This window comes from Enhydra lutris, unplaced genomic scaffold, assembly GCF_002288905.1.
Source record: "Enhydra lutris kenyoni isolate GAN:26980312 unplaced genomic scaffold, ASM228890v2 scaffoldscaffold1, whole genome shotgun sequence".
Taxonomy (NCBI): Eukaryota; Metazoa; Chordata; class Mammalia; order Carnivora; family Mustelidae; genus Enhydra; species Enhydra lutris.
The window spans coordinates 10,371,483-10,443,571 of record NW_019154085.1 but is presented as its reverse complement, the minus strand read 5'-3'; the positions used below and the strand labels follow the sequence as shown (position 1 = coordinate 10,443,571).

The window sequence follows — 72,089 nt, the reverse complement described above, 5'->3', positions numbered from 1 at the left end:
GGGTCTCCTACTTCTCCACCATCTTGCCCCTCCCTCAATACTGCATTTTTAATTGAGGTTGAATTCATACAAATCTTTATTGAGTATACTAATTTATACCCTAGGCATTCAATTTACCACCCAAGAAAGTATGACAAGAATAATGTCATAGTAAAGAGACTGTTATTTTTACGCTTAACTGTGAAGGGATGCTGCTTCTCCTTGTGTGTGTAGACTTATATCCTTAAAAAATAATCGTTGATGTCACTTAGAGTTGAAAATAAGTATTTTTTTAATCTGATCATGCTCTCATAATATAAATATACAATGTTCCAAATATCATTTAACCCCCTATAGCTCAGATGGTTTTATAAAATAAATCTTTGTGGATCTTAACTTTCAGATCTGCATAACTTATTTCTTCCCATTCTACTCCCTTCAATTCATTAGCAACACCCTACAGCGACCTTCATTGCAGGCTATAGAAAGAACATACAGTCTGCTCCCCTCCACAGTATTTCTCTTCTCTCTGGGGTACCAAGAGGTACCAGGGCTCTGTCTTAGCATCTGCCAGACTGTGATTTGCCTCCTTTCTCCAAACCAGATCTTTTGTATACATTTTTTTCTTCATTTCATCAAAGTGAAGCAAAAATTGCAAGTAATCATGAAAAAGATCAGTCAAAAGATTGCACTTTGCCTTTAATCCCTATAGGAACCAATGCCAAGTAATGTTGGTTTATTTTTTTAATGTGGTTATTAGAAAACTTGAAACTGCTGTGGCTGACATTGGTGGCTTGCATTATATATATCTGTTGGACAACACTGATAAACACTCACTCCTCCTGCCTCTGCCTGGCCTCTACAGATGGATTCTTTCAATGACACAGAGTCCTGAACTTTAGAACTTACGGATTCCTTTTGGGGAACATAAGGCAAAAGAACTGTCTACAACTTGTAGATGAACCTACATGAACACAAACCTTCCTGAGAGATGTTCCATGTGAGGAGATGGGAATTGTTCTCACCCTTTTTTATTACTTTTCATTGGAAAGAAACTATGGCCCCATTATGACATCCTTTCACTCAGTTACATCAGCTGGGACATAAAAGGGTGGGAGAGTCTTCTTTTTTTAGAAGCATAAAAAGCAAAAAAGCATGATCCCTAAAGAAAGAGGAAGGTTTAGGTAGGAAATATGCCAAAGTCACATGTGTTCCTCCTTGACACAGATCTAATCTGTAGCCAGAGAACCTGGCCAGAGAAGGACAGACCAGCTCCAAAGTCAGTCAATGGCATCCATTTCTGTTAGAAGTAAAAATGGTCCCATAGTGATACTAAAAACATAGGTCCCCACCAAACAGGATTTTTTAAAGCGTCTTCCATGAAAGACTCCTTGACTTCTCAGACCAAAGAGGCTAACACTATGTCATCTGTATGCTGCACTCTAAATATGTTGGTGAAGAGAACACAGTGCATCCTTTTTCAGAAGTTTCCAAAAATAGCTAATTATCAAGATTACTAGGGGAGCTTTTCAAAAACCACAAATCCCCTCAGTAAGGATCTCTGGGGGTGAATTAATATGAACCAATGGCCAGAGTCTGAATGGTACCCACCTTTCATTCTGGGCAAAGAGAATTCTTAAGAGAATAAAATGAAAGAGGCCAGCTTCTGTCCCCAGCTTCTTTGATAAGTTCTTTGTTTATATGCTGTGGAGGAAAAAAGGGTGGGATGAAACATTGTGCTAAGAACTAAAATTTGGACATATGTTAAGGCACATATACAACACAGAATGATTCATGGATTGTACTCAGCAAGCCTATAGTGTATAATATATCCAAACAGTATTAATTGCCAGATACACTGAGACATAAATTCCATGTGTTGTTCTCACAGTGTTTTAAAAACACACTAGTGCACATTATGAGTCTATCCTTAAAATCAGTGCCTGGGGATGTAATATCATGTCTGGGAGACATCAGCAGCTTACCAAACAAAGGGAAGAAAGCCGAAATATAAGGTAGGCTGAATATGTTATTTTTACGCATTAGCTGCCCTCTTCCCATTGTGAAGATGTTCCTCCCTGATCCATGTAATATGGAAGGAAATGTCAATTACAGGGCCTTTCCTTACAATTATCCACAAGAGTGAGCAAGTGACCCAAGCCTTGCCAACCCTCAGCTTCCAAACTGCGGTTGGTTCAAGATGCAGTCTCCAAGTCAAGTCAACTGTTGACTGTTTCTCTTCTCTTTGGTGCTGTAACCTGAGAAAACCTTGAAGCCTAGAGCTCTTCCACATCCTTTTACTCTTTCCTAGTTAAACACCAGCCATGGTTTGGTGTGATTGGCCTGAGCCCCAGCTCCAGAGATGGACCCAAAGGGTAATCTGGTAAGTGTAATCTGATCATCCTTGACACAGTGACTGGTCCTATCAGCAGGAATGTGCAGGACTTCTGTTTAACAGCTGAGGGCTCCTCTTGTCCTGGACAGTATGGGGGACCCATGCAATACCTGAAGCTGCCACCGTCATTTCATTACCTAAGAGAAATTAGCAAGAGAATGTAGTCAAGATGAAGGAGGACAGAGTCAAACAAAATAGAGACAGAGATAAATCCATGATAAAATCTCACTCAAGCCCTATCAACCTCCAGAATATAATACTTAGTTTTGTAAACCATGTAACCATGTAATTTTGTTATTTAAGTCAGGTTAATTATATTCTCTATTATTTGCAACTCAAAGGACTCAAAACTGGTAGAGTTTGGTATTAAGAATGGGATACCTAAAAAGAAGACTAAAAAGAAGAGGGCCAGCAGAGGGCAACGGGGAGCCCAGTGTTCCAGTATGGAGGTTGGCAATCCTCAACTGAAGGCAAAGTGACAACTGACTTTTATCGCCTTAATTGCACTGTGGTTTTCTTCACAGTAGAGAACCTTTCTCCCATAGCTATATCTCTATCAAAAGCAGAAAAATATAAGATAGCAGACAATACTGCTGGTTTTAAGAAAAAGGAGGGAGAGCTCTCTGGGCCTGCTATATTCATTTACATTATGGTCTGATCTCTATAGGTATTTGAATTTACATAGCCTGGAGTAGCTATACACCAGATGGCAAGTGGTGTGTGTGTGTGTGTGTGTGTGTGTGTGTGTGTGTAGGACAGTGGTCAAGAAGTGGCAGGGAATTGAACTACGTTATCCCTGAGGTCTTAGAATATAGCTTAAAAATACAGTATACATGATAGATCTCATTGATTTCCTTGGACAACATTTATTCCTTTTTTTTTTACATTTATTCCTTTTAGTTAATGAAAGCATGCATGAAATTAGAAGGATATTATGACCAAGAGAATATCATCATATCACAAAGTTTTGAAACTATTGTTGTTAATAATATTTAACTGTTTCAAATATTCTCATTCTTGAACTTATATGGGCTCTATCATAAAAGCTCATGCTATTCAGGATTCTAAATGTTTTTCTCTTATTACAATAATTCTGAGCATTACTGTGTCAAAGTCACCAAGAGCCATCGGGATTTTTATAAAAATGCTTTCAAATTCAACACCAAGGAAGAGTACTGCAAAACACCTAGTTTACATCTGTTACTATAGAGGTTTTGCAAGATGGGAGAAAGCAAAGCACAAGGAGATATAGAGATATTTGGTTTTGACATCATAAACTTGAGGAACAGAGTACTAGGAAAAAATAACTTAATTATATACCTGCCCCCCAAAAAATAATTTTTTAGTGATATAATCAAATCTAAAACAACACTCTAGAGGTAAAAAAAAAAATTAGGGTTCTGTGTTAGAGTTGTAGGACTCTACAACCTTGTGAGTCAAATTTTTAACAGACTGCATTTCCAATACTTCTACCTCCTGATTCAGGACCAGACTGAACCATTTTTTTTTTTTAAATGATCACAAATCAGGTGTTCACAAAAACATATCAGGCAAAACTCCATGTGATTTTATGTGAAAGATAGTGAAAGACAGAATTGATGGTAAATTGGTGCTTTCTCTTTGGTTGAGAAAAGTAAAGAATGGGTAACAGTGTGACCATAAAGAGGAGAGAGGGACCCTTCCAAGGCTGAGCACAGTTCCGTATGATGAGTGAGAGGTAAGAAGCACAGGGTCAAGGAGTGAGACTCCCTGGCCTGAATTCATCTCCACCACTTACTCCCTAGGAAACCCTGTACAAGTTATTTATCCTCACTCAGTATCCCTTTTTCCTATGTTGAATAGAGCTTCTTTCGCAGTGTCCCATAAAGTTGTGAAGATTACATGGGCTAATCAAGTTAGAACAGCATCTGGCACATAATAGTTCTCAATAAATATCACTATGTCCCTAACATCTAAATGTTGACATTTTTCAAGACACCTGGTAATATCAAGTTATATTATGGGTTTCCACACCTTGTTGTTTGTAGGGTACTTCTGATCACTTTCTTAGAATTAGTTAACTTCTCCTGCTGACCTGGATTTTTGTTAGAAGATATATAAAAGTGATTCCCTTAACTATTTCTCTGCACCATTTCTTAAATGTCAGTTTCTGGGAATGTCTGAACAATGCCTGAATTGTATAGTTCCATGTATTAAGTTAATTATTTTTGTTAAATGTCTTCATTATCAAACACTTAGAAGCATAAGACACATGCAGTGGCTGATGGCCACGTTGCCCTTTTGCTTTATAAAAAAAACTCTCCTCAAGATAGTAAAAGGAGATACTTCTTCAGGCCTAGGGATTTTCCTGTACAAACAGGATGTATGTCAAGGCTAAAAATTGGGTTACTGTGCAAATAGGGGAAAAGCAATGAACACATTACTTATAATCCTATTTTTAGTTCCACTGCCTTCCACACTGCTGCCAGAGTCATATCAGAAACACAGATGGATTTGTGTTATTCTACTGCTTAATAGTCTTCAAATGGCTCCTCACTTCCTAGAAAATGTCCAAATTCCTTAAAAGCCCAAGGCTTTAAACAATCTGGTCTTAATCTGCCCCTATAACCTCATCTTTACTCATTCCCTCCTCTACATCCATATTCTGACTTCTGAATACACCATGTACTTACTTGTTTCAATTCCCTTACTTACATGACTCCCAAAATTGCAATACCTTCCTTTTCTGGCATATCATCATCTGCCAAGCTAAACTGATATGCTATCTGTGTTCTGCTTCATGCTTATTTCATCTCTTGCTGACCCAGGAAGAATTAATCATTTCTCTCTCTGACTTTGTAGAGGACTCCTTTCAAGTACTATGCTGGGGAGACAATATGAGGTCAAAACAGACATCATTCCTGCCCCTCATGGAGCCTGAAGTCTCATGGCAAGTCAGGTTTTAATGATATCTCACAAATATAAGTTAAACTATGATAAGAGGAAATGGTGTTTTAAGATCATTTAGGCACTATTTTTTTTTTTCAAAAGACTTTCCTAAAAGATCTGAAGAATAGTGGTAAACTACATGAAGAAAGGCAGGAAGGGTAATAAAATCATATGCAAAGTCCCCATAGGCAGGAAAGATCATCAAAGTGCAAGAGCTAGAAGGCCAGGGCAGTGGGGATGGAAAGATCATTAAGAAGCCTACAGATGTGCGGTACCTCAGTGGGTTAAGCCTCTGCCTTCAGCTCAGGTCATGATCTCAGGGTGCTGGGATCAAGCCTTGCATCAGGTTCTCTGCTCAGTGGGGAGCCTGCTTCCTCCTCTCTCTCTGCCTGCCTCTCTGCCTACTTGTGATCTCTCTCTATCAAATAAAGAAATAAAATCTTGAAGAAGAAAAGATTAAAAAGAGGCCTACAGATGACTGACCCTGGAGAGTAACACAAGAGTTTTTCTTCTCAACCCTTTACATTCACCTATTCTAATTAATCCTCTTGTCTCTAGAGAAAGATAATATGAAATGCGAAGAAAACTCAATATAGAATTTCTCAGATTTTCAATATTCTATTACTGCTAATTCTTAATGAGAAGGTCAACCAATTACTGAAGACTTCTTACAACATTCACAAGTAAAATTTCTCTATTTGTGTGGTGCCTTTGTGGCTCAGTCAGTTAAGCATCTGACTCTTGATTTCGACTCAGGTCATGATCTCAGTGTCATGAGATTAAGCCCCATTGGGCTCCATGCTCAGCAGGAAGTCTGCTTAATGTTCTCTCTTTCCCTTGCCCTCTGCCCCTCCCCCCCTTTAAAATAAAGAATAAATAGATCTTTTTGGAAAAATGTTCTGGGGTGCCTGGGTGGCTCAGCTGTTAAACATCTGCCTTTGGCTCAGGTCATGATCCCAGGGTCCTAGGATTGAGTCCCGCATCAGGCTCCCTGCTCAGCAGGAAGCCTGCTTCTCCCTCTCCCACTCCTCCTGCTTGTGTTCCCTTTCTCGCTGTTTGCTGTGTCTCTCTGTCAAATAAATAAATAACATCTTTTAAAAAAATGTTCTTTGTTTTTTGTAGTCCTTTATATACTGCCTAACTGTTTATGAGTTACGAAATCTGTAAGGTCAGCATCCGGGGCTGCCATTGCTCAAAAAATAAAGTAACAGCTTTTTTCACTGGCAGGAGTAAATCAGCCCTTCTGCCAATATCCTCCACCAGTACACCCTGACATACATACCCTATATAACCTGTAGAAGACAAATAACCTAATTGATGAGAAAATTAATTGCCCCAAGTTTACTCCAGGTTATATTCCTCACAAGATTTCCAGTGTCATTGGTCATAGAAAATTGAGTATATCGCTCTAAAAGTAAATTATTTAAAAAATTCCTCAAGAGATTGATTTGCTAGAGACTTCTCACTGTAACAATAAGGGAGATGGCCAACTCTCAGGGTTCATTACAAAAACAAGAGTTTTTCTGGATCATGGATTTGAGGGTACTTTGTGACTATTTCTTTTAGGAAAGACATATCTGAATCCGATGTGCATTTAGAAAAAGCAACGATTTGGGGCATCTGGGTGGCTCAGTTGGTTGAGCAGCTGCCTTGGGCTCAGGTCATGATCTCAGAGTCCTGGGATTGAGTCCCACATGGGGCTCCCTGTTCAGCAGGAAGTCTACTTCTCTCTCTGCCCCTTGTCCAGATTGTGCTCTCTCTCTCTCTCAAATAAATAAATAAAATCTAAAAAAGAAAGGAAGAAAGAAAGAAGAAAAGAAAGAAAGAAAGAAAGGGCATGATTTGATATTTATTCCACTTACTCATGCAACAGATATTTAAGTATTTACCTTGGCTTTATCTCTATGACAACTGTAGTCAGAAATGCTATGTATTTATGATCTATGTATTTTATTTCCTTAACTCAGACAACTGAAGAATCATAGAAAATGAAAGTTATTTTCTATAAGATTTGCATATCTGTTTTACTACTTGATCTTCAAATGCACACATAGCAGATATGAATTTCCATTTTGTGATTGAGAACACTAGCATTCCATAATTAATTTTAGTGATGGTCTCAGAAATGATAGATGGATCAGCAGAAAGTGTGAAGATGAGTCCAGAACCAAAGCACTTCATCACTTTTGATAGAATCAGAACAAAACTTTCCATTCAATTTATGTGAGGTAAGTTACAGAGTAAAGCAAATATGTAACTGGTCCCTCTCAATTCTAAAATTAGGGTTTTTTGTGTTTTTACTTAATGCTTTTGTTGGAGCTTCTCTCTAACCATTCAGAACAAGAAGTTCCAAAGCTTAAATCTTTGGAGCAGGGGGAAGATGGAGTCATAGCAGATAGCACTGTGTTCAATATTTGCTGGTAACCCTTCTTATTACTATAAAGGAGACATCACCTATTTGCTCACAAGCAGACAGACTTCAACTAGACACACAAATGCATTGTTGCAGTGTCTCCTGCAAGTTCAACATTATATTCTTTCTGTTCTTTTTAAAGTGAACCTTGTAGGACAGTTGCCTGGATACCAAGACTCCAACTTGTACTGCAGTAGTTCATACTTCTGTCTCCATCTGTCGAGTATTTAAGTCTTTACAATATCAAACACTAAACCTAGAATTTACAATCGTAGGGAAACTAAATTCCCTCCAAAGAGAGGCAAGAGAGATAGTGGTTTCTTTTCTCCCCTCATTAAATCACAGTTTTGCAAATAGCTGTCTTTGTGATTTTGGACAACACAGATTCCTCAGTATTTTATTTTCAACCAAGGGTTACTCTGCTTCTTGTGTTTGTATATGTTTAGATTACCTTTTTGAAAATAGTGCATTTGCAACAAGATGACCTTTTAAAAACCAGATCCTCAAGAATTTTGAAATTCTTATGGGTAGAAGTTGTAAACAAACCAAAAACTGATGTTTAAAACCTGAAAAAATATTTTCTCTTACAAGATATAGTAATTAATTCTCTTTTGAGACTTGCTAATTTCTTTTTTCTTACAAATGAATTGCCACACTTAGCTGTACAAATAAAAGTCAAAAATTAATCAATTCTCTTTGGAGGGAGGACAAGTCTGAAGCCCCATAAACCCTTATGTTGGCATTACGAATGACCAACATGCTACCATAAGCTGGATGGTGTCTCTGCAGACATCATTGCTTTTTTGTTGGACAGCCAAAGGAGCTGAGAAAAAATGTTTTCCTTTGAAATTTAGTGTGCACTCTGCCTACAAATTGTTACTGGCTTATGTGAAGAAATGTATTCTTGTTTGAGCACAAACTCTTAGACAAGATGAGAAGCTGAAATCCAGAAAACTGGGAAGAGATTCTTCAAATCAAGTTGGAAAAAGGATTCAAAAGAAACTTGACAGAACCTAATGAGTTTCAAGCAGAAACAAGCTGTTAATGTTCTCCTCGTGCTATTTCATATGAGACAACCCAGACTTTGAGAGATACACCTATTTTGGACCATTATGCTCTGAGATGATTAATTTATTGAGGCCAGCATATGAAGCCACAACCACATCCTGCAAGTACAGTTGGGCATTTCCTTGAAGGTGGTGGATTTCCCATTGTCAATCACTTGAGAAAAGTAGCTCCAGGAATAGGAGACGAAAGTCTTGGACTTTGGTGAGGGCTAAAATTTCTTACCCATTCCTTGCCTCATGGCTATTTGTAATAAACCAACAAGTAAAAGACAAATTCCCTTGCTTTCCTGGTAATGAGGATCAAGCCATTACCAGCTACATGGAAACAGCCTGGTGAACAGCACTATTTATACTAGAACTAAGCATGTAAGTCCTGGTAAGATTTTCTGGTAGAAGAAGTCTGGATCTGTGGATTCTGAAAGTCAGCCCATCCGGTAGCATTTGTACATTTTTGTGTGTGTGCTAAACTTCCTTTGGAGTATATCCAAACATAGTAAAATCTAGTTAAAGGTTACTGTCTGATGGATGACCCCCAGAATGGTGCCATAAGAACATCCTAAAAATCTGCTCTTCTATAAACACAACAAGAACACTGGCAAAAATAATATATTAAAATCAAACTATTCAGAACTCTAGAAATTAACTAAAGACTTGCAACAATCAAAGGAGTTTTATTCAAAAAAATGGCTGAATCTCAGAATGAACTGTGAGTTTTGTGACATTTTAACTTGTTCTAATCCTGTCTGCCTCTCCCCAGCTCTATGATATCCTTGAAAAACAAGAGCCTAGGCTGTCGTTTGTTGGCATTTACAACAACTGTAAGACCAACAGCCAAGCAGCCACTGGAGGGAGAAGAATGTACTTGAAACTCCTTAACAGCCCCATCCCCAGAAAACTGTCATGATATGACTGGTCTGGAAGCTTACTGAAAAGCCTCATTCTCAAGGTTGGTATCGTTTGGCCTGTGAGAGCAGCTCTATCCCTGGAGTATTTGATGAAAGCAATCAGCAACAATTATATAACATTACAGTTCCTGAGGCAGCATTTCCAGTTGGGGATAACAAGAGGCTGACCACAAAACTTGAAAAGAAAAACTGGGAAATGAGATATCCACAGAGAGACTTGGAAAACTTCTGTATATTTCTGAGATCCTAGAAGGCCAGACCCACATTCAGGAGCTATATGCATGCCCAGGAAAGACTTGAGAAGACCCTAATCTTTCATATCTAACACATTTTGAGGCTATTCACAAGCAGGAAGTGAAGGTGAAGACAGAGTTGCAAACTGCCTACTGAAGTATTGAAGTTATGCCCAATGCATACAGAGAGTTCCTCAGCAGAGGCTGAGAGACCTTCTGATTCGAGGAACTTTAAGAAATCTCTGTCTGATCCTTAGCTCATCACGAAGAAAATCAACTAGAGACTCCAGTGGCTGCACATGACAAAGAATACAGACCTAAGAAAGTCACTAAACAAATAACAATAACAAAAGGAAAGGTCAATAATCTGATTTTTAGCATTACATCATATTAAGTGTCCCATTTTCAACAAAAAAATTATAAAATGGGCACACACACACACACACACTCTTCAGGAAATTATAGCCAACACACAGGGGGAAAAAATCAATGAAAACTATCCCTGTAAGACCCAGCCAAGGAACTTACTGGACAAACACTTTAATTTTGCTATTATAAATACTTTTTTAAAAACTAAAAGAAATCATGTCTGAAATACTGAAGGAAAGTATGAGAACAATATCTTACCAAATATTGAATAAGGAAAAAGAAAAAATCAAGTAAAAATTCTGGATTTGAAAAGTACAATAGCTAAGATGAAAAATTCCATATAGGGGCTCAACAGCACATTTGAAGTGACAAAACAAAGAATCAGAAAATTTTAAGACAGGATAAATAAGATTATTCTGCCTGATGAACAGAAAAGAAAAAGGATAAAGAAAGAGGAATAGATCTTCAGAGGTCTGGGGGATATTATCAAATGTATCAATGTATGCATAATGGGAGTCCCAGAAAGAGAAAAAGGAAAAAGAGGCAGAAAGAACACTTGGAGAAATAGTAGTCCAAAAATGTCCAAATTTGATGAAAACTGTCAATATGCACATCCAAGAATCTCAACAAACCTAAGTAGAATTAAATTCAAAGAGATCCTACCCTACGCACATTGTACTCAAAGTACCAAAAAGACAAAAAGAGAATCCTGAAAGCAGCAAGAGAAAAGTGATTCATTATATACAAGGATTCTCAACAAGATTAAGAGCTGACTTCTAATCAAAAACCATTGAGGACAGAAAAAAATGAGATGACATATTCAGAGTATTGAAAGAAAAAAGAACCTGTCCACCAAGAATTTGTACCTTCACAACTGGTCTTCAAAAATGGGGGTGCCTGAGTGGCTCAGTGGGTTAAGCCTCTGCCTTCAGCTCAGGTCATGAACTCAGGGTCCTGGGATCAAGTCCTGCATTGGGCTCTCTGCTCAGCAGGGAGCCTGCTTCCCCCTCTCTCTCTGCCTGCCTCTCTGCCTGCCTCTCTGCCTACTTGTGATCTCGCTCTCTCTGTCAAATAAATAAAAAAATAAAATCTTTAAAAAAAAATGGAGACATTTTAAGACACCCTCAGATAAACAAAAAATGAGAGAATAATTTCCAGTCAGCTCATGGCCACCAACAACCCATCTTACATTACTTATACATCATGGCCTAATGTTTATGTCCCCATCATTGCTCTTCTTATCTTATACTTGAAACACCTGTATCTGTCCTTTTATTCCAAACTAAAAATTGTGAGATAGCCCAATTACATCAATGGGAATTGATATATACTTGTTAAACTTTAATGTAACCAAGCATCAGACTTAAAAGTACACTTTCTCCTATTTTGATTTGAAATGTGGATGTAATTCTGCCTGAGTCTAGAAGTATGCCCATAACATAATTTATTCTTTCCCTAAATGTATTTATGTACCTAGCAAGTAAGAATCAAGAGAAGTGGGAAGGGGGACTAACTATAACCACTTTCTAAAATTCACAACAAATTTTGGTTAACTCCTAACAGTTGGTAGGCTAGTGCACTTCAAAAAAAATGTTCATTATTTGAGAACTCTGAGTACAGACTCTGCTTATCTTTAGCAAAGATGCTTTAAAAAAAAAAAATCAAGGACCATATTCTACCTGCCCATCTGTATATGCCCAGCCTCAGTCCCAGTGTCTTTGACAATTGTTTTCAGACCAAACTCATCTTCCACTCCTTGAACTCCATGCCAGAGAGTTCTTGGGATATGTCGTGATCTTTTTAACTCAGTGGCTCCATTGACATAGTCAGATTCCTCATCTTTAAAGACCAAAATATCTCCTCCTATATAAATTCTTTTCTGACATCCTGGGAAATTGGTCACTTCCTCCTCTGCAGGTCCACTTCTGCTTTTATTTTCTATGGCAATTTATTACATTATGCAATAATTATCTGCCCATATGAATGCTACCATTAGACTCTGATCTCCTCCAGAAATGGCACCTCTCATGGATCTCTGTGTCCCTGACCCTCAACACAGTAACCGGAAGGGACTCAGTGAGGGTTAGCTCCATGAATTATTTGAAATAGGTAACTAAATTTTACTAATGAATAATAAGTATAAAAGCCTGTAACAGAATAATTGTGGGTCCTTACCATAACAGTTTCTAACACCAGCTCCCTGCTAATAATGTACTCTATGATAATCCATCAATGTAAAAATCCTGTGTTCATTCATGACTACTATTCATAGAGAAGGGATGTGAGAAGTCAATGCTCATTTCTAGGGTACTTTACCCTTGTTTTACTTATTTGAACAAACATATGAAGCAGTACTCTTGAGAAAGAATTGATGCTAACCTCAACAACTTGATCATTCATGTAAATCTGTGCCTGATCAATTCCCTCACAAGTATTGCAAATAGGTCTAGGTATGTCTGACTCTGAGGATGAATGCAGGTCTCCCAGGGAATGTAGTACACATGCTCATGTAAATTTGAGCACCAGAATTAGCCATCTCATGATTCTAAACACATGTACCCTATTACATAGCACAACACTTGGCATATGGTAGATGATCGATGTGTGCTATGTCAATTAAACACAGTGGTCTTGATTTAAATAGTATAATTATCTCCTGTATCTTTCTCTACATTTTCCCCTTTTCTAACCCTAGTCAAAGGCAGGTTCTCTTTTTCAGCACATATTCTCAGCAAGGAACTAAATCCTTTTTCAGAATGATTTTCTATAGTTATTCCTCCTGAGATTAGTTCAGCTTCCATTGCCAGCATTTGATGTCTCAAATAGAAATCCTTTTAGTTTCCCATTTCAGAATATGCACTGAAATAGTAACGAGTTTAATCTGCTCACACAGAAATAGTATCTTCTCATTGGGCTCACGGCCATTGTGAGCTTTCTTAAATTCACTCTCAAGACTTTGCTGAATGATTTTTCTGCAACACAGTCATAAAACTGCTTGTCTCCCAATTTTTCTCCAACTTTTCTCTTTTCTAAAACTGTTAGTGTTTATATTTCCACAGTCGACTATCATTTACATTTCTTTCCCTGAGATGGACTCCTCAGGCTAAGGATCTGCCACAAGAATGTTATCTTCTCTTAGCCCACTTTTAAATAGTAGGGAGTCACCCTTTTGTCTGTGTCCAAGTAGAATTCCATGTAATCAAGAAATTGGAAAAGAGAAGTACTTTTTTACATCCTGTTAGTGATGGGTTGTTTGGAAATAATTATACCTGTTATATGAGAAAAATTCTAAACATTTCTCTATGCAAAATTTTATATGAATTCATGTTGGTAGAACATCAGTTTTTAATATATTAGTTTGGACTGCTATGACAAAATACTGCAAATTGGGTGGCTTCAGATGGCTGCCTTCTCACTGTGTTCTCACATGAGAGAGGGTGAGCAAGCCCTCTGGTGTCTCTTCTTCTAAGAGCACTAATCTCATCATGAAGGCCCTGCCCTTAAGACGTATTTAAACCTGATTATCTCTCAAAGGTCCCATTTCCAAACTACTACACTGAAGAGCTTCAATATATGAACCTTGAGGGTACACAACTCCATTCATAGATTAATATAACCTTATAAAAAGAATAAATTATAGTTCAAACTCAGCCAACTCACTCTTCCTTTATAGTGAATATCTTTATAATTCTCATTAAAATTTTGATCAAAATTTCTGAAATGGTAAAATTTTTTAAATGACTGCTAATACAACTAATGACATTTGAGGTCTTTTTTTTGCAAGGAATTACTTTTATGAATTTTATAATTCATTGGACTTTGAGATATCACTACTGAAAAAATTATAAGAGTGACAAAGCAAAATAAAATGAAGATACAGAACAACTGGAATTCCTGTATATTGTCAGTGATATACTGAAACTGGTACTCATTTATACTCATTTATAAGAGTGAACAGGGAAATACTAAAAATAAAAGTCTCTCAACAGTAGAATGGATGAAAAAAAAAATTGTGGTGTAGCCATGCAATGGAATGCTGCATAGCAAGAAAGAGAGTGAACTGATATCCCATAAATGAATCTCAGACATAATCAATGAGCAAAGACAGCTAGACAAAGGAGAATGCTTCTTTTTCACTTGTATGAATTTCAAAAACTGATAAAATAATCACTGCTGACAAATATCAGAATAGTTGTCATCCTTGAGTGGGAGGAGGCATGAGGGAGTCTTCTGGGGCTAGAAATGTTCTATATCTTGATCTGGGTGTTAGATACAGCAATATGTTATATATTAAAATTCCTCAGGTATACACTTAAGATATATGTACTTCATGGTACATACATCATACCTCAATAAATATTTTAAAGTAATTTTAAAAAAGGATTGAAAAATATGATTAACAACCTGACCCACATTGTAACCCAACAAATGCCTAGACAATGGTGAACCCTGTGCTCCTCAAGAGTAACTCACTGCTTTGTCCACTGACTTCTCCAAAAGATGCCCTTATAAAATTCCACACACATGGAAGCCAAATCATGACCTCAAGGCTCTCTGGGAGCCTTCATCTAACTATGGCAATAATGCACTTTTCTTACAAAATTAGGTTTCCACTTTGCCACTCAGCTCCAAAAATAAGTAAGTCACTGTATAACAATCTGTACATGTAGTCTGTGTCCATATTTCATTTAGATCATTCAAAATAGGACATTTGAGAGGAAAGGGAAATACTGTTAATAATTACTCAGGGACACCATTCTTAAACCACGATTGTCTTAGATGAACTGGATGTGTGGTCATATTTTGTACAGGTGGTAAAACTATAAAGAAAAGCAAGGAAAACATTAACACAAATTTCAGGATGGTGATTTCATTTGGACAAAAATGAGGTTGCCATGAGGAAGGAACATAGGGATCTTCAAAGTTTCTCTCCCAATTAACATCTCATATATATATATGTGTGTGTGTGTGTCTGTTCATCTGCTTTTTAAACCACAAATATGCATTTATATACTCCTCTACACACACAAAAAAATTCATAATAAATTTTTTGGGTTAGGTTTAAAAGCAATCACAAAACCCAAAATTAAAGTAACAGGGATAGGCATAGTGTGGCTTATGCTTGCCATTACGGTAAAGAGTTCAAGTCACTGATTGGTGTTTGGTTATATCCATATTTTTTATAGGAAATAGGATTTATCAATGGGCATGAATAAAGAAGGGGCAGTGCCAAGGTTTTCATGAGTGCAGTGCCAGCAATTTGTCCAGGAGGCCATGACTAAGGATGTATTGATACCCCCGTCATCTGTGATGAGCTACTTTTCAACCACCATGTCTTCAAATTCATCTACATTAAACTTACTAAAGCCCCACTTCTCAACGATGTGATTTCCTGGAGGCCAGAGAGCTTGAACTTGGCCCTATACAGGGCTTCAACCACATGTTTCTTGTTCTGCAGCTTGATCAATATGGACCCTGGCCACTGTACTCTAGGGCTTTCTGAAGGTACCCCACATACCTGTCTGCAGCCCCTTGGTTCCAGCACAGGACAAAATCTTGTTGATATGGATGACATGAAAGGGGTGAAGCCATACTTGGATGTGAAAGCCATATTTGCCACAGCCTTTCACCATGTACTTTTTGGAACCGTTAGAGGAAGTCTCCAGGGCTTCAAAAGAGAGTTGTTCATATTCATCTAACACCATATGGCCAAGGTGTGGGAACTCATCTGCTTTTGCCTTCTTCCATCCTGGGTCAAAGATGTGGATCTGGGCGTCAGGGACATCTCTGCAGACGGGAGACTTTGAATATGGCTTATTCTTACAATATTGGTAACACCAGCAGGCAGTGACCCATAGCAACACTATAACCTTCTGTGGGTTCCCAAAGGGAGAGAAGAGGTTGTCTCCACGTTTTTTGTTTGTAATGTCTTTGTTTGGGAAGGAATTCTTTTATGCAAAACCACCAGTTATTTGGGCTACAATTTTATTTTTTTTAAAAACCCCAAGTTTTAAATATTAACTCAGGGGTTGTTCTTTGGGTATAAATATGAAGAAGCTTCAGGTTATATACTACAGATACGTTATAGCCCAAGCAGAGTCTCAGCTAACATTGAAAAGTAGGATGTTGATTTTTCTCTTCCTCTTCCATCCCTTTTCCTTGAAGATAGTGGCATGGCCAGGGGCCAAACATGTGATAGGATCAAGGAAGTAGCAATGTGGTTGCTATATTATTACATATAAGTAGTTGAGCACATAAATACATATATTTATCATAATAGGAGTCAGATTCTCAATGAAATACAAGGCTATATTAGCTGCCAAGATAGGGAAGAGCTATTTTGGAGAACAGGAAAGCAAGCGTGCTGAAAGGTACAAATGTCACACAGTGTTCAGTGGCCATTTGAGCTTTGTGTTGGTTTCTTATTACTGCTGTAACAAATTACCAATCACTTGGTGGCTTAAGACAACACAAATTTATTGTCTTAAATGCTAGAGGTCAGAACTCTGAAATGAATTTCACTGGGCTAAAATCAAAGTGTTAGCAAGGCCATGTTCCTTCTGGAGACTCTAGGAGAAAATCTTTTTCCGCACATTTTCCAGCTTCTAGAGGGTATGGATCATGATCCATACCCTCTCCCCTTCAAAGCCAGCAGCATAGCATCAAATCTGTCTTTCTCTCTCTGACCTCTGTTTCCATTGCCACACTTCTTACTTTGCCTCTACCTTGGTTATTACATCACCTTCTGTGAATCTGGTTTGAGACATGGGCATCTTTGTTGGGGAGGATTATTCTTTCTAACACATGCTATGACTCTGAAATGAGAATAGTAAGAAAAAAAAAATTGTACTTTTGTATGGCTACTGGGGGGCAAAGGAAGCAGGAAGAAGAGGACTTGGCTTTATCAGGACTATAATTCTGCCAACCCTGGAGGGAGAAAGGGAAAGAAGGCAATTCTAGTGATGGATCTTAGAATCTTAAGTTGTACAGGAAAGAAAGAGAAGACCAGGTGAAGGTAGAAGGGAGGGCTGTTAATGAGATAAGGCCAATGGGCTAAAGATTTCATAGGGTCAAAGAATTGCTGAATGGGATGGCTACAACAGACTAGTATATGCGAGGAGTCAAGATTTCAGCAGTGTTTATTCATGATATGGATGAAGTCATATCATGAATGTGGTGTGAAAGGGTGCCCACAGGAAAGGATGGCTAAGTTGGGAAAAAAAGAACATTTACTCGATGCAAGGGCATCACTTCCACTTATTTTAGGAAAGCTGTAAAAAGGGAACTCATAGAATCAAGGAGGTGAAGGTGATGTCTGTCAACAAATGCAGCCCATGGCACCAGGGTGAAAAAAAATTTTTTTTTTTTCCTAGCAGGCTTACTTTTCTGATCCTGTAGATTTGGCTCATTAACAGAGCCAAAAGCAAAATGGGTATTATTAGAAAATTAAAATCACTCTATACTAAACCTTTGCATGGACTTCTGTAAATCTGGGTTAGTGTAATGAGCTAAATTGTGTCCCCCAAAATTTATGTGTTAAAGCTCTAACCTGTACTAGTTCTAAATGGGACTATATTTGGAGACTGGGCCTTTAAAGAGGTGATAAAGTGAGGCAGATAGACTGGGCTTTAATTCCATCTAACTGGTGTCCTCATAAGAGGAGGAATTTGGACATCCAAAAAGAGAAAGACCAAGGATGCACTTACACAGAGAAAAGACCATGTGAGGACAAAGAGCGTAGGCAAGCATCTATCTGCAGGTTGAAGAGAGAGGCCTCAGCAAACCGAACATGAAACCTTAATCGTGGACCACACACACAGGTTCCACAACTGTGAGAAAATTCTTGTTGCTAAGCCATTTAGACTGTGGTATTTTGTTATGGCCGCCCCAGCAAACCCAGGTACCTAGTTTGTTTTAGAGATTATGATTTAGAAATTGTTCCTAATTTTAACACTACTTTAGAAAGTGCTTTCTTTCTGGAAAGTTCTTTTTTTAGGATCTCAAGATTCATTCTATCTTCCTTTATCTTGGATTCTCTGAATCTTAATGAAGAGGGCACTGAGAAGGATTCATATGAGTGGAGGAGAGGTAGGTGGTGACCCATTCCCCATGGGCCACCAGACTTCGTTTCAATACACATGGATGCAGGCTTGGTCCATGGAGCCTATTTTGTGAAATGCTCATCAGCAAGAACACACACCAAGTCTTTTCCACAGTCTGTGTCTTGGAAAAGTTTGAGTGCAAACTGGCAGTAATTTAAGAACAACCTAGGAGTCCAAGTTCTTTTCTGCCTTCCTCTACCACATGTCTTCCTTGTGGCAACTGATTTTCCATTGGCAGGCAGACAAAGGTTTTGTCATATTTGAGTTAAGGTATTCATGCTAAAACATCCAGGAAAACAGCAGAAGAGGAGGTTGTACAGGCCTAAGCAGCAAAAAAGCAAAACAGGTAAATTAAATGTTCTATAAAAGATGGCTTGACAAGATGACCCACATTAGACTACAAAGATATTAAAGAGGCAATTTTGTCTATTTGGAAATATTACAATGGGAACATAATGTTGTGTCACTGTGTAGTTCAACTTCTGCTTCTTAATGACATTAATTTGTAGTAACTTTCTACTGACATTAATTTGTAGTAACTTTCTACTCTCTCTGATCTTGACATCAATTTGTAGTAACTTTCTACTCTCTCTGATCTTGAAGTATTTAAAGAAACTACCAAGCTTTTGGCCACCAAGCAACTTGCGGATTTCGTGTACGAAAAATAAAAGTGGAAACTGGATAGTAAACTCAAGTTGAATGAGAGCTTTGGTGTTGTTTATTTCCCATGTCACCATTCTGATTCATCATTGGTAGCAGAAATCTTTTGTAAGGATCTGCACCTGGTGCACTCAATTGAAGCAGGCCACCTGCATGGTTCACTGTAATAAACTTAAGGACAACATCCGCAGCATCCATCAGATAGCACACTCCATCTTTATGGTGTCCCATGAGGCGTTCCCACTGTTCCACCAGCTAATGCACCAGATGCAGGGTAAATGCTCTAATTCAGAACATGTCTGGATGCCCATCTGATGCCCAAGAGGCTGTGTATAAATAGTAGTCCTGTCACAAATGTCTACCATTGCCAAAAACACATGGCAAGAGAAGTGCATGTGTTTGAATGCTTACAGCACAAAGGGGTACATGCATTTTTTTAAAAGATTTATTTATTTATGAGAAAGAGAGAGAGAAAGAGAGCACAAGCAGGGGGAGGGGCAGAAGGAGAGAGAGAGAAAATCCTGGACCAGACTACATGCTAAACATGGAGCCCAATCCAGAGCTTGATCCCAGGACCCTGAGATCATGACCAGAGCTGAAATCAAGAGTTAACCTCTTAACTGACTGTGCCACTCAGGTTCCCTGTATGCATGTATTTTTAAACAAGTAACAGAGATAAAGGCATAATTATTGCTCTCGTGTCCTTCACATTAGAGTCTCCTGCACTACGAGAAAACAATCAATCCTAAGATATAACATACAATCATAGAAGCCAAGTCCTTCATTTTACAAATGAGGCCCAAAAACTGTTCAATGTCTCATGGAAGGTCACGATTATTTCTTAGTATTTGATCAAACATACCTGCTAGAAGTTTACAGACCCAATGTCCCACATGCTTTCATTCAGTGAGCCTGTGTAAATATATATTTTATGTGTAAGACCTACATTTTAACAAGCTCCCCTGGTAATTCTGCACAGGTGAGACATACTGGGATAATTAAGGCCAAGTTTCAGTCAGTGGTCTCTCCCATGGCATCAAGCTACCTATGGCTTCAATAGCCCAAAAATCTCTTGTTCCATATAGTTTCATGATGACATTCTTGTTTAAATCATAAATCTTTGGAACTTATGTTGGACCGTATATGCTATAGCATGGCTCACAACTAAAAAGTTTGTAATTATTTATTCAGAAAACAGTAAGGAGATATTAACAATAAATATTTTATTTATAAAAGTAAGAAACCATAGAGATAAAATAGCAAAATAGGTAGCACTTGGAACACTGGACTAACTACATTAAAGCAAATGCATTTTAAACAGACAAAATTGGAGTTAAAAAATATTTCCCCTTCTTCCTCCAAAGTCCTGGATTTAACCAGTGTCAGCTGATCAGCATAGGAAGAGGCAACATGTCAGGGAGAAGCTACTGGTGTGGGACAATGGAAGGACACCCCCAGGAGTCAGGAGATATAGCTATTGACTTCAGCTGTCCTACCTGTGAATCAGGGTTTGATTTACTCTTTTGTTGATCATTGATACCAGAATTTGGCAAACATTTTCTATAAAAGGCCAGATGGTAAGTATTTTAGGTTTTGCAGGCACGATCTCTGTCACAGCTATTCAACACTACTATGGTAGTGAGAAAGCAGCCACAGACAATAGTAAATAAATTACACAGCTATGTTTCAATACAACTATTTACAAAAACAGGAGCAGTGAAATTGAGTCCTAAGGCTGTAGTTTATTAACCTTAACAATAGGATAGATAAAATGTTTACATCAAATTAAAAGGCATATCATAACAAAATGTAACCATTACACCATAAAGCGCGCATGCACACACACACACACACACACACACACACACACTGAGGAAATATTCTTCCAGTATTCTACAACTTATCACCCAAGTCAGCAAAAAGTCTGTCATCTCTTTGACGAACCAATGAAGTTCTAATATACCTCAAAGCTGTTTCACTTTCATCTTATTTGTCAACATAAATAAAAATATCAACAGAATCTTATGCCAGAACCACACTTCTTAAAAATAGATATATCTATTCTGAATCAATGTGTCCTATTCTTTTTTGTCAGATATAAAAATGTTTAAAACTAGCTGACATATAATCACTTAGATTTTTTTCTTCATTTTCCTTCTCTTTCTTTCTTATTTTTAAACATTAGAACTCATAACACTTCCCTCTAGTACTTACTTTGCTAATTTACTGTACAAATTAGGATGCTTTGAGGAAAAAAATAACAGAAAAGTTCATTCAACCTATCTTCAAATGTAGAAAGTCTCTTGGTTTGCATAACTGGATGTCTAGAAGATGAGGTTTTAGAGTTGACATTTTCTATGACTTTGGCTCCCTGTTGTTCTCCCTCTGGTGAATGGGGCTTCCTACTGAGGCTGCATATGAAATGACTGGGCCACCCAACAATGAGAAGAAGATAGAAAAGTCCCAGATTATGGAGGATGCATTTTTCCCATAATCTGCAGCAAACCTCTCCTTGATGCTTATTGGCACAGATTGAGTCATATGACAATTGCTAAACTAATCCCTGGGGAAGAGAGGTAGGCTTAACCACAGACCCACCCTGGAGCATGGGTGGGATCAGCTTCCTCTGAGACATGTGGACTGAGTCAGACATGGTTGGACACCTGAACAAAGAGGGGAGGGAGGAGATGAATAATGAAAACATTTCTGAAGATAGCCACTACCATTTATATTCCATTTAGTTTTTCTGTTAGTTTTATTTTCTTTGCAGCTTGCATATCACTGAGAAGTCATTTGAAACCTTTAGTGAAGAGTTGCTCAAAAAATTTACAACTTGAATAATTGAAAATATTTTCAGATATTTAACTGTTAAGGAATTAATCACAGCAAGCAAAAAATTTGAAACTAAATGTTTAACAATGTTGAAGAAATTATGGCATTGAAACATATTTGACAAGTCATAAAATATAGAAGAAAATAAAAAGCATGTTGTAAAATAGCATTTTAGTGTCAAACAATAAAACAAAGACTACCAGAGCTTTAAAAGGAAAAAAAAAAAAAAAAGCCCAAGTTTTGTCCATAATCTTACCTTGTGAGGGATCCTAAGGTAGTAAAGAAATCACTGAACAGTGTGCTAGTGGGGGAAAGTGAAGTGTTTTAAGTGTTAAAAAAAAAAATGGTGTTCACAGTAGAAAACTAATTAAGTATTGAAAACTAGTTCTCTTAAAAAAAAAAAAGAAAAAGAAAAAGAAAAAAGAAAGAAAATTGAGCGTCTGGATGGCTCAGTTGTTAAGCATCTGCCTTTGGTTCAGGTCATGATCCCAGTAGGGTCCTGGGATCAAGCCCAGCATCAGGTTCCCTGCTTGGCTGGAAGCCTGCTTTTCCCTCTCCTGCTTCATCTGCTTGGGTTCTCTATCGCTGTCTGTCTCTCTGTCAAATAAATAAATAAAATCTTAAAAAAAAAAAAGAAAGAAAATTAATCCTCTAGATATGATGGAACAACTCCACTGTCTATAAACAGTTGGCAACAAGTGCCACAGCTCACTGATCAGTGTCGTCAGTTAGTTCCAGTAAGGGTCAAAATTCATAGTCTTCAATCAACTTCAAACACAACCAGTTGTGATGAAATCAGAATTCATTTTTGATCCCTCCTAGATGAGTATAAATTTTCTATTTATATCGCTATCAACCTGCAACCATCAGCAACCACCCAGGTGCACAAGAGCCACACTAGCATGTAAAACAGGGGAGATGTAAATCGGAGAACTGGATATGCAGGAGATGAAAGAGTTGAGAAATCACAGGAAGATGAGATGACAGACTCACAGGAGGGGAAAGCCACTACCCAGACTCCAGGCTAGAAGGACAAAGGGAAAGTGGTGACAGTGAAACCCAAAGGCCAAGGTCAGTTGACAGAAACTAGGACATTAACAGCCCTGCTACACAGTAACTGGAAGAGTTATTGCTAAAGGCAGAGAGAAGGGAATACAACCCCCTGCCTTCTCCCTTCTTCCTGCCTCCAAACTCATGAAAGCTTCTCATTTGCTAAACCTCAATGAAAGCCAGATGATGTGGTAACAGGAAAACAGGAAGCGCTGTTCACACTGGTCATCCCTTTTATAAAGAAAGAAGAAGGAATGTATCTGATTGCAAATAGTCAAGGCCCGGTACAGAGAAACTGTCAATAAATGTGTGTACAAATAGACCTTTACAAAGATGCCTCTAGAAGGCCATTTACATGGAAGAATGTTAGTCATTCGTTTTCTTGATTATAATAGTTTCATTTCTTTTCTATTTAATTTATTTTATTTTCTTTCAATGAATATATATTACTAAAGTTATTTTTTAAAGTTTACAAGTTATTTTTAAGAATTATGTATTAAAAATGGAAGCAATTATTGCAAACATTTAGCCATTATTAATCTTATATAATTATATAATTACGCCATATTAAGCTTCAGTATTTTTATTCATGCCCATGTTGTCTGGAGGGCATATACATGTAATCCATCATAAGAAATAAACTCAGAGTCTTCAGAGTGAATACTTGGGGTTTTTTTAAAGATTTTATTTATGTATTTGACAGAGAGAGAGAAAGACAACGAGAGAGGGAATACAAGCAGGAGGAGTGGGAGAGGGAGAAGCAGGCTACCCACCAAGCAGGGAGCCAGATGTGGGGCTTGATCCCAGAACCCTGGGATCATGACCCTGGGATCATGACCTGAGCCCAAGGTAGACGCTTAATGACTGAGTCACCCAGATGCCCCCAGAGTGGAATATTTGTAAGGACAAACAAGTCATTTTCATATTATTAGCTGTCTCTCATAATAAAACATAAATATATTATCATATTAACAACTGACTTCTTACTCTTAGCAAGGCTCCCATCTCCTCCCAGGGTAAGGATTGGAAATAAAGAAGTGGTTAAAGGGAAGAAAATCTCATTCTGGCACAGTTGTAATGGTTCAAATATTTTCCTTATCTGTGAAAGTATAGTTGCAGGATTGTCATGAGGTTGGCAGTAAACAAGTGACAGAAACATGCTGGTGTACAAAGGTCCCTTTAAAGTACTTATGCTGAGTGAAATAAGTCAAGCAGAGAGAGTCAATTATGGTATGGTTTCACTTACCAACACCAGGGCCTCATGCCTAGAAATTGTGAGTGAATGAGTCTCATGTGGACCTAGAGCATCCACCATTCTATGTACTTGTTACAATGAGAGTTACAGTCAGGGTTGAAGATTGCAATCCAGAGAGAACTAGGCCCAGATCTACCAGGAGTTATTTCTGAAAGTGCTTCTTAATATACATACAGAAGGCTTCTGGGGAAGATGGCAGAGTAGGAGGATCCTAAGCTCACCTCATGCCACAGATACAACTAGATAACACCCAAATCAGTGTAGAGAACCCAGAAAATAACCCAAAGACTGGCAGAACAGCTAAATGTAGAAAAGCTAAATATAGAAAAGGGGCCATGTAGAAGAGGGCAGGAAGGGCAGAGATATAATTGGGAGACGAATGGACCTGAGGGACTATCTGTAGGAAGGAGGGATGCCACGAACATGAAGAGGGAAAAGAGACATCCCAGGAATCTCAAACATGGAGAACCTGAAGGGAGGAAAACAAATCCTAATAACATTTGGCTTTGAAAACCTGAGGAGGTGAGTTTCACAAGTTCTTATAATCCATGGAACTTACTACCTGGAACTTTAAAAATCAGCAGGCTCAGCTCTGGGACAGCAAAGAAAGTAAGAGGAAATGTAGTGTCTGCCCTTAAAGAGACAGCAGAACAAATAACCCCATGGAGATAGAGCATAGGAACAGCACTTTGAAAAATGCCTGGGGTATACCGGAAGGAAATTTGTTCACTAATTGCAGAATATGTGCTAGAGGGGCAAAGGTGTTTGGGAGCTTTCTCCAAGAAGAAAGGAACTGACAGATGTCATTTCTCTCCACCCCACTCCCCCATCAGCCTAGACACATAGACGCTATGGGAACCAGCCAAATAGCAACACCATCCACCTAACTTGTTAACACCATTCACCCTGTCCTGTCTAGCATGCCTTTGTCCCTGTGTCTCCTGTAGACCTGTCCCTCCAATAGGCCACTGGCTGGAGTTGTTCCAAAGTGATGTTGTAAGTCTGGCAGGGTATAAGCAACTCTGAAAGGGGCCAGCACCACTCCAAAGTAACTCCTACCATGGGGAGAGGGGGAGATAACCACACACACATACCAGTCTGACTAAGGCCCAACCGGTCAGCTGGTCTGACTGCAGACTACATCCACTAACAAAATTTCTCCAGGGCACAACATAGGAAAATAACCCTTTAGTTTATTGCTACTACATCTCAAGCAAATGCCTGGGCTATCTCAGCTCAAAACCAAGACTAGCCCACTGAAAACACAGGGACCAAATTCTGCCCACAACAAAGAAAGTCACTGAAGACAACAGGACTGAAGGCAAAAGAAGCTCAGCCACAAGAGTAGGGTGCATGCAACACCACCATAGACACCCCTGAAACACCACATTCTAGTGAACAGCAGACACTATGTGGCAGAACACATAGCTGAGCTTCCTATCATATAGAAATTGACAGAGAGTTAGGCATAATGAGGAGATAGAAGAATATGTCCCAAATAAAACAACAATCACAGCAAGAAGGACAAAAATCACAGCAAGATTTCTAAATAAATGGAGAGGAGTAATATGTCTGATAGAGAATTTAAAGTAAAGGCCATAAAGATACTCACTGGACTTGAGAAGAGAATGGAGAACCTCAGTGAGACCCTTAACAAAGAGACAGAAAACATAAAAGAACCAATCAGAAATGAAGAACTCAATAACTAAGATAAAAAATACACTAGATGGGCTGGAGGAAGCAGGAGGAGGACCCTAAGCTCACCTCATCCCACCAGTAGAACTAGATAACACTCACATTGGCATAAATAACCCAGACTGGAAGAACAAACTCTACAGCTAAAGGTAGAGAGAGGTCTCATTGAAGAAAGAAAGAAGGGTAAGTATGTGGTTCGGGAGGAAAAAGACCATGGCCATTCAGAGTGGGGAGGGAGCCAATGGTGCAGAGAAGGGTAAAAAATAGACTATCACACTGGGGAAGACTGCATGGGGAAGACGAATCCCCATAACATTTGGCTTTGAAAACAAGAGGGGCTAAATCTCATGAGTTCTTACAACCAGTGGGACTTTAAGAATAGAAATAAAAATGCATGGCCTTTGCTCTGGGAGAACAGAGATGGCATTAAGAAGTGGAGTCCTCACTCTTAAAAAGACAGCATGACAAAAGCCAGCAGAGATACAGCATGGAAGCAACAGTTTAAAAGATGTCTAGGGCAGACAGGAGGGTTAGTTATTCATCCAAGAGCATGGCCCAGAGAGGCAGTGATCACAGGGAGATCCCTCCAGGAACAAGAGTTGACAGGTGCCATTTTCCTTCCCTGCCACCTGCATGAACCAATGCAGTACCAGCGTACACTACCTAGCTTGATCACACCAAGGTCTGGATCAGCACTTCAGCAGATCCACCCTCCCCAATCACACCTGCCTCAGTTCTGGTGCTACAAGCCCCCTACCCCAGAACACCACCAAAACCTCATCTCCCAACCCATGTGTTTTATGGGACCTCCACTCTGCCAACAATAATCATTCCCCGAGAAGACTGGTGCACACCTTGTTAAAATGCATTTGCCCTGGCTAGGGACCAAACACTGCCTACAACAGGCAAACAGAACCACTGTAGACAACTGAACTGAAGAAAAAAGTGGTAAGGATGCAATAGCAGGGCACAGGCGACACACATAGGAGACACACCCTGAAGCACCAGGTCCTGGGGAAGAGGGGACACTGCACTGCATGGCACTATCAGACCTCTTCTTCACAAAGCCATTACCTTCAAGGGCAGGCAAAATAGCTGACTTTCCTAACACATAGAAACAGAGAAATAAACAAAATGAAGACAGTGGAATATGTCCCAGATGAAAGAATAGAATGAAAACACAGCAAGAGACCCAAGTGAAACAGACATATGTAACATGCTAAATAGAGAATTTAAAGTAATGGTCATAAGATACTGACTGGACTTGAGAAAAGAGTGGAGGACATCAGTGAGACCATTACAAAGAGATCAAAAAAGAACAAATCAGAGATGAAGAACAAAACTATGAAATTAAAAATACACTCGATAAAATAAATGGCATGCTAGAGGAAGCAGAGGAATGAATTAACGACCTGCAAGACAGAATAATGGAAAGCAGTCAAGCTGAGTAAATGAGAATAGACTTACAGAACTCAGAGACTCCATCAAGCGTAATAACATTGGCATTATAGGGAACCCAGAAAAGGGGACCAAAATTTTTTTTGAAGAAATAATAACTGAAAACTTCCTTAATCTGGGTAAGGAAACATAAATCCAGATCCAGGAGGCACAAAAACTCCCCCAACAAAATCAACCTGAAGAGAACCATGCCAAGACACACAATAATTAAAATGGCAAAGAATAGTGATAAAACAAATTTGTTTTAAAGAAGCAGAAGACAGTTACATACAAGAAAAACCCTGTAAGTCTATCAGTGGATTTTTCAGCAGAAGTTTTAGTGGCCAGAAGAAAGTGGCATGAAATATTCAAAGTGCTAAATGGGAAAAATCTGCAGCCAATAAAGTTCTATCCAATAAGGATATCATTCAGAATAGAAGGAGAGATAGGGAGTTTCTCAGACAAAAACTGAAGGACTTATTGACCACTAAACCAGCCCTACAAGAAATATTAAAAGGGATTCTTTAAGTGGAAAGGAAAGACAGTAAGTAAGAGTATAAGGCGTTGGAAGTAATAAAAGTTGTATATCTGTAAAAATCAGTCAAGGAATTCACAAAATAAAAGGATGTGATATGTGATACCATATCCCAAAATGGGGAGGGGAGAGGAGTAAACAATATTGACTGCTATATGCAGAAGATGTTATCTATAAATCAAATAGTAACCACAAATCAAAAATCAGTAATAGATATGCAAAGAATAAAGATAAAGGAATATATCACTAAAGAAAGCCACCAAACCATGACAGAGAGCAAGAAAAAAAAAGGGGGGGATCAGAGAAAAACTACAAAACAACCATAAAACAAGTAACAAAATGGAAATAAACACATATCTATCAATAATTACTAAATGGAAGATGGTGGAGGATTAAGAGACCTAAATATCATCAGGTCCCAGGAGTTCAGCTAGATAGTTATCAAACCATTCTTAACATCTATAAACTCAAAAGGAAGTCAAAGAGAAGAAAAGCAGCAATTCTAAGAACAGAAAAGCGACCACTTTCTGGAAGGTAGGATGAGAAGAGAGACCGCAGGGGGAGGGGCCATCTCCCAGCAAGTAGAAGAGAAGTGGAGCACAAAATCAGAACTTTTAGAAGTCTGCTTCACTGAGAGATGTCACTCCAGAGGCTAAGTAGGGGTGGAGCACTTGCAGGGACAGTGTGGTCTCAGAACTCAGGGTCACAGAAAGACTGAGGGTGTCTGAGTGTGGCAAAGCTGCCAGGTATCAGAGCGGGGAAGCCAACTACAGAGCTGGAGCTGAGGAGTGAGCTCTCAGCTCGGGCTTACCTTAAACCATGATCCGAGGCACAGCTGGGCCACCACACTTCAAGCAGAGACCCCATAAGTGACAGATATGGAGATACTCTCTCCATCTTCCTCCAGGAGGAGCTGCACAGGAGCATGCAGCAGGAATCTTCTGGGTTTGGAGACTCCAAATGGGGCCAAGCACCAGAGACAGAAACATTCGCTCACAGGCTGGGTGAGCACAGAGTGCAGCTGGGTGAGCACGGAGTGCAGGGAGATGGGAGGGATTGACTGCTTTTCTCTGAGGGTGCACTGAGGAGTGGGGTGCCTAGCTTTCAACTACTATGGGGTCAGAGATTGGGAGACCACCACCTTTACTCCCGTCCTCCAAAGCTCTACAGAAAACGTTGAGGAAAAAAGCTCCCAAGAGTGAACCCAAGCAGATTACTTAACCTGTACCTAGCAAAGGTGGTACAATTTCATCTTGGGCAAAGACAGAGAATCAATTGAACAGTCCCCTCCCTCAGAAAATCAACAAAAACAACTACAAAGACCAAGTTCATTGATCAATGAGAACTGCAAAATTTCAGAGGTACAGGAATATAGCACATAGAATTCATGGCATTTTTCCCAAGATTCTTCTGTATTAAAAAGTTAAATTTTTTTAATTTTATTTTTTTCCTGTTCTATTTTTTAATATTTCCTCTTTCCTTTTTTAACATTTTTTTAAGATTTTATTTTTATTTATTTGACAGACAGAGATCATAATTAGACAGAGAGGCAGGCAGAGAGAGAGGAAGGAAAGCCGGATCCCTGCTGAGCAGAGAGCCTGATGTGAGGCTCAATCCCAGGACCCTGGGATCATGACTCGAGCCAAAGGCAGAGGCTTTAACCCACTGAGCCACCCAGGCATCCCTTAACATTTTTAAACTATTTAATCTTATCAATACCTTTTTTTAATTTTTTTAAAAAATTTTTTATTAACATATAATGTATTATTAGCCCCAGAGGTACAGGTCTGTGAATCGCCAGGTTTACACACTTCACAGCACTCACCATAGCACATACCCTCCCCAATGTCCATAACCCCACCACCCTCTCCCAAACCCCTCCCCCCAGCAACCCTCGATTGTTTTGTGAGATTAAACTTATGGTTTGTCTCCCTCCTGATCCCATCTTGTTTTATTTATTCTTTTCCTACCCCCCAAATTTCCCATGTTGCATCTCCACTTCTTCATATCAGGGAGATCATATGATAGTTGTCTTTCTCCAATTGACTTATTTCACTAAGCATAATACCCTCTAGTTCCAACCACGTCATCGCAAATGGCAAGATTTCATTTCTTTTGATGGCTGCAAAGTATTCCATTATATATATATATATCTCAAATCTTCTTTATCCATTCATCTGTTGATGGACATCTAAGTTCTTTCCATAGTTTGGCTATTTGGACATTGCTGCTATAAACATTTGTGTGCATGTACCCCTTCGGATCACTACGATTGTATCTTTAGGGTAAATACCCAGTAGCGCAATTGCTGGGTCATAGGGTAGCTCTACTTTCAACTTTTTGAGGAACCTCTATGCTGTTTTCCAGAGTGGTTGCAGCAGCTTGCATTCCTACCAACAGCATAGGAGGGTTCCCCTTTGCACCCTCACCAGCATCTGTCATTTCCTGACTTTTTAATTTTAGCCATTCTGACTGGTGTGAGGTGGAATCTCATTGTGGTTTTGATTTGTATTTCCCTGAGGCCGAGTGATGTGGAGCATTTTCTCATGTGTCTGTTGGCCATCTGGATGTCTTCTTTGCAGAAATGTCTGTTCATGTCCTCTGCCCATTTCTTGATTGGATTATTTTTCTTTGGATGTTGAGTTTGCTAAGCTCTTTATAGATTTTGGATACTAGCCCTTTATCTGATATGTCGTTTGCAAATATCTTCTCCCATTCTGTCAGTTGTCTTTTGGTTTTGTTAACTGTTTCCTTTGCTGTTCAAAAGCTTTTGATCTTGATGAAATCCCAGTAGTTCATTTTTGCCCTTGCTTCCCTTGCCTTTGGCGATGTTCTTAGGAAGAAGTTGCTGCAGCTGAGGTCGAAGAGGTTGCTGCCATTTTGATGGATTCCTGCCTCACATTGAGGTCCTTCATCCATTTTGAGTCTATTTTCATGTATGGTGTAAGGAAATTGTCCATTTCATTTTTCTGCATGTGGTGTCCAATTTTCCCAACACCATTTGTTGAAGAGGCTGTCTTTTTTCCATTGGACATTCTTTCCTGCTTTGTTGAAGATTAGTAGACTATAGAGTTGAGGGTCCATTTCTGGCCTCTCTATTCTGTTCCATTGATCTATGTGTCTGTTTTTGTGCCAGTACCATACTGTCTTAATGATGACAGCTTTGTAATAGAGCTTGAAGTCCAGAATTGTGATGCCATCAACTTTGGCTTTCTTTTTCAATATTCCTTTGGCTATTCGAGGTCTTTTCTGGTTCCACATAAATTTTAGGATTATTTGTTCCATTTCTTCGAAAAAAAAAATGGATGGGATTTTGATAGGGATTGCATTAACTGTGTAGATTGCTTTAGGTAGCATAGACATTTTCACAATATTTGTTCTTCCAATCCAGGGGCATGGAACACTTTTCCATTTCTTTGTGTCTTCCTCAATTTCTTTCATGAGTACTTTATAGTTTTCTGAGTGTAGATTCTTTGCCTCTTTGGTTAGGTTTATTCCTAGGTATCTTATGGTTTTGGGTGCAATTATAAATGGGATTGACTCCTTAATTTCTCTTTCTTCTGTCTTGTTGTTGGTGTAAAGAAATGCAACTGATTTCTGTGCATTGATTTTATATTCTGCCACTTTACTGAATTACTGTACAAGTTCTAGCACTTTTGGAGTGGAGTCTTTTGGGTTTTCCACATATAGTATTGTATCATCTGCAAAGAGTGATAGTTTGACTTCTTTGCCAATATGGATGCCTTTAATTTCTTTTTGTTGTCTGATTGCTGAGGCTAGGACTTCTAGTACTATGTTGAATAGCAGTGGTGATAATGGACATCCCTGCCATGTTCCTGACCTTAGCAGAAAAGCTTTCAGTTTATCTCCATAGAGAATGATATTTGCGGTGGGTTTTTCATAGATGGCTTTGATAATATTGAGGTATGTGCCCCCTATCCCTACACTTTGAAGAGTTTTGATCAGGAAGGGATGCTGTACTTTGTCAAATGCTTTTCCAGCATCTATTGAGAGTATCATATGGTTCTTGTTCTTTCTTTTATTAATGTATTGTATCACATTGATTGATTTGCAGATGTTGAACCAAACTTGCAGCCCTGGAATAAATCCCACTTGGTCATGGTGAATAATTCTTTTTGTATTGTTGTATCCTATTGGCTAGTATTTTGGTGAGAATTTGCGCATCTGTGTTCATCAAGGATATTGGTCAGTAATTCTCTTTTTTGATGGGATCCTTGTCTGGTTTTGGGATCAATGTGATGCTGGCCTCATAAAATGAGTTTGGAAGTTTTCCTTCCATTTCTATTTTTTGGAACAGTTTCAGGAGAATAGGAATTAATTCTTCTTTAAATGTTTGGTAGAATTCCCCTGGGAAGCTGTCTGGCCCCGGGCTTTTGTTTGTTTGGAGATTTTTGATGACTGTTTCAATCTCGTTACTGGTTATGGGTCTGTTCAGGTTTTCTATTTCTTCCTGGTTCAGTTTTGGTAGTTTATATGTCTCTAGGAATACATCCATTTCTTCCAGATTGTCAAATTTGTTGGCATAGAGTTGCTCATAGTATGTTCTTATAATGACTTATCAATGCCTTTTTAAAAGTCTTTAAATTTTCATTGTTATAGTCATATTCTAGCCCTTCATTGTATTTAACCTTATTTTTTGTATACATATAAGTTTTTCTTTCTTTAAAATTTTGGGGCTACAGTTTCCTCTAATAGATCAAAATATATCAAAATCAAAATACCTTAAATCTAGTGCATGGCTTTGTTCTGGGGTCCAGGCTGATCACATTCTTTCCTCTTTTTTTTTTTTTTCAACCAACTTCTTTATTTTAAAAATTTTTTTTCCAGGTAATATACTTCCTCAACTCTTTTTTTTTTTTTTCATTTTATTTTATTTCTTTTCAGTGTTCCAGAATTCTTGTTTATGCACCACACCCAGTGCTCCATGCAATACATGCCCTCATTAATACCCACCACCAGGCTCACCCAACCCCTCCATCCTCCTCCCCTCCAAAACCCTCAGTTTGCTTCTCAGAGTCCACAGTCTCTCATGGTTTATCTCCACCTCCGATTTACTCCAATCTACTTTTCCTTTCTTTCTCCTAATGTCCTCCATGTTATTCCTTATACTCCACAAGTAAGCAAAACCATAGGATAATTGACTTTCCTGTTTCACTTATTTCACTGAGCATAATCTCTTCCAGTCCCATCCATGTTGACACAAAAGTTAGGTATTCATCCTCTCTGATAGCTGAGTAAGATTCCATTATATATATGGACCACATCTTCTTATTCCAATCATCTGTTGAAGGGCATCTTGGGTCTTTCCACAGTTTGGCCATTGTGGCCATTGCTGCTATGAATATTGGGGTACAGATGGCCCTTCTTTTCACTACATCTGTATCTTCGGGGGAAATACTCAGTAGTGCATTTGCAGGATTATAGGGTAGCTCTATTTTTAATTTCTTAAGGAATCACTATACTATTTTCCAAAGTGGCTGCACCAACTTGCATTCCCACTAACAGTGTAAGAGGGTTCCCCTTACTCCACATCCTCTCCAACATTTGTTGTTTACTGTCTTGTTGATTTCGGCCATTCTAACTGGTGTAAGGTGGTATCTCAATGTGGCTTTGATTTGGATCTCCCTGATGGCTAATGACGATCAGCATTTTTTCATGTGTCTGTTAGCCATTTGTATGTCTTCTTTGGAGAAGCGTCTGTTCATGTGTTCCGCCCATTTTTAAAAATGATTATCTGTTTTGTGTGTGTTGAGTTTGAGGAGTTCTTTATAGATCTTGGATATCAGCTCTTTGTCTGTAGTGTCATTTGTGAATATCTTTTCCCATTCTGTGGGTTGCCTCTTTGTTTTGTTGACTGTTTGCTTTGCTGTGCAGAAGCTTTTGATCTTGATGAAGTCCCAAAAGTTCATTTTCACTTTTGTTTCCTTTGCCTTTGGGGACATGTCTTGAAAGAAGTTGCTGCGGCTGATGTCAATGAGCTTACTGCTTATGTTCTCCTCTGGGATTTTGATAGATTCCTGCCTCACATTGAGGTCTTTTATCCATTTTGAGTTTATCTTTGTGTAAGGTGTAAGAGAATAAGGGATTTTTATTCTTCTACACATAATTGTCCCATTTTCCCAGCACCATTTATTGAAGAGACTGTCTTTTTTCCATTGGATAATTTTTCCTGCTTTGTCAAGGATTATTTGACCATAGAGCTGAGGGTATATATCTGGACTGTCTACTCTGTTCCATTGGTCTACGTGTGTGTTTTTGTGCCAGCACCATGCTGTCTTGGTGTTCACAGCATTGTACTAAAGCTTGAAATCAGGTAACGTGATGCCCCAGTTTTGTTTTTCTTTTTCAACATTTCCTTAGTGATTTGGCATCTTTTCTGGGTCCATATAAATTTAAAATTGTTTGCTCCAACACTTTGAAAACTGCTGGTGGAATTTTGATTGGGATGTCATTGAAAGTATAGATTGCTCTGGGCAGTATAGACATTTTGACAATATTTATTCTTTTGATCCATGAGCATGGGATGGTTGTCCATCTTTTTGTGTCTTCTTCAATTTCTTTCATGAGTGTTCTGTAATTCCTTGAGTACTGATCCTTCACCTCTTTGGTTAGGTTTATTCCCAGGTATCTTATGGTTCTTGGTGTTATAGTAAATGGAATCAATTCTCTAATTTCCCTTTCTGCATTTTTATTGTTAGTGTATAAGAGAGCAACTGATTTCTGAGCATTGATTTTGTATCCTACCATATTACTGAATTGCTGTATGAGTTCTAGTAGTTTGGGGGTGGAGTCTTTTAGGTTTTCCATATAAAGTATCATGTCATCTGTGAAGAGGGAGAGTTTGACTTCTTCTTTGCCAACTTGAATCCCTTTATTCTTTTTTTTGTCTGATTACTATTGCTAGGACTTCTAGTACTATGTTGAACAACAGTGGTTATGGTTGGCATCTTTGTCATGTTCCTGATCTCAATGGGAAGGCTGTCAGCCTTTCAGCCAATTTCTTATCTTATCAGCTCCTTTTTTAGAATCTTTTTAAATTTTCATCTTTATAGTCATATTCCATCTGTTCATTGTGTTTACTCTTATTTTTGTGTATATATATAAGTTTTTCTTTCTTTTAATGTTTTGGGAGAGAGTTTCTTCTAACAGACCAAAATAAACTCAAAATCAAGTGTGTGGCTCTGTTCTATTCACCATCCTGGCATACACACACACACACACACACACACACACACACACACATATACACACACATATATGTATATACGTGTATATATACATATATGTATACATATATACATTTTTTTCCTTTCTTCTCCCACTGCTTTAGGGTCTCTTTAGATTTGGTTAGTATATATATTTCTGGGGTCATTGCTCCCCTTTACTATTTTATTCTCTCATTCATCTGTTTTTATATGGATAAAATGACAAGGCCAGAACTCAACACACACACAAAAAAAGAATAAGATGCAGTACCGATGGCTAAGGACCTAATCAATATGGACATTAATAATCTGTCAGACCTAGAGTTCAGAATGATGATTATCAATATGTTAGCTGGGCTTGAAAAAAGCATGGAATAATATACTAGGTAATCCCTTTCTGGAGAAATAAAATCCCTTTCTGGAGAAATAAAAGAACTAAATTCTAACCAAGTTGAAGTAATGAGGTGCAATAAAAAATGGAGGCTCTTACTGCTAGGATAAATGAGGCAGAAGAGAAAATTAGTGACATAGAAGACCAAATGATGGAGAATAAAGAAGCTGAGAAAAAGAGAGACAAACAACTACTGGACCATGAGGGGAGAATTCGAGAGATGAGTGCTACCATAAGACAAAATAATATTAGAATAATTGGAATCCCAGAAGAAGAAAGGGGGGGGCAGAAGGTACATTGGAGCAAATTATAGCAGAGAATTTCTCTAATTTGCCAAAGGGAACAAGCATCAAAATCCAGGAGGCACAGAGAAACCCCCTCAAAATCAATAAAAACGGGCAAACACCCCATCATCTAATAGTAAAACTTACAAGTCTCAGTGAGAAAGAAAAAATCCTGAAAGCAGCTTGGGACAAGAGATCTGTAACATACAATGATAGAAATATTAGATTGGCAGCAGGCCTCTCCACAGAGCCCTGGCAGGCCAGAAAGGACTGGCATAATATATTCAGAGCACTAAAAGAGAAATATATGCAGCCAAGAATTCTATATTCTACTAGGCTTTCATTGAAAATAGAAGGAGAAATAAAAAGCTTCCAGGACAAACAAAAACTAAAATAATTTGTAAACACCAAATCAGCCCTATAGGAAATATTGAAAGGGGTCCTCCAAGCAGAGAGCCTAAAAGTAACATAGACCAGACAGGAACAGAAACAATATACAATAACAGTCACCTTACAGGCAATACAGTGACACTAAATTCATATCTTTCAAGTTACCCTGAATATAAATGGGCTAAATGCCCCCAATAAAAAGACACAGGGTATCAGAATGTATAAAAAAACAAGACCCATCGGTATGGTGTCTGCAAGAAACTCATTTTAGACCCAAAGACATCTCCATATTTAAAATAAGGGAGTATGAAACAATTTGCCATGCTAATGGACATCAAAACAAAGCTGGGGTGGCAATCCTTATATCAGATAAAATAGATTTTAAGCCAAATACTATAATAAGAGATGAGGAAGGACACTATATCATACTCAAAGGGTCTGTCCAACAAGAAGATCTAACAATTTTAAACATCTATGCCCCTAACAAAGCAGCAACCAATTATATAAACCAATTAATAACAAAATCAAAAAAACACATTGACAATAATACAATAATAGTAGGGGACTTTAACAACCCCCTCACTGAAACAGACAGACCATCTAAGCAAAAGATCAACAAGGAAATAAAGGCTTTAAATGATACACTGGACCAGATGGACATCACAGATATATTTAGAACATTCCATCCCAAAGCAACAGAATACACATTCTTCTCCAGTGCACATGGAACTTCTCCAGAATAGATCACATACTGGGTCAAAATCAGGTCTCAACTGGTCCCAAAAGATTGTGATCATTCCCTGCATATTTTCAGATGAGAATGCATTGAAACTAGAACTCCACCACAAGAGGAAAGTTAGAAAGGGCTCAGACTCATGGAGGCTAAAGAGCATCCTACTAAAGAATGAATGGGTCAACCAGGACATTAAAGAAGAACTTTAAAAATTCATGGAAACAAGTAAAAATGAAAACACAACTGTTGAAAATCTTTGGGGCACAGCAAAGGCAGTCCTGAGAAGAAAGTATATAGCAATACAAGTGTAACCCTACCCCTAAAGGAGCTGGAGAAAGGACAGCAAAGAAAACCTAAATCCAGCAGTAGAAGAGAAATAATAAAGATCAGAGCAAAAATCAATGATATAGAAACTAAAAACATAGTAGAACAAATCAACAAAAATAGTAGGTGGTTCTTTGAAAGAATAAATAAGATTGATAACCCCCTGGCCAGAATTGTCAAAATGAAAAGAGAAAGGACCAAAATTAATAAAATCATGAATGAAAGAGGAGAGATCACACTCAACACTGAAGAAATACAAAAAAATTATAAGAACATATTATGAGCAACTGTACACCAGCAAATTTGAAAATCTGGGAAAATGGATGCTTGCTAGAGACATATAAACTACCAAAACTGAACCAGAAAGAAATAGAAAACCTGAATAGACCCATAACCAGTAAGGAGATTGAAGCAGTCATCAAAAATCTCCCAACAAACAAGAGCTCAGGGCTAGACGACTTCCCAGGAGAATTCTACCAAACATTTAAAGAAGAATTAATACCTATTCACCTGAAATGGTTTCAAAAAATAGAAATGGAAATAAAATTTCCAAACTCATTTTATGAGGCCAGCATTACTTTGACCCCAAAACCAGACAAAGACCCTATCAAAAAGGAGAATTACAGACCAATATCCTTGAGGAACATAGATGCAAAAATTCCCACCAAAATACTAGCCAATAGGATCCAACTGTACATTAAAAGGATTATTCACTAAAACCAAGTGGGATTTATTCCTGGACTGCAAATTTGGTTCAATATCTGCAAATCAACCAATGTGATACAATACATTAATAAGAGAAAGAACAAAAACCATATGATACTCTCAATAGATGCTGGGAAAGCATTTGACAAAGTACAGCATCTTTCTTGATCAAAACTATTTACAGTGTAGGGATAGAGGGCACATACCTCAATATCATCAAAGCCACATATGAAAAACCCATCGCAAATATAATTATCAATGGGGAAAAACTGAGAGCTTTTCCCCCATGGTCAGGAACACAGCAGAGCTGCCCACTATCACCACTGCTATTCAACATAGTACTAGAAGTCCTAACTCAGCAATCAGACAATAAAAAGAAATAAAAGTCATCCAAATTGGCATAGAAAACATCAAACTCACTCTTTGCAGATGAAATGATATTTTATGTGGAAAACCCAAAAGATGCCACTCCAAATATGCTAGAACTTGTATAGGAATTCAGCAAAGTAGCAGGATATAAAATCAATGCACAGAAATCAGTTGCATCTGTATACACCAACAGCAAGACAGAAGAAAGAGAAATTAAGGAGTCAATCCCATTTACAATTGCACATAAAACCATAAAATACCTAGTAGTAAACCTAACCAAAGAGGCAAATAATCTGTACTCAAAAAACTGTAAAGTAATCATAAAAGAAATTGAGGAACACACAAAGAAATAGAAAAACATTCCAGGTTCATGGACTGGACGAACAAATATTGTGAAAATGTCTATGCTCCTTAAAGGAATCTACACATTTAATGCAATACCTATCAAAATACCACCAATTTTTTTTCAAAGAAGTGGAACAAATAATCCTAAAATTTATATGGAGCCAGAAAAGAGTCCGGATAGCCAGGAGAATGTTGAATAAGAACACCAAAGTTGGCGACATTACAATTCCAGACTTGAAACTCTATTACAAAGCTGTAATCATCAAGACAGTATGGTACTGGCACAAAAACGACACAAAGATCAATGGGACAGAATAGAGAGCCCAGAAATGAACCCTCAACTCTATGGTCAACTAATCTTTGACAAAGCAGGAAATTATGTCCAAAGGAAAAAAGACATTCTCTTCAACAAATGGTGTTGGGAAAATTGAACAGCCACATGCAGAAGAATGAAACTGGACCATTTCCTTACACCACACACACAAGAGACTCAAAATGGATGAAAGACCTCAACGTGAGGCAGGAATCCATCAAAATCCTTGAGGAGCACACAGGCATCAACCGCTTCCACCTCAACCACAGCAACTTTCTTGGAGGCCACGGCATGGTTGGAGTCGAAGACCAAACCAGGCCCTGACTTGTGTCTCCTTCAAAGTCCAGACACCTTGACAAGGTTAAGGATGGGAAAGTTGAGTAACACTGAGAAAAGGGTCTGTGCTATGTGTCGTGCGCTCGCCTACGTGACTTCCCACACACTCCCCCTACAGAAGGGAACAATGTGGTCAGGGTCATGAATTCTTAGTTGGTCCGTGTTGTTCTGTACCTCCCATAACCCACTCCCTGGTTGATTGTCTTGCTAATGGCTTTAGCCGAAACTACCTGACATCACGAGTTTTGCTTGTAGTTAATGTAAACTTGTTATAGAAACTTGCGGTCATCTGACTAGGTACTGATGTATTACTCCTCCTATTCTGGTCTGCCTTATAAATGATTGTACGATGTGGAATAAATTTGGCACTGTTGGACATCCTCCTCAGTGTCCCTCCTGCCCCCAACTCTTTGTCTCTAAATTTCTTTTCACCATCCTCTTAACCCTCACGTTTTCCTGGTTGATCTGTCGCACTGGCTGCGGCACAACTTCCTCCTAGAAACATCACCAAAGGCAAGGGAAGCAAGGGCAAAAATGAACTATTGGGACTTCATCAACATCAAAATCTTTGACCATATAGTTGAAGGTCCATATCTGGGCTCTCTACTCTGTTTCTCTGGTCTATGTGTCTGTTTTTGTGCTAGTATCGTGCTGTCTTGGTGATCACAGAATTGTACTAAAGCTTGAAATCAGGCAACATGATGGCCCCAGTTTTCTTTTTCTTTTTCAACATTTCCTTAACAATTTGGGGTCTCTTATGGTTCCATACAAATTTTAGAGTTGTTTGTTCCATCTCTTTGAAAAATGCCAGTGGAATTTTGATCAGGATGGTAATGAAAACATAGATGGCTCTAGGCAGTATACACATTTTGACAATGTTTATTCTTTCAATCCATGAGCATAAAATGCTCTTCCATATTTTTGAGTCTTCTTCAATTTCTTTCATGAGTGTTTCTTAGTTCTTCAAGTACAGATCCTTGACCTCTTTGGTTAGGTTAATTCCCAGGTATCTTGTGTTCTTGGTGCCATAGTAAATGGAATCGATTTTCTAATTTCCCTCTCTATATTTTCATTGTTAGTGTATAAGAAAGGAACTGATTTCTGTGCACTGATTTTGTATCCTGCCACATTACTGGAGTGACATGTTAAGATCCCCTACTATTAATGTATTCATATCAATATGACTCTTTATCTTGATTAACAGTTGTCTTATGTAGTTGGCTGCTCCCATATTAAATATTTACAATTGTTAGATCTTCTTGGTGGATGGACCCTTTAAGAATAATGTAGTGTCTTTATCTCTGACTATACTCTTTTGTTTAAAATCTAATTTATCTGATATGAGATTCGCTACCCCAGCTTTCTTTGGAGGCCGTATGGCATGAAAGGTGTTTCTCCATCCCTTCACTTTCAGTCTGGATGTATCCTCAGGTCCCAAATGGGTCTTTTGTAGGCAACATATAGACAGGTCCTGTCATTTTATCCAATCTGCAACCCTGTGCCATTTTATGGGAGCATTTAGGCCGTTCACATTAAGAGTAATTATTGAAAGATATGTTTTTATTGATATCATGTTGCCTGTGAAGTCCTTGTTTCTGTAGATTGTCTCTGTAAATTTCTGTTCTATGACACTCTTGGGTCCTTTCTTCTTTTATAGAACTCCCCTTAATATTTCTTGTAGTGCCAGCTTGGTAGTCACATACTCTTTTAAACCTTGCCAGTCTTGGAAGCTCTTTATCTCTCCATCCATTTCGAATGTCAGTCTTGCTGGATAAGATATTCTTGGATATCTTATATCTGGATAAGATATTCTTGGATATCTTATATCTGGATAAGATATTCTTGGCTGCATGTTCTTCTTATTTAGTGTCCTGAATATGTCTTTCCAGCCCTTTCTGGCTTGCCAGGTTTCTGTGGACTTGTCTGACGTTATTCTGATAGACCTTCCTCTGTACATAAGGAATCTCGTCCCCCTAACTGCTCTCAAAAGATCTTTTCTAAAATTATGATTCGTAAGACTTGTAATCAAGTGCCTCGAGGTCCTTCTAGATTCACTTGTCTTGGGGGGTGCTCTTTCTACCTCTAGGATACAAATGCTGGCTCCATTCCCCAGATTGAGAAAATTTTCATGGAGAATTAGTTCAACTATATCTTCCAGTCTTCTTCCTTTCTCCTCCCCCTCAGGGATCCCAATAATTCTGACGCTGGAACGTTTCATGGCATCATTTATTTCCCTAATTCTGTTTTCATGGCTTCTCAGCTGTTTGTTCCAGGCCTCCTTCTGATCCTTTTTCTCTATCAGTTTGTCCTCTAGATCCCTAATTCTATCTTCTGTTTCAGTTATTCTAGCTGTTAGAGTGATTATATTAGATTGGATCTCACTGATAGCATTTTTAACTTCTTCCCTGGTGGCTTTCACTTCTGCCCTAATCAATTCTATGTTGCCACTAATGGTTTTCTCCAACATAGCCATTGCCTGGATTATTGTTACCCTGAATTCCCTTTCTGACATACTGTTTATGTCCATATCCAAATATGGTCAAATAATCTTTGAGAAAGCAGGAAAAAATATCCAATGGAGAAACGACAGTATCTTCATAAATGGTGCTGGGAAAATGGGACAACTATGTGTAGAAGAATGAAACTCCACTGTTCTCTTACACCATACACAACGATAAACTCGAAATAGATAAAAGACCTCAATGTGAAGCAGGAATCTATCAAAATCCCAGGGGAGATCATAGGCAGTAAGCTCTTTGACATCAGCCACAGCAACTTCTTTCAAGACATGTCCCCAAAGGCAAAGGAAACAAAAGTGAAAATGAATTTTTGGGACTTCATCAAGATTAAAAGCTTCTGCACATCAAAGGAAAGAGTCAACAAAGCAAAGAGGCAACCCACAGAATGGGAAAAATATTCGCAAATGACACTACAGACAAAGAGCTGATATCCAAGATCTATAAAGAACTCCTCAAACTCAACACACACAAAACAGACAATCATTTAAAAAAATTGGTAGAACACATGAACAGATACTTATCTAAAGGCAACATACAAATGGCTATCAGACACATGAAAAAATGTTGATCATCATTAGCCATCAGGGAGATCCAAATCAAAACTACATTTAGATACAAGATTACACCAGTTAGAATGGCAGAAGTCAACAGAACACAGATGTTGGAGAGGATGTGGAGAAAGGGGAACCCTCTTATACTGTTGGTGGGAATGCAAGTTGGTGCAGCCACTTTGGAAAATGGTGTGGAGATTCCTCAAAAAACTAAAAATAGAGCTACCCTATGACCCTGCAATTGCACTACTGGGTATTTCTCCCCACAGAGGTAATGAAAATAGGGCCATCTGTACCCCAATGTTCATAGCAGCAATGGCCACAGTCGCCAATCTGTGGAAAGAACCAATATGCCCTTCAAGGGATGAATGGATAAAGAAGATATGGTCCATATATACAATGGAGTATTATGCCTCCATCAGAAAGAATGAATACCCAACTTTTGTATCAACATAGATGGGACTGGAAGAGATTATGTTGAGTGAAATAAGCCAAGCAGAGAGAGTCAATTATCATATGGTTTCACTTACTTGTGGAGCATAAGGAATAACATGGAGGACATTAGGAGATGTAGAGAAGTGAGTTTGGGGCAATCAGAGGGGGAGACAAAACATGAGACAAAACTATGGACTCTGAGTAACAAACTGAGGGTTTTGGAGAGGGTGGGTGGTGGATGGGGTAAGCCTGATGATAGGTATTGTAGAAGGCATGTATTGCATGGAGCACTGGGTGTGGTGCACAAACAATGAATTTTCGAACACTGAAAAAAATAAAATTAGTTAAATTAAAAAAAAAAAAAGCTTTTACACAGCAAAGGAAAGAGAAAAACCAAAAGACAATGGACAGAATGGGAGAAGATATTTGCAAGTGACATATCAGATAAAGGTCTCATATCCAAAAATCTATAAAGAACTTATCAAACTCAATACACAAAGAACAAATAATCCAGTCAAGAAATGGGCAGAAGACATGAATAGACATTTCTGCAAAGAAGACATCCAAATGGCCAACAGACACATAAACTGTTCAACATCACTCAGCATCAGGGAAATACACATCAAAACCACAGTGAGATACTACCTCACATCAGTCAGAATGGCTAAAATTAACAAATCAGGAAATGACAGATGTTGGCAAGAATGTCGAGAAAGGGGAGCCCTCCTACACTGTTGGTGTGAATGGAAGGTGGTGTAGCCACTCTGGAAAATAGTATGGAGGTTCCTCAAAAAGTTGAAAATAGAGCCACCTTATGACCCAGCATTTGCACTATTGCGTATTTACCCTAAAGATACAAATGTAGTGATCCAAAAGGGCATGTGCACCCGAATGTTTATAGTAGCAATGTCTACAATAGTCAAACTATGTTTGATGTTAGATGTTAGATGTCCATCAACAGGTAAATGGATAAAGAAGATGTTGTATAGGGGCACCTGGGTGGCTCAGTGGGTTAAGCCTCTGCCTTCAGCTTAGGTCATGGTTTCAGTGTCGTGAAATTGAGCTCTGCATCAGGCTCTCTGCTCAGCAGGGAGCCTGTTTCCCCCTCTCTCTGCCTGCCTCTCTGCCTACTTGTGATCTCTCTCTTTGTCAAATAAATAAATAAAATCTTGAAAAAAATAAGATGTGGTACACTCACTCACACACACACACACACACACACACAATGGAATACTGTGCAACCATCAAAAAAAAAAAAAAAACATGAAACTTTGCCATTTGCCATGACATAGATGGAACTAGCGGGTATTATGCTAAGCAAAATAAGTCAATCAGAGAAAGGCAATTATATGATCTCTCTGATATGAGGAATTTGAGAGGCAGGGTAGGTGTTCGTAGAGGGTAGGGAGGGAAAAAAAATGAAATAAGATGGGACTGGGAGGGGAGACAAACCATAAGAGACTCTTAATCTCAGGACCCAAACTGAGGGTTGTTGGGGGGATAGGTTGTATGGGTTATGGACATTGGGAAGGGTATGTGCTATGATGAGTGCTGTGAATTGTGTAAGACGATGATTCACAGACCTGTACTCCTGCAGCAAATAATACATTATATGTTAATAAAAAACAATAATTACTAAATGGAATAACTGCTCCAATCAAAAGACATGGAGCGAGGGAATGGATAACAAAGCAAAACCCATCAATATTTGCCTACAAGAGACTCATTTGAGACCTCTTTAGACATATGCAGATTGAAAGTAAAGGGATGGAAAAGCATTTATCATGCAAATGGACGTGAAAGAAACCTGGGTTTGTAATACTTATACTGGACAAAATAGACTTTAAAACAAAGGCTGTAGAGGCATCTGAGTTAAGTGTCTGACTCCTGATTTCAGCTCGGGTCTTGATCTCAGGGTTGTGCATTAAAACCTCATGTTGGACTCTACACTGGGCATGGAGCCTACTTAAAACAACAACAACAACAACAAAAACAGACTGTAACATGGGACAAAGAAGTATACTGTACAATCATAAAGGGAACAATCCAACAATAAGATATAACAATTGTAAATATTTATACACCCAGCATGGGAGCACCCAAATATGTAAAGTAGTTAATAACAAACATAAAGGAATTGATCAATAGAAATACAATAATAATAGGGGGCTTTAACACCCCATTTACATCAATGGACAGATGATCCAAACAGGAAATCATCAAGGAAACAGGGGCTTTGAATGATACATTGGACCAGATGGATTTAACAGATATATTCAGAATATTCCATCTTAAAACAGTAGAGTACACATTCTTTTAAGTGCACATGGAATATTCTCCAGAATAGATCACATATTAGACCACGAAACAAGTCTCAACAAATTCAAAAAGACTGAAGTAATCACCATGCATTTTTTCTGAACACACAAAATGAAACTAAAAATTATCCACAAGAAAAATCTGGAATGAGCACAAATATATGGAGATTAAATAATATGTTACTAAACAATTAATGGGCCAAACAAGAAATCAAAGAGGAAATCAAGAAATACACAGAAAAAATGAAAATGAAAATACAATGTTCCACAGTCCTTGGGATGTAGCAGAAGTAGCTGTCAGAGGGAAGTTCATAGCAATACAGGTCTACCTAAGAAGCAAGAAAAATATCAAATAAACAACTTAACCCTACACCTCAAGAAGCTAGAAAAAGAAGAACAAACCAAACCCAAAACCAGTGAAGGAAGGAAATAATAAAGATTAGAGCAAAAACAAAGCAGAAATTAAAACAAAACAACAATAGAACAGATCAATGAAACCAGGAGCTCATTTTTTGAAAAGATCAACAAACTTGATAAACATTTAGCCAGACTCATCAAAAAGATAGAAAGAGAGATGGGACTCAAAATCAGAAATGAAAGAGGAGAAATAATGGCTAATACCATAGAAATACAAAGAATTATAAGAGAATATTACCAAAAATTGCATGCCAACAAACTGGACAGCCTAGAAGAAATAGATAAATTCCTAGAAACACATATAATCTCTCAAAAATGAATTAGAAAGAAATGGAAAATTTGACCAGACATCTTACCAACAATGAGATTGAAGCCATAATCAAAAAACTCCCAACTCAAGTCCAGGACCAGATGTCTTCACATGTGAATTTTACCAAACACTTAAAAAGAGTTAATACTCTTTTGTAAAAAATAGAACAGGAAAGAAAGTTTCCAAATTAATTCTATGAGGCCAGCATTACCCTGATATCAAAACCAGGTAAAGATTAAAGTACAAAAAGAAAAGTACAAAATACCTTCCATGAACATAGATACAAAAATCCTCAGGAAAATATTAGCAAACTGAATCCAACAATACTTTAAAAATAATCATTTATCTGTAATCAAGTGAGATTTATTCCTGGGATGCAAGGGTGTTTCAATATTTGCAAATCAATCAACACTATACATCGCATCAATAACAGAAAAGATAAAATCATATGATCATTTCACTGAATACAGAAAAAGCATTTTTTTTTCAGAAAAAGCATTTTTTAAAAAGATTTTATTTATTAATTTAAGACAGAGACTGAGAGAGAGCATGAGAGGGGAGAAGGTCAGAGGGAGAAGTAGACTTCCCTTGGAGCTGGGAGTCTGATGCAGGACTCAATCCCCAGACTCCAGGATCATGACCTGAGCAGAAGGCAGTTGTTTAAACAACTGAAGCCACCCAGGTGCTCCAGAAAAAGCATTTGACAAAGTACAACATCCATTCATGTATAAACAAAACAAAACAAAAAAACAAACAAAAAACCTCAACAAAGAAGGTTTAGAGAAAACATACCTCAAGATAATTAAGGCCATATCTGAAAAACCCATAGCTAATATCATACTCAATAGTAAAAAACAGAGCTTTTCCTCTCAGATCAGGAGCAAGACAAGGATGTCCACTTTCACCACTTTCATTCAGCATAATACTAGACATCCTAACCATAGCAATCAGACAAGAAAAAGAAATAAAAGGCATCCAAAATGGTAAGAAGTAAAACTTGCACTTTTTGCAAATGACACAATACTACATCCAGAAAACCCTAAAGACTATCAAAAATTACTAGAACTGATAGAGTTCAGTAATGTCACAGGATACAAAGTCAATATACAGAAATCTGTTGCATTTCTATAAACTAATAATGAAGTACCAGAAAGAGAAATTGGGGCACCCAGGTGGCTTAGTCAGTTAAGTGTCCAACTCTTGGTTTAGGCTCAGGTAATGATATAAGGGTCATGCTCAGGGGAAAGTCTACTTGTCTTCCTCTCTTTCTGCCCCTACCCCCCAAAAATAAATAAACATTTTTTAGGAGAAATTAAGAAAACAATCCTATTTATATTTGCACACAAAAAAATTAAATCCCTAAGCATAAACTTAACCAAGGAGGTAAAAGACCAGTGCTCTGAAAACAGTGATGAAGGAATAATTGAATATGACACTAACAAATAGATATTCCATGCTAATGGTTTAGAAGAACAAATATTGATAAAATGTCCATACAGCCCAAAGCAATCTATAGATTTAATTCAATCTCTGTGAAAATACCACCAGTATTTTTCACAGAACTAAAACACACAATCCTAAGATTTGTATAGAATCACAAAAGACCCAGAAAAACCAAACCAATTTTAAAAAGAGACAAAACTGGAGATATCACAATCCTAGACTTCGAGATATATTATAAAGCTATAATTATCAAAACAGCATGGCAGTGGCACAAAACCAGATGAGTAGAACAGATTAGAGAGCTCAGAAATAAAACCACAATTACATGCCCAGTTAATATTCAACAAAGGAAGCAAGAATATACAATGAGAAAAAGACATTCTCTTTAACAAATGATATTGGGAAAATTGGACAACAATATGCAGAAGGATGAAACTGTACCACTTTCTTATATGATACCCAAAAATAAGCTCAAAGTGGATTAAAGACCTAAATGTGAGACCTGAAACCATAAAAGTCCTACAGGAGAACACAGGCAATAATTTCTCTGACATTGGCCATAACAACATTTTTCTAGATAGGTCTCCGAAGGCAAGAGAAACAAAAGCAAAAATAAACTAGTAGAATTATTAAGAAGCATCTGCACAGCAAAGGAAACAATCAACAAAACTAAAAAGCAACCTACTAAATGGGAGGAGATATTTGCACATGACATATCTGAGGAAGGGTTAGTATCCAAATATATATAAAGAACTTAAACAACTCAACACCAAAACCCCCAAATATAATGAGCAGAAAACATAAACACACAGTTCTTCAGAGACGACACACATATGGCCAACAAACACATGAAAAGATGCTCACCATCACTCATCATCAGGGAAATGCAAATGAAAACTACAGTGAGATACTACCTCACATTTGTCAGAATAGCTAAAATCAAAAACACAGGAATCAACAAGTGTTGGAAAGGATAAGGAAGGAGAAAAAGGAACCATCATACACTGTTGGTAGGAATGCAAACTACAGCCACTGTGGAAAATGGCATGAAGATTCCTCAAAAACTTAAAAATAGAATTACCACATGATCCAGTAACTCCACTACTTGTATTTTCCCAAAGAAAATGAGAACACTAATTTAAAAAGATATATGCACATCTAAATTTACAATAAAAGCACCATTATTTACAATAGCCAAGATATGGAAGCAACCCAAGCATCCGTGGATAGATGAATGGTTAAAAAAGAAGTGGTATATATAGACAATGGAATATTCCTCAGATGTATTAAAGGATGAAATCTTGCTGTTTGCAACAACAATGTTGCATCTAGAGGGTATAATGCTAAGTGAAATAAGTCGCACAGAAAAGACAAATATCATATGAATTCACTCATATGTGGAATTTAAGAAAGAAAATAAAAGAAAGAGACCAAAAAACCCCAGACTTTTAACTATAGAGAATTGATGGCTACCAGAGGGGAGGTGGGTGGGAGATGGGTGAAATAGGTGAAGGGGATTAAGAGTACATGTAACTTGATGAGCACTGACTAATGTATAGAATTACTGAATCATTATATTGTACACCTGAAACTAATATAACATTGTATGTTAACTATACTGAAATTTAAATTTAAACACACACAGAGACATACACAAATCCAAAGTGGGAATGTTATCACACGTTCTCTGCCTCTTTTCAATGCAAAGACTAATAGGAATTTTCTAGCTGTTAACTTTAGACACCTTAGAAATGCCATTTTGTTTAATAACAATTCCCACTTAAAAGGGGGAATGAAGAAAGCCAGGTCTACTTGGCCGGCTGCTAGGCAGCAGTGAATAACTTTTTGTCCCATAAAAGAATGGAGTGGGTTTCAAGAAGGGTAAGTCATTTACCCACTTCTCCACAGGGGTTTTGCATTATAGTTTTGTTCATTTTTAGTTCCCATATAAGACACGTCCATATTAAAATTTAGGCACACACACATACACACAACCTAGATGAATCTTCTGGTCTTAGACCAAGTCCTGCTTTACACAATGGCTCTTAGCTACATTACTTTCCTCATTTTAGTGATGGAGAAACTGAAAGGGTGGTCACTTTGGTGTTCAGCATAGAGGGCTCTTCTCTCAAAAAAGAGTCCCAGGTTCCACCATAAGTAATTTAAAGCCCTCTACTTCCTCTTTCAAACACATTTCACACCATTACAATATCCTGGGGTTATCTACTAAATGCAACTCTCTTGTTCACCTTTGTATCCTCAGTGCCAGATACTAGAACACATTTTAGGGGGAAAGAATGGCCTTTCTTTCATTTTCCTCATGTGGTTGCCATTTTTTGCATGAATGGAGTCAGATATCCTAATCTCTCTCTAATAAAAATATCATTCACCTTAAGAAACATGATAGGAACAAGAACTCCTTCAAATCCGTGCTGCTGCTGCTGTATCACTCATGGTAACACCTTCACAAATGAGTTGGAAGTTTGGACTGGGTCTAGTTAAAAAGAAAAAAAATCCTAACAAATAAGTAAGAATTATGTAGCCCAAATTATTGTGTCAGAAAGAATTATCAAGATTTTTTTTCTAAGAGAAATGAAAGAAAGAAAGAAAGAAAGCAAAGCAATGTGAAGAGAAGTGTGTTGAGAAGTGAGCAGAGGCATCAGAGGCAAATTGAAGGGGAGCCCACTGGCTAGGACATAGGAGAATTTTTAGATGATTACAGGCAGTTTTGGCTGGAATTTATGCACTTACTGGTTTGAAAGTGCTTGGAAAAAATCAGCAGCCTGTTATTACTAAAAAAATAATAAATAAATAAATAAATAAAACAGCACAAAGTACTAATTGTGAATACCTAGAAATGTGCCTAATTTTTCAGTTGAGAGTAATGTGGAAGAGGTCTAGTGGAATGTATATTTTCAGAATCTCATACTTTTTCAATGTCCTCACTTTTCCTCAAGTGAAAGTACATTTTAAGTCATTGTTTTAAAGGAAAGTATTTTCTTATTAAAATATATTTTTCCCCAGCTTCCAGATCAGCATAGTGTATGCTTGAATATATGAATATTTGACTTTTGTTTTCTCCTTTTTTTTTATAAAAAAATAATTGGTTTTATTTTTTTATTTTTTATTGTGTTATGTTAGTAACTATATAGTACATCATAAGTTTTTGATGTTGTGTTCCATGATTCATTGTTTGCTTATAACACCCAGTGCTCCAAGCAGTTGTACCCTCTTTAACACCCATCACCAGGCTCACCCATCCCACCACCACCCCTTCTAAAACCTCATTTGTTTCCCAGGGTCCATAATCTCATGGTTTTTCCACCACTCTGATTTCTCCCCCTTCATTTTGCCCTTCTCCTAATGTCCTCTATGCTATTCCTTATGTTCCACAAATAAGCGAAAGCATATGATAATTGACTTTCTCTGTTTGACTAGTTTCACTCAGCATAATCTCCTCCATCCCATCCATGCTGATGTAAAATTTGGGTATTCATCCTTTCTGATGGCTGAATAATATTCCATTTGTATATGGACCTCATCTTCTTTATCCATTCATCTGTTGAAGGGCATCTCAGCTCCTTCCACATTTTGGCTGTTGTGGACATTACTGCTATGAACATTGGAATGCATGTGCCCCTTCTTTTCACAACATCTGCATCTTCAGGGTAAATACCCAGTAGTGCAATTGCAGGGTCATGGGGTAGCTCCAGTTCTAACTTTTTAAGGAACATCCACACTATTTTCCAAAGTGGCTACATCAACTTGCATTCCCACCAACAGTGTAAGAGGGTTCCCCTTTCTCCACATCCTCTCCAACATTTGTTGTTTCTTGCCTTGTCAATTTTTGCCATTTTAACTGGTGTAAGGTGGTATCTCAATGTAGTTTTGATTTGAATTTCCCTGATGGCTAATGATGATGAACACTTTTTCATGTGTCTGTGAGCCATTTGTATGTCTTCTTTGGAGAAGTGTCTGCTCATGCCTTCTCCCCATTTTTTGACTTGATCTGTTTTTTGGATGTTGAGTTTGAAAAGTTCTTTATAGATCTTGGGTATCAGCCCTTTGTCTATAGTGTTATTTGCAAATATCTTCTCCCATTCCATGGGTTCCCTCTCTAATTTGTTGACTATTTCCTTTGCTATGCAGAAGCTCTTGATCTTGATGAAGTCCCGAAAGTTCATTTTCACTTTTGTTTCCCTTACTTTTGGAGTCATGTATTGAAAGAAGTTGCTATGGCTGATGTCGAAGATGTTACTGCCTATGGTCTCCTCTAGGATTTTGATGGATTCCTATCTCACATTGAGGTCTTTCATCCATTTAGAGTTTACTTTTGTGTATGGTATAAAAGAATGGACCAGTTTCATCTTCTGTATATAGCTATCCAGTTTTCCCAGCACCATTTATTGAAAAGACTGTCTTTTTTCCATTGGATATTTTTTCCTGCTTTGTCAAAGATTAGTTGACCATAGATTTGAGAGTCCATATCTGGGCTCTCTATTGTATTCCATTGGTCTATGTGAAGATATATTTGACCAAATTGTAGCTAAAAACTTCCCTAATCTGGGGAATGAAATAAGTAATTGTGTCCTAGAGGCAGAGAGGACACTCCCCAAGATCAATGAGGGCAGATCAACCCCCCAGGCATGTAATAGTAAAACTCATAAATCTTAGAACCAAGGAAACCATTTTAAGGGCAGTTAGGGGGAAGAGATTCTTTATATACAGAGGGAGAAACATTAGAATAATGTCAGACCTATCCACAGAGACCTGGCAAGCCAGAAAAGGCTGGAAAGCATATATAGGGCACTAAATGAGAAGAACCTGCAGCCAAGAATTCTTTATCCAGCAAAGCTGTCATTCAGAACAGATGGAGAGATAAGAAGCATCCAGGACCAGCAGAGACTGAAAGAATATGTAACCACTAAGTTGGCCTTGCAAGAACTATTAAGGGGGGTTCTATAAAAGAAGAAAGACCCCCAGAGTGATACAAAACAGAGATATACAGAGGCAATCCATAGGAACAAGGACCTCACAGGCAACATGATGACAATAAAATCTTATCTGTCAATAATCACCCTCAACATGAATGGCCTAAATGCTCCCATAAAATAGCACAGGGTTGCAGACTGAATAAAAAGACAGGACCCATCCATATGCTGTCTACAAGAGACTCATTTTGAACCTAAAGATATAGACTGAAAGTGAAGGGATGGAGAACTATCATTCCAACAGACCTCAAAAGAAAGCTGGGGTAGCAATTCTCATATCAGACAAACTAGATTTTAAGCTAAAGAGTGTAGTTAGAGATACAGATAGTTTTCTTTAGCTACACGGTCTCTGGTAGATGAACTGTGTCTTTAAAAAACATTTTCTCTTTCACATAAAAATATAGATTAAAAAAGATCCTACAAAATCTCTTTCAAACAACTGTAGAGTTTTATTTTTCTGTTTGCCTTCTTCCTCTTCTGAACGCAGGTGTTACTACCAATACCTCCATCTGCCTTGCAAAACTGAAGATCTGGTACACTCACTCCTCTCACAGGTATTTGGCAAAACTCAGAGAGAAAGCTGTGCTTTTTCACAAGCCATTTTGTGCATTCTCTGCATCCCCACAGGCAAGATGGGCATGTACTTGGGTTTTCCCACTCCCCCACTCTTTATCTCACCAGCTGACCTTCCTGGTAGTGGAAGAGGCAAAGAATGCTCTTTTCTATAAGCACAAAGTTCGGTCAGAAAGAAAGGCTGTATCCACAGAACAGTGTCTCCTTGGTGACAGAAAAGACAGGCAATGGAGAGATGCTGTTGAAAATAAATGCTTGAGAACAAAAAATAAATTAAAGCACCCAGGCAACCAGAAGGCAAGTCAGTGGGCTAAGCTGAATTAGGAAATTAAGAATTAGGATAGCAAAAGAAGAAGAAAAAGAAGGAGGAGGAGGAGGAGGAGGAGGAGGAGGAGGAGGAGAAGGAGAAGAAGAGGAAGAAGAAACAGAATTAGGAGATAGTAGTGAACACACTGCAGGGCTTAGTCTCAAGAGTCAACATCTGCACAGAAAATCCGGTCCAGTTTATTATCAGTTTTGACTCCAGAAGTCTTTGTTTAAAGTAAAAGACTGAGCTTTCCTGCCTGGCCTGGGAACTATGTACCTATGAACCCCAGATTGCATCTCAGCTGCCTGACAATGATACCTAGTGTCGGGGGATAATATTTTTAGGAATTAACTGAGGTTTTCCCCCCCTTGCTTAAAAATCACACAGAAATTTTTAAACAAATTAGTCATGAGTATATATAAAAATTTTACTCAATCTTGTTTCAAGAGGAAAGTCCTAGAACAGACCAACTCATTAGAAAATAGAAGGGCTAGATCAGTGTTTCTCAAGCTTAACACTACTGACATTGTCGACCTGATGATTCTTCACCTGGCAGGGGAGGGCTGCCCTGCATGTTATAGGACATTTGGCAGTATCCCTGGGCCCTACACACTAGATGCTAGTAGCAACCCCTACTCTCCTCACCTGGTTGTGACAACAAAAATGTTTCCAGACATTGCCATCTGTTCCCCAGGAGGCAAAACTGCCTCTGGCCAAAAAGCAGAGGGTTTCATTATCATTGGTTGGCTAAAATCAAAAAGAAAATAATGGGTGGTAAAGCTTATTAAATTCTTAACAACTATCAGCTGGGTATGTAGGTGACTAGGTTTCCAGAATGAGTGGTTTAATCCCATTAAAGTTCCTCAGAAAATGGCTTAAACATTTTATCAGGAATGTTATTTTTTCTCTCTGTGAACTACATCACAGAGAAGCTCTGTCCCAGATCAGATTTGGGACAACATCCATGACACACTCTTTTATATTCATTATTCTCTCCCCAAGCACTTAGGCAAACACAATGATGGTTTTTCATATGTGCTGCTCCTAAAGGGAGAGAGATACAGCATGGAAAAAAGTCAAGCAGACTAATTTCTAAATATTATTATTAAATGCCTTGCAGGAGCAATCATGGGAAAGTTAAAGTAGAAAAGCCAGACTTTCTATTATAAGAAGCAGGCCTTTTAAAAGACCAAAAAGATGTTGAGCACAGAGTAGGGAAAAAAAATGCAAAATACCGTGTTTACACACAGGAAAATATAATGGTCAGAATATAGAGAAAGAATCAGACACAGGTAGTTATCTAAAAAGACTCTATTCCTGAACCCAACTGGAATCAAAACACAGATACTTGAGAGGGGGGAAGTGCATCAAAAGAAGCATCTAGATTCCCAAGAGCAATGAGGGCAGGTATAAACAGATAGAGGAACTAAGTGACCATGCCACTCCCAGCCCAACTGGTCTCCATCAGACCCCCAGGAGCATGAGGTGAGCAGGCACTGAGAAGAAAGCTGAGTGCCATCAGCCAATTTACAGAGAGGAAGATGGTACTGAGCAGGGGCAAAGTGAACCTCTAGCAGAGGGCTAGAGGATCGACCACTCAAAGCAAGATTTAAATGAGAGTCACAGCTGAATTTGGGGCAATCTACAGCCCCACCAAAAGCCTGGATAGGCTCTGTCTTTGGGCCATCTAGAACAAGGAGTGGATTACAACAGCAGTGCGCACACCTGTGGTAGATGTAGCAAGAGCAGAGGTGTCAGAGGGAAGAAAAGGGGAAAACGACAGGTCTCAAAAAGTACTACTTCATGACAAGAACAAAAGAGAGCCCTGAACTCTTCTGGCAGAGTATACTGACTCTTTGTCCTTCCTTCCTATGAAACTCAGGAAACTGCATCTCACTTAAACATTAGCAAAAAAAAAAAAAAGAAAGAAAGAAAAGAAAGAAAAAGAAAAAATTGCAATTCAATTTCTTATAAAGTTATTATAAACTAAAGTTAGGTAAGAGCAGAACAATACCACACCAACAAAAGCATTTGGAAATACACGTACAATACAAATGTATTTATAACATTTTAAAGCATTAAAAGAATTTAAGACAATTATAGAAGCTATAAAAGAACAACAAAAATCAGAGTTTTTCAAATCTTAAAAATGAGATGGTTGGGAAAAAGAGAGCAAACAGAAGAAAAATTAGAACTACTAATAATAAAGCATGTAGGGAATTAAGACATACATAAGCACAAATAATAATACCATACAAGAAATAGCAGAGTAGAAGAAAATTTTAAGAACCAAAAGGAAGGGGCACCTGGGTGGCTCTGTTGGTTAAGTGGCCGACTCTTGATTCTGGCTGAGGTCCTATCTCAGATTATTGGGATCAAGCCCCAGGTCATGCTCCCCACTCAGCAGGGACTCTGCTTCTGGATTCTCCCTCTCCTCTGCCCCTCCCCTGGTTCGTGCTTGTGTGTGCATTCACTCTCTCTATCTCTCAAATAAATCTTTAAAAAGAAAAAGGAGAAAAAAAGTTTTTTTAAATTTTATTTATTTTCAGCATAACAGTATACATTATTTTTGCACCACACCCAGTGCTCCATGCAATCCGTGCCCTCTCTAATACCCACCACCTGGCTCCCCCAACCTCCCACCCCCCACCCCTTCAAAACCCTCAGATTGTTTTTCAGAGTCCACAGTCTCTCATGGTTCACCTCCCAATTTCCCTCAACTCCCTTCTCTCCATCTCCTCTTGTCCTCCATGCTATTTATTATGCTCCACAAATAAGTGAAACCATATGATAATTGACTCTCTCTGCTTGACTTATTTCACTCAGCATCATCTCTTCCAGTCCCGTCCATGTTGCTACAAAAGTTGGGTATTCATCCTTTCTGATGGAGGCATCATACTCCATAGTGTATATGGACCACATCTTCCTTATCCATTCGTCCGTTGAAGGGCATCTTGGTTCTTTCCACAGTTTGGCGACCATGGCCATTGCTGCTATAAACATTGGGGTACAGATGGCCCTTCTTTTCACTACATCTGTATCTTTGGGGGAAATACCCAGTAGTGCAATTGCAGGGTCATAGGGAAGCTCTATTTTTATTTCTTGAGGAATCTCCACACTGTTCTCCAAAGAGGCTGCACCAACTTGCATTCCCACCAACAAGTGTAAGAGGGTTCCCCTTTCTCCACATCCCCTCCAACACATGTTGTTTCCTGTCTTGCTAATTTTGGTCATTCTAACTGGTGTAAGGTGATATCTCAATGTGGTTTTAATTTGAATCTCCCTGATGGCTAGTGATGATGAACATTTTTTCATGTGTCTGATAGCCATTTGTATGTCTTCATTGGAGAAGTGTCTGTTCATATCTTCTGCCCATTTTTTGATATGATTATCTGTTTTGTGTGTGTTGAGTTTGAGGAGTTCTTTATAGATCCTGGATATCAACCCTTTGTCTGTACTGTCATTTGCAAATATCTTCTCCCATTCCATGGGTTGCCTCTTTGTTTTCTTGACTGTTTCCTTTGCTGTGCAGAAGCTTTTGATTTTGATGAAGTCCCAAAAGTTTGTTTTTGCTTTTGTTTCCTTTGCCTTTGGAGACATATCTTGAAAGAAGTTGCTGTGGCTGATATCGAAGAGATTACTGCCTATGTTCTCCTCTAGGATACTGATGGATTCCTGTCTCACGTTGAGGTCTTTTATCCATTTTGAGTTTATCTTTGTGTACGGTGTAAGAGAATGGTCGAGTTTCATTCTTCTACATATAGCTGTCCAGTTTTCCCAGCACCATTTATTGAAGAGACTGTCTTTTTTCCACTGTATATTTTTTCCTGTTTTGTCAAAGATTATTTGCCCATAGAGTTGAGGGTCCATATCTGGGCTCTCTACTCTGTTCCACTGGTCTATGTGTCTGTTTTTATGCCAGTACCATGCCAGGTGGGATTCATTCCTGGGCTACAAGGATGGTTCAACATTTGCAAATCAATCAATGTGATAGAACAAATTAATATGAGGAGAAGAACCACATGGTCTTCTCAATTGATGCAGAAAAAGCATTTGACAAAATCCAGCATCCGTTCCTGATTAAAACGTTTCAAAGTATAGGGATAGAGGGAACATTCCTGAACTTCATAAAATCTATCTATGAAAGACCCACAGCAAATATCATCCTCAATGGGAAAAAGCTTGCAGCCTTCCCCATTGAGATCAGGAACACGACAAGGATGCCCACTCTCACCACTCTTGTTCAGCATAGAACTAGAAGTCCTAGCAACAGCAATCAGACAACAAAGAGAAATAAAAGGTATCCAAATTGGCAGTGAAGAAGTCAAACTCTCTCTCTTCGCAGATGGCATGATTCTTTATATGGAAAACCCAAAAGACTCCACCCCCAAACTACTAGAACTCATACAGCAATTCAGTAACGTGACAGGATACAAATCAATGTACAGAAATCAGTGGCTTTCTTATACACTGTCAATGAAAATACAGAAAGGGAAATTAGAGAATCGATTCCATTTACTATAGCACCAAAAACCATAAGATACCTGGGAATAAGCCTAACCAAAGAGGTAAAGGATCTGTACTCGAAGAACTACAGAACACTCATGAAAGAAATTGAAGAAGACACAAAAAGATGGAAGACCATTCCATGCTCTTGGATCGGAAGAATAAACATTGTTAAAATGTCTATACTGCCTAGAGCAATCTATACTTTTAATGCCATTCCGATCAAAATTCCACCAGTATTCTTCAAAGAGCTGGAGCAAATAATCCAAAAATTTGTATGGAATCAGAAGAGACCCCGAATCGCTAAGGAAATGTTGAAAAACAAAAATAAAACTGGGGGCATCACGTTACCTGATTTCAAGCTTTACTACAAAGCTGTGATCACCAAGAAAAAAAGTTTTTTAAAAGAGAAAGTGATAGATATAGAGGAAAGGCAAAAAAAACTTCAGCATATATGCAATAGGAGTCACCAAGTGATCTGCAATTAAATGAATTTTCCCTGAAATAGAAGAAAAATTGAATCTACATATTTAAAGGGTATTTTGCATACCTGCAAAAAGATCAAACCAGACAGTTGATATCAAAACGTTGTCTAGTAAAACTACGGAACATTTGAAAAAGAAAAGGGAGGATATTTAGGCAAACAGACTAAGTGACTTAAAAGGGAAGAAAAAATAAGATTGACATTATATTTTACAACAGCAATAGTTTATGCCAGGAAGACAATGGAGTAAAATAACCAAATTGCTCAAGAACATGTGAGCCATTAGGTCATGATCTCAGGGTCATGGAATCAAGCCCTGTGTGAGGCTTTGCACTCAAAAGACTGGCCATCGGGGAGATTCAAATCAAAACCACATTGAGATACTACCATACACCAGTTAGAATGGCCAAAATTAACAAGACAGTAAACAAACATGTGTTGGAGGGGATGTGGAGAAAGGGGAACCCTCTTACACTTGTTGGTGGGAATGCAAGTTGGTGCAGCCACTTTGGAAAACAGTGTGGAGATTCCTCAAAAAATTAAAAATAGAGCTATCCTATGAACCAGGAATTGCACTACTGGGTATTTCTCCCAAAGATACAGATGTTGTGAAAAAAAAAGGGCCATCTGTACCCCAATGTTCATAGCAGCAATGGCCACAGTCGCCAAACTGTGGAAAGAACCAAGATGCCTTTCAATGGACGAATGGATAAGGAAGATGTGGTCCACATTTCAATGGAGGATTATGCCTCCATCAGGAAGGATGAATACCCAACTTTTGTATCAACATGGACGGGACTGGAAGAGATTATGCTGAGTGAAATAAGTCAGGCAGAGAGAGTCAATTATCATATAGTTTCACTTACTTGTGGAGCATAAGGAATAACACGGAGGACACTGGGAGATGGAGAGGAGAAGAGAGTTGAGGGAAATTGGAGGGGGATACAAACCATGAGAGACTGTGGGCTCTGAGAAACAATCTGAGGGTTTTGGAGCGGCTGGGGATGGGAGGTTGGGTGAGCCTGGTGGTGGGTATTATGGAGGGCATGTATTGCACGGAGCACTGGGTGTGATGCATAAACAATTCTGGAACACGGAAAAGAAATTTTAAAATTAATTATTAATTTATTTAATCATTTTTTTTAAAAAGGGAGTCCACTTGAGTTTTCCATCTCTTCCACTCCTTTTGCCCCTCCCCAAGCTCAGGTACACACTCTCTGTCTTTCTAAAATAAATAAATAAATCAATAAAAAAAAAAAAAAGAAAATGTGAGCCATGTCATTTATATCCAAACTGACCTTGAAGTATGAAGTCCACAGGAAATCTATTGTGAACATGCAATGACAGAATGAATTTTGTTCCCATCATCACTTCCTAAAACTCTCCCAGAAGATGAGGTTTTCTAGAATCTGGAGAGGTATTAGCAAAATGAATGTTGTTGAACATTAATATGTACTCTCCTGTAGAACTGACTTTAGTTTGTTATGTGATGATACCATAAATTGTTAGTTCATTAAGTTTTTTTTGTTTACATAAGTAGCTTTCCCATTGATTCTTTTGGGCTCTCTAGATGTATAATCATATCCTCTGCAAATAGAGATAGTTTATTTCTTCATTTCAATTCTTATACCTCTAATTACTTTGTCATGTCTAAAATCATTGCCTACCACCTCCAGCATAGTGTAGAGATGTTTGCCTTATCATTTTAGCAATAAATCCTCTAATGCTTGCCCATTGAGTAACCCCGGCTTTGGATGGAGGTATATATTTTACCTTGTTCAGAAAGTATCCACCATTTTCTCTTTCTTGAACTATGGTTGAATTTTATGAAATTTTCTTCATCTGTAGAAATGATCATATGATTTCTCTTCTTATTAAAATGATGATGATATTAGCTGATTTTCTTATGTTGAGCTTTTACATTGCAGGAAAACTACTTCATTTGATCATACTGTTTTTACTAATGAGCTAATAAATTCATAAAATTTTATTTAGAACAATTTAGTTTGATCATCATAATGAGACCAGCCAGCTTTATTTTGGGGTACAAATTCTGTCAGTTGTTTTTTTTCTTGAGTATAGTTCATACACAATGTTACATTAATTTCAAGTATACAAAACTTTGCTGGGTTTTGAGACCAATTTGCTTCATAGAAAGAATTTGAAAGACTCATTTTTAAACCATGCTCTGAAATAGTTTAAATACTATTAGGATAACTGATCTTTAAAGTTTTAGTAAATTCCCATGTTAAACCATCTGAGATTTATAATGGAGTGCTCTTTGATTTTTCCATTTCATCTCTGTTAATTTGCCTATTTAGGCATTCCACGTCTACTAGAAAATTGCATTACACCAGAAAATTATGCATTTTAAATTTCTTTATAGAGAGTTGTGCAAAGTAGTCTTTTAGAGTTTTTAAAGCTTTCTTTCTTCCGAACCTCTACCTGAGGACTTCCAATTTTGTGTATATTTAAGTTTCTTCTTTAATTTCTCTGTTAGTTTGGCCAGTGGTTTGTCAATTTTGCCGATTTTTTTCCCCCCAAAGAACCAGCTTTTGGACTGATTAATTCTCCCTTTTTGTTTTACTTTGTATCCTAATTCATTATTTTCCATTTCTATCCTTAATACTTTCTTCCTTCTGCTTTTTTATTTCTTTGTAGTTGTTTTTCTAGATTTCTGTGTATGTTTTACTTTCATGTTGTCCTGTTTTCAACTTCTATTATCCTGTTTTGATATATTAATGGCTATAGAACCTTCTGTTGTCCCTTTCTGATATATTAATGACTATGGAACCACATTCTGGAGATCTAATCTGATACAGCAACTAAAGAATATTACAGACACAACTGGGAGAGAGGTGAAATGGAGTTACAGCCATGCCATTATGCAGCCATGAAAATAAATGAGTTAAATCTTTATGGTTGCCTGGTAAGAACTTCCACAAAGATTTGTTTAGTGAGAAAAGCAAGATATGTAAACGACTATATTGTTTTCTCTAAAACAAACAGTGACAAGCTTTTAAATACAGACTCAAATATGATTACATGTCAATGAAAAAGGACTGGAGGGATAAAACATTAGTTATTTGAGGGAGAAAGGAGAGCATATGAAGTTAAGAATGCATACAGAAAAATGCCTTTAGAATGCGATGAAGAAAAATAACATGATTGTCTTTAAGATAAATTATAAGTATGTGAAAATATAAAGAGAAACAAAAAAGAGGTCACTACTATGTTAAATCTTGATAGCTCAAAATGGTGTGATTTTAGGTGTTTTTAACTTTTTCTTTACATTTATTATATTTAAAGAAAAATAGCAAAAAATCTTTATAATATGAGGAAAGCCTCTCACACTTACACTCATCCTAACTGATCTTCATTTCCACTAATATATATATTTCCATATTTTTTATAATCTCTTATTTTCCATATAGATTAAAAATCTCCCAAAAAGAAGCTGATTTTCCACCTGACATGATGAGGGCTAATAGCTTTGCAGCAAATGGTGTGAGTGATATTTTTCCCTTTTGTCAGGAAAACCACGAAGATTTGGGAAGTGATTTAATAATGACATTTATTTTTAAAGTAAGCATTGTATAGGGATGAGTCATCATTCCACTAATCTCAAAAATGCTTAGAAATATATTAGTGTTCCATGAAAACTGGAATTCCACAATTTTAGAACAGTATGGTAAATTACAAAAGATTCAGAAGCCCCAGAAAGACCCCTGAAAGATCTGAAAAATAGGGGTGTCTGGGTAGTTCAGTGGGTTAAAGCCTCTGCCTTCAGCTCAGGTCATGATCCCAGGGTTCTGGGATCGAGTTCCGCATCGGGCTCTCTGCTCAGCAGGGAGCCTGCTTCCTCCTCTCTCTGCCTGCCTCTCTGCCTACTTGTGATCTCTGTCTGTCAGATAAATAAATAAAATCTTTTAAAATAAAAAGATCTGAAAAATAAAATTTATGGGGCAAAATTAGAAGACAGAATTGTTCAGCAGAGTAGTGTAAGGGAAACTGCATAATCATTTTCGTGTCTATAAAAGCCTCTTATGCAGAAGAAGGAGGCCAGCTGCTTCCAATATCCATTAATGATGTAACCAGAAGTTTGGGAGGGGGGTGATGGGGGAGTATTGCAGCAGATGAAACTCTGGCTAACTACAAAGACCCCAGTGGCAAGATTTGTCAAACAGGGGATGAGTTCCTAAGAGGGATTGTGGGATTGCTTTCTCCTTCTCCTAAGGGGCACTTCTCTCATCTGTCTGGAATGGTTTAAATGCAATCCAGCCTGGAGAGAGGTGAACGCCTTCATGACTTACAGGCTGCTCTTGTGCTGTATATCAAAGACAAATTTGAACAAGGGTAAATTTAAAGCTAAAACAATTACATTCCCTTCCATCATTCTCTACCCCAGTGTCCAATGATGGAATATTTACTGTAAAAGTTTATGAGGCAGCATGGCAAAGATTGGCTCCAGCAGGCAATTTGACAGAGAATGGGCCAGGAAAGAACATAAAACTGGCTCCACCACACATGATTTCAACAAAGAAATTTCACTGTGGCCTGTAAACCTAACTAAAATGTTTTTGCTGCTTTCATAAACAATTCGTTTTACTTTGGACCGTTCTATTGATAGAGGATCTTACAAGCAGCTGTAGAGCAGTCTTTTTTGCAAGACAATGATCTTATTTTACAATCATATTTCATAAATAGTTGCTTGCTTTTATCATTTGTATCCTGAATATTATTCAGGTAACAATGAAAAAAACATCAAAGAATGCTCCATTAATATGGGATAAGGATCAAGGATTCTCCACCAAGAAATGCGGAAAAACATAAAATCAGACTGAGAAATTTGTGGAGAGACATAAAATGTTGGAAATAGGCAGTGGGTTTTTTTGGGGGGGGCAGTTTTTAATGGACCTGAATTTTTTAATAATTTTTAAATAATGTTTTTAAAATTTTAATTGTGGTAAAAAATAGAAAAATTTTTATTTTTATTTTATTTTTAATCATTTTTAAAGATTTTATTTATTTTTATTATTATTTATTTTATTTATTTCTATTATTATTATTATTTATTCTTATTTTTGGAAGAGAGAGAGGGATAGAGCATGCACACAAACAGAGAGGAGGGACAGAGGGAAAAGCAGACTCCCCATTGAGCTGACAGCCCCAGGAGGGACTAGATCCCAGGACCCTGGGATCAAGACCTGAGCTGAAGGCTGATGCTTAACCTACTGAGCCGCCCAGGCATCACCCATTTTTAAGTGTACGATTCAGCAATATTAAGTTTACTCACATTGTTGTGTGACAGATCTCTAGAACTTTCTCATCTTTGCAAAACAAACTCTATTTCCATTAAACAAAAACTCCCAATTTTTCCCTTCCCCCAATCCCTGGCAATCACCATTCTTTGTTTCTGTGTGTTTGACTCTTCAGATACTTCACATAAGTGGAATCATATAATATTTGTCCTTTTGTGACTGGCTTATTTCACTCAGCATAATGCCCCCAAGGTTCATTCGTGGTGTAACATATGGCAGGATTTCCATCTTTTAAGGCTGAACAGTGTTCCGCTAAATGTGTATACCAACTTTCGTAAACACATTTATCTGTGGATAGACATGTGGATACGGGTCCTCGTTTTTTTTAAATGTAACACAAAGTATTTTAAGAAATAGGTCAGTTATTACGCTACTACCCTTCAGTTCCAAACCCACCCTTTTATACTGTTCCAGGCAAATGGGGCTCTGACGAAATCCAATTTCTGCCGTACCCCCGACTCCTTGTTAGGCTCTGTCAATAGGGGGCGCTGGATGGAGCATGCTAGGCTGGAGAAGGAGGGAAGGACTTGTACCTTCCGGGCCCTTATGGCGCTGCACACTTGCAGTCCCGGTGTCACCCAGCAACATTCTTCACCTGGGCAGGCGATTCCTACCAGTGCCATCTCGGCAACTGAAGGCAATTTGCAGGTTTTCTAACGCCTGGCAGCCAGCCTCATCACACCTTCCTCAGACACCAGCACCAGCCGTGGCTGAACAGCCCCCTTCCGGCTGCCTGAGTCGCACCTCTATTCACCCCTTCTCTGAGTTTCTGCCTTTTGGTCATTTCAACCTGAGGACCCGAGGCCCTGGCTTTGGTTAAGGGTGGCAGCTGCTTCCTGCTGTTGCTCTGAGAGACGTCAGTATTCTCTTCTCACCTGGCCAGTTACAGTTTACACCTTTATACCTACTTACCGACTCTGTATCAAATCTGCCCTGTTCAAATAGCTGGTCAGGTTTCTACCTGCTGCTGCACCTGAACGGACACAGAAATCATGCAACGAAAAAATGCCACCTGAAATCCAAGCGTGGCCATGGTGAAATGACGGAGCACATCTTTTCGGTCATTCCAACAATCACAATGTAGACTACAGGACAGTATGGCAAGCTGTGTTAAAAGGAAATGCAGCTTGGTGTGGGTGGGTAAAAGCAGGACCACTTAACCCTGAGAGGAATTGTCAGGAAGGCTGAGGCAGGAGACAACATGCCTGTGGGTGAATGAACACTGGGGAAGGGCTGGTTCTGGCCTCAAGCGTCTCCTCTTAGATGAGCAGCCTGCACCCTGCTCTCCACTCTGGGTGCTTCTCTACGGTCATCCACAGAGTTAAACAAAAAGTGCATGTGTGTCCTATCTCCTTTACCTTCTGAGGTCCTCAAAGGAGCAACAAAGGTGCTAGGTGTCTCCAACCGTTAAGTGTTGGGCTCTTGTTTCCGCTCAGGTCATGATCTCAGTGTACTGGGATTGAGCCCCGCTTCAGGCTCCCCACGCAGTGGGGAGTCTGCTTGGGACTCTCTCTCTTCCTCTCCCTCTGTCCCTCTTCCCGCTCACACATGTTCTCCCTGTAAAATAAATCTTAAAAAAAAAAAAAAAAAAAAGGGAGCAACAAGGGAAATTGTGTCTTACCTTTCACTCTGCAACCCTTCTAGCACTGATGAGGGCCTAGCCAGCAGGGATTTAGTTATTGGTCATCTACAATCTTGGCCTCTGTTTGCCACAAAATTCATTTATGTGGGAGTTATATGTGAGCTGCAGTAGGGACAAGTCCATGGGTGCTCAGTGAAAAATTAACATGGCCTGCACAAGGACTATGTGCCAGCCATTGTCCTGATGGCTTCGTGTCCCTTAACTCCAATTCTTCAACAATGTCCTTATTATCGTGGCCACCATTTGGGGAATGCTCACAGAAATGAGGCTCGCACAGAATTAAGGAGCTTGCCCAGTGTCCTATACACAGGATCTAAGTTTCGTCCAACCCAGGACCTGTGGAGCTCTCTACGGCCCCACACTGGTGCCCATTTTTACGAAAGCAAATAAAATTTTACCAGAGTATTCCTACCAACTTATCTTCTATTATACTATTTCAGACATAATATTTAAGAAGTAAAAATCTATTGGGTGCCTGGGTGGCTCAGTGGGTTAAGCCTCTGCCTTCAGCTCAGGTCATGATCCCAGGGTCCTGGGATCAAGCCCTGCATCAGGCTCTCTGCCCAACAGGGAGCCTGATTCCCCCTCTCTCTCTGCCTGCCTCTCTGCCTACTTGTGATCTCTCTCTATCAAATAAAATAAATAAAATCTTTAAAAAAAAAGAAAAAGAAATAAAAATCTATTGTTTGCCTTTATATATTGAGGCTCTTCCTTGGAAATAAAAACCATTCATATTTGATAATAGTATGTATAAATGTAAAGTGATTTATACACTAACTTTTGTAAGACTCCCGGCACCATTCTGGCAGTAATATCCTGGCAGGACTCAGTTTTTTAAAAAGTGCGCATGTATATTATAACCATGTGATCCCACCTCTAGGGATATATCAGAGAAAATATCACATCACCTAGTCCAGAAGAATTTTCTCTGCAGTTTTGCAGCTGAAGATGACAAGCAATCCCGGCACCCATATGAGGGGAGCAGACTGGTAAAATGTGATGCATGCATGTTATTTTTATGCTGGAAAGCTTGAAAAAAAAATCTTGTTCCCCAGACTCCCTTGCAGCTAGTACTCTGGATCCGACCGAGGCTACCGTCAGACATACTTTCACGGCATTTGGACGGCAGCAGGAGGCAGAGCCTGGGATTCTGCTGCTTCCGCTGGCTCTGGTAGCAAGCAGTGTCCTGAAGATGCTGGTTTCCGCTGCCAGCGCTCCCTGACCCTAGCGGTCTCCTGGTAGTGGGGGGACTTCTTGATTTTTGGCACCAGCTGCTTTTACAACTCTTAGTTTCTGGTTGGCCTTTGGGCCATTAAAGCAATTCTTTGAGTTCAACTTTAACCTTCTCAGCAATTCTATAAAAGGTTTATTAACCCGTAACAAACCCATTTACTCTTAAACTAAATAGAAAAATTCTGTTCCCTGCCATGATCAAAAATGCCACATCATTGTCTGCCTTGAAAAGGATGCACTGGTTATACCTTGTCAGGACCCGCGAAGAGCCATCTGAATTTCCCTAGTGGAATAACCAGGCTGGGCAGTTTTTGGCTTCCCCTCCCCTTTCTCTTATTTAAAATAAAACTCGAAAGTCTAACATGTTTCATGGTCAGTGGAATTGGTGTTAAAAATAAAGCTTCTTAAAAAGAAACATGCAAGGATATCTCCTATGAACTATATTCACAAAATGTTTAGAAGTACGACCTATCTACATCACTGGGCACGAATAGGACTTTATTTATACCAATATACTTTGTGTAAGACTTGCAGGCACCTCAAGGAAAATCTTGAATCATGTCTGTTTATTTCTGTGTTACTTTATAGTCCAAGCTAAAACTGAAAACGCTTTGTCTAGTTTTATTTAGCTTATGTGAGACTAACGATGGAATTTCAGGTATCTTACCAAAGCTTCTCAGATTCCTCTCCAGCAAAACCAAGAGCCATACTGCAGTCTGGGATCTATGCTGGGTTCCTATTCTTACAAGGCATTTTCTGCAATCCCTTTCCAGATAGAAACAATAATTTTTAACAGCTAAGGAAGGAGGCAGCAGCATTTAAAGCTAGTTTTACAAAAAAGGGCACATTGTTTTATAGAAACAGCACATTCCATTCTCCAGGACTGGAGAAGCGGGGACTAGAGAACCGAGAAGCCAGTGGAAGAATGGCCCCACAGGATGGCTACAGTTAGTTCCCTAAGCACTGTACCTACTGCCCAGTTAGCCCCAACATCGATAATGGACCTGAACTTGGGGCTAGGTTTCTCTCACTTCTATTCCTTTTTTTTTTAAGATTTTATTCATTTATTTGACAGAGAGAGAGAGATCACAAGTAGGCAGAGAGGAAGGCAGAGAGTGGGAGGAAGCAGGCTCCCCACTGAGCAGAAAGCCTGATGAGGGGCTCGATCCCAGGACCCTGGGATCATGACCCGGGCCAAAGGCAGAGGCTTTAACCCACTGAGCCATCCAGGCGCCCCTCAACTCTATTCTTAATGTGGCAGCTAATTGTACTTTTGGAAAGGGTTTGAGGAAAAAATTTTTTTTTGTTCTCATTTGCCAAAAGGAAAAGGGAAAACTCAAGATTCCAGAAAGAAAAAGTGATGATGCCAAACCCTAACAGTATTGATTTTATTTGTTTTAAATCCTAAATGCTGAACTTGAGAATGGAAAACCTGCGTATGTGTCTCCACCCCACTACTCATTAGCACTGAGACCTTAGTCAAGTCACTCAAAACAGGTTTCTGCTCTTTTACTGTGGAGATCATTGCTTTCTGTTCTAATCCCAGGACCGGAGCTAGGGTGACATAAAATATTATATGTGAAATATCTTTAAGAACTGGAGAAGAATCACGACTGTCAGGTGTTAGCATAGAAATGTTCCATTCTTGTCATCCATGTGATGACTGCCACGCTCTGAAAACAGCATCTGCTCCAAAAACTGTTGCTAACAGACACCGATCATACTTTCTTTGGTAAATATTTATAAGTCATAAGCATTTGTTGAGTGACCATATGTATGAAGTACGGCATGCTCTGTGGGAGCGGGGCTGATTGAAGTCACAAGGCAAATGCATGACAGGGTACTGCACAGAGCCAGAAGGAAAAAGAACAGATGTTTTGTGGCTTCATCATCTGTATTTTTCATTCAAAATATAGCAACTGAAATGTAATCGCTTTTGAAATCCCTTGCAGGTGTTTTACTTGGCTCCTCTGCTCTGGCTCCAGTGACTTTCCATATTCTGGAATCTGTGGTAATGGCTGATAATAATATGTGGTGACAGTAATTAAATTATGAAAGGGAGGAAAATGTGTGTCATGGCTGTTCTCAATGACTACAAAACGTAAATCTTGTATCTGCTATGATATTACAGCCACCTAGGAATGGCTGCTGTGGTAATACCCAATGTCCTAATGGCTTCATTGATGTTTTTCCATAGTTATTACACTGTCTTGGCGCATCTGTGTTAGTACCTACACAGCCCTCTAATGCATACAGATAGCAATTTCTGGGCCTAGGAACGGTTTTAAAACATGAAAGAATGGGGGAGAAATTTCATAAGATATATCAAGCATTTTCTCTTTTCCTTCTTTTTCTAGGACACTGACAGAAGATTCTCAAATGACACTGAAATATGAACTTGGTTCTTTATTTTTATGCTCATTAAGAATCACTTTTCAAATTCAGTTAATTAGAATACTACTTACATGTGTAATACATGGGGTCTTATTTGTGTTTTCTTCTAAATTTGAAACAAATGCTCTGAACTCTTGAAGCCATTTCTGGGTTGCTATTTTATAAAATATTTCTTAAGACTTCACTATCCCAAAGCAAATAACATTAGAAAGGAGAAATCTTGCCAAATTAAGAATCTTTGCATTTTGATGTAGACAGTCTGACTGTCTAGGAAGTGTCCTCCTAAGGATTATATGAAACACATCTGTTTCACTAGTCCAGAAAACCTTTCCTTATAGATTTACCAATCTTAGGGTGGAAGCCATTTTTCCAGAAAATTTTCTCTTCAATCATGGCGTCCTCCTGAGCCCCAATCCAGACCTGCTAAATCAGCAAGGGGGTTGGGGGGTGATGCAGAGACAGGAAACAAGCTGGGTCTTAACAAATCCATCAGTGATTCTGATGTAGTGCGGTTCTCAAACTCTCACCAGCCACAAATATGCATTTTTTTAAAGATTTATTTATTTATCTGAGGCAGAGAAACACAGGCGCATGAATGGGGGGAGGGGCAAAGGGAGAGAATCTCTAGCAGACTCTCTTGGAGGAGGGCCAAAAGCAGGGCTCCACCAGGGGACTCAACTGGGGGACTCAACCAAGGAGGTCCATGTGGGGGTTAATCCCACGACTCTGAAACCAAGACCTGAACCAAAATCAAGAGTCTAAGACTTAACTTACTGAGCCACCCAGGTGCCCCAGGAATTTGCATGTTTAGGTTCCCAAGTGATGTTGATACTATTGGTCTGGGATCACATATTGAAAACCTGCTCTAGAGTATTTTTAAAATCCTATTATCGGGGCGCCTGGGTGGCTCAGTGGGTTAAGCCTCTGCCTTCCGCTCAGGTCATGATCTCAGGGTCCTGGGATCGAGCCCTGCATCAGGCTCCCTGCTGAGCAGGGAGCCTGCTTCCCTTCCTCTCTCTCGCTCTGCCTGCCTCTCTGCCTACTTGTGATCTCTGTCAAATAAATAAATAAAATCTTTAAAATCCTACTATCACTGTAAGAGTCTGAAAAGCCAAACAGACGTCCCCACATAATTTGACTAAAATGATTAGTCACCAAAAAATCTCTTTGTGGATTTTCTCTTTCATATAGGTAATAGGTAGCAAATAGCTAAAAGTATAATAGCATTTCATCCCACCACAGGAAAGCTCTCAATTGGTATTTCAATAGTATTGTGCTTTCCTCAAATAGCTGGGTCTTGAAACCTCTTGTATATGTTCTGCTGCCTTTTGATGTTTCTTTATGCACGTTCCCCCTTATCAAGCTACTTCAGCCTGTTTGGCTCCACCATATTCCGTGGGTTGTAGACATGGGGAGAGATAAAACTTGGTTCCAGGATGGCTCCAGCCTTGTAACACACAATTTATAGAATGCCACAAAAGTAATTCTGTAGTAGAATAATTCCTTAAACAAAGTTGAGAACAAGGTAGCCACTTTGCAAAATTCCAGGGGATTTCCCGTAACATTATTGCAGGATGGTGGTGTCTGAAGGTGCACGGTGTACTGCCGGCATGCCCTTAATAACCCTGGTTGAGAATTAGCTGACGATATTGCCACTACTTCCACACATACATTTAGTACTTTCTTTTATTCCTGACCTTTAATTGTGGTGCCTAAAATTAATCATCTTCCCCTCTTCCCTAAGAAGAGAGCTCTGGTAGCATACTAATGACTTCATGTAATATACAACAACCACTCCTATATTTGAGTAGCTGATAATTTTGGGGTGCCTTTCCAGCCATGGTCTTCTAAAACTGCCCTCTTACCCAAGGGATTGGACCACTACTGCCATATCCAGACTACAAGATGTAAGTTCCTGGATACAGTTAGTTAGATCATGGGTAGCACTTAACAAGAAAGAGACTAGACTGGCTGATTCATGGCCAATAAAAATCTTTGTCAAGAATTTGAACTAAGAGATATGGAGACTAAGAGTATTGAGAAATGAATCAGATCGATAAAAAGCATTAGCAGTAAAGTTCAATGAAGCTCTAAATTTCCTGAAACTGTCTGGGTCCCCACTCTTTCTGAAATATACCAGCTTTCATTGATTCTATAAGGTACTCCATTGTCTTTTGGTACTGGATATACTCCACTTTCTCCAGATTTTCTGTGCCTTCTTTGACCTGACCTGGGTTCCAGGAGCTCATGAAGATGCAGTGCATCACTCTTGTTTGATGCCTGGCTTCCATTGGAGTTGGCCAGTGGAAGCACTTAAAGGCACTTAAGGGTAGAGAGAAGAGAAGCCAGAGTGTTTCTTCCCTACACTCTTCCTCTGTGTTTTGATGTCTTCTGCTAGTAGCTATGTCCCTCCCCAACTATAATTCCTACCAGGCAAACCCTCCCTTCAGGTTTCAACTCTCAGCAGGCTCTAGTAACACTCTTTTCTCCCTTGTCCCTTTAGCAGTAGAAGTAGCGCTGTTTTCCTGCTGTTACTGGTCTCTAGGTTTCTCACTATCCCCTGCTTATTACTCTAACTCTGCCCATACCTCTGTGCGCATTCCTTTCACTTGAGCCATCTGGCTGAATTCTATTTCCTGCTAGAATCCTGAGACTTTCCAATAAATTTTCCTATTATTAGCAATAATAGTATTTGCTTAAATAAGTTATGAGTAGACCATGGCATTTGGAAACAAACATGACTAAAATATGCTACACAGTACAGAGGGATTCAAAATTCCAAAAGATGTTACCACTTTCAGGTAAACATGGTAAATGTATCTCTCCTCTTTCTAAAATTCCACTGAGGGATGCTTGGTGGCTCAGTTGGTTAAGGGGCTGTCTTTGACTCGGGTCATAATCCCAGCATCCTAGGATCAAGTCCCACATAAGGCTCCTTGCTCAGCAGGGAGCCTGCTTCTCCCTCTGCCTCTGCCTGCCACTCTGCCTGCCTGTGTTCTCACTCACTCTCTCTCTATCTCTCTCTGACAAATAAATAAATAAAATCTTTAAAATAATTAAATAAATAAAATAAAATTCCATTGAATAGCAGAATAAAAACATTCAAAGTGGACCAATCCACAAAATAGGAGAGAAGGCAACAATGAGCTAAAGATGGCAATGGGGTTTACTAAATAAATGGAGTGATGACCAAATTACACAACACAGGAAACCAGCCTAGCTGGTTTCTAGGGGGATACTAAGAGGTAACCTGATTCCCCCATTCACAACCCTGAAAAGCTACAGGCTTAGAGTACCAGGAAAGGGGTAGGAGAAGAGACTTGACTCTTAACTAGAGGGATTGATTGAAAGACTGTGGATATGAAGTTATTGAA

The 72,089-nt window shown here is 38.6% G+C and overlaps 1 pseudogene; it reads right to left on the bottom strand.

The window, feature by feature from the left end:
- Window positions 1-15,527: 15,527 nt before the first annotated feature.
- LOC111162244 lies at window positions 15,528-64,069 on the bottom strand (annotated as a pseudogene).
- Between the last annotated feature and the right edge of the window lie 8,020 nt (window positions 64,070-72,089).